The 72,089-nt window shown below is 39.6% G+C and overlaps 2 protein-coding genes and 1 long non-coding RNA gene across 7 annotated transcripts; 1 reads left to right on the top strand and 2 right to left on the bottom strand.

Moving 5' to 3' along the window:
- Positions 1–24,250: 24,250 nt before the first annotated feature.
- On the bottom strand, positions 24,251–27,452 carry pou4f1 (POU class 4 homeobox 1). The gene is made up of 2 exons (XM_067586021.1): positions 26,906–27,452; positions 24,251–26,473 (listed from the first exon to the last, which is right to left on the bottom strand). The coding sequence occupies exons 1-2, from the start codon at positions 27,026–27,028 to the stop codon at positions 25,487–25,489; spliced, it is 1,110 nt and encodes a 369-aa protein (XP_067442122.1). The 5' UTR covers positions 27,029–27,452; the 3' UTR covers positions 24,251–25,486.
- Positions 27,453–29,191: 1,739 nt separating this feature from the next.
- On the bottom strand, positions 29,192–34,535 carry obi1 (ORC ubiquitin ligase 1). The gene is made up of 6 exons (XM_067586020.1): positions 34,417–34,535; positions 34,039–34,174; positions 32,815–32,906; positions 32,120–32,341; positions 31,899–31,987; positions 29,192–31,011 (listed from the first exon to the last, which is right to left on the bottom strand). The coding sequence occupies exons 1-6, from the start codon at positions 34,486–34,488 to the stop codon at positions 29,637–29,639; spliced, it is 1,986 nt and encodes a 661-aa protein (XP_067442121.1). The 5' UTR covers positions 34,489–34,535; the 3' UTR covers positions 29,192–29,636.
- Positions 34,536–34,620: 85 nt separating this feature from the next.
- On the top strand, positions 34,621–64,055 carry LOC137180699 (uncharacterized). 5 transcript variants are annotated; one of them, XR_010928051.1, is made up of 8 exons: positions 34,621–35,012; positions 40,251–40,417; positions 40,977–41,280; positions 53,895–53,976; positions 54,399–54,429; positions 56,576–56,664; positions 58,377–58,491; positions 61,859–64,055. It is a non-coding gene; the product is annotated as an uncharacterized lncRNA (long non-coding RNA). The 5 variants fall into 5 exon arrangements; XR_010928050.1 differs by having other exon boundaries at positions 40,960–41,280; positions 58,423–58,491; XR_010928049.1 differs by having other exon boundaries at positions 40,960–41,280.
- Positions 64,056–72,089: the final 8,034 nt, after the last annotated feature.

Genomic DNA, 72,089 nt, shown 5'->3' with positions numbered 1-72,089 from the left:
TATTTTATCAATGATTTTCACTGCCTTCCTCTAATATAAAAGTCTTATTTACATAGTTTTAGCTATTGTTTGTATCGGTTAGAATGTTCAATTTTAACAACATACTCACCAAATTGATTATCAGATGATCACTCATCATCTTTTGTCGGAAAAAAACAAGGATTTAGTCTGATTATTAAACCACTTTATTAGGAGAAAACCAAACCAAAATGTCAGTTACAATCCTTCATTGTGCCGGAAAACTTTGTGCACATACGGTAAGTCAAAGTTGAATCAGGAAGTCTGAAGTTTGGGTAATAATTTTACCTTTTGTTTTGTAAGTTTTATAACCTGGGTGGGAATTTCCTTAAAAACTTGTATGACTGCTTGTGTTTCTTGCTTTTTTTTTATTCCCAGATCTCAGCCATTACTTTAGTGAGCGCAATGTTCACATCATAACTGAGAGGAATGATGACAAAAACTACGATAATAAGACCCAATAGACCAGAATTCCTCTTTAGCCAGCCCTCAATAAGCAGTAATCCTGAGTACGGCCAATGCCAAGACGCTTTCCTTTCAGTTTGTAAACTGCACTCCACCTGCCTCCCTATGGTTTCTTCCTGATTCCCCCTGCTGCTCCTTCCCCTCTCGCTCTAGCTCCCTCCCTGTCTGTCTCTCTCGCAAACACACAGACGCACACACCCCTCTACCCTATACCCCCTCCTACCCCGCCCCCAGGCCTTGCCCCAGAGCACATTGATTCTGCTGTATACCTAATTACTGCTCATAATCTATTCATTTCACCACCGCCAAAGAGGGCAGCAGCTGTCACACAACACACCACCAGGGGACTGGAGGAGGGACACTGGGGCTGGAAACTGGGATGAGGGTAAGGATTAAAACTTGGAGGGAAGACTGACGGCTTGAAGGCAGCAGTGACAACAATCGCTCCTCAGAAGGCTTCACGCTGAACATGTTTTGCTCAAATTTCTTAGAAAATAGTCCGATTTGATGTGTGATGGAGATGTTTTTTTGCACTCCAAGTCTCAAGCTGCCACTGTGTAGAATTACACTGGTAAAGGTAAAGTCTGTTGTTTTGGCAGTTAGAGGCAAAAGGGCAAACACACTCTGGGTCTGGCCCTGCGCAGGAGTTTCAGTCATATGCATAGTTTTTGGCTTTGTGCATGTACTATAGTGAACACTGAGTGAATTTATTCTATTTATTTCTGCAACATTTAATTTAGAAGCATTCTGTATTAGTGGGTCCCTTTAATCTTACAGTTTGTTTGCTGTTAACATTACAGGAAACCAATAATGTGAAAACATAACAAAAATGTACCAAAGTTTCTTGTTTTACAAAAGTATATGTAACAGGAAAAGTTCTAACATTACATTAAATCTGGTATGTAAATTATTAACGGTACATACAGGTAGAAATGTATCTTAGCAGCATTAGAGATCATTTCCTCGCCATCTGTGCTCCTGCTCTTATGTAACAAGTTCACAACCCTTATCTGGGGGTTGACAAGAGACATTCTGGGAGACATATGAAATCATTAGTAAAATATGGAGGGCAAAAGCTGCAACACTTTTCATGACAAAATAAGCCCCGGAATGCATTGATGTCAATGATTTAGGGTGTGTGACGCTATAAGGTTGGATTTTCGTGGAGCTATAGTAGGTGTTTAGGATCCCATCTCTACTCACAGCTGGTGCAGTAAAATACGGAATGACTGATTATATTTGCAGATCAAAAAAAGTCTGTGAAGTCTGTGTTAGTAGATTGATAAAGATTTGGATGTTTTGCATTCCTTGCTGCTGGTATCTGTTCAGCAGAGGAACTGCTGTGTGTTAGTTTGCTGTCCAATAATGCTCAGTTAATAGGAGAGCATAGATAACTGCACCACTACTGCATTCAAAATGCCCCCCACACCATCACACACACACTTGTTATATTTCTGTCTCTCCTTTGCATTGCATATCAAATATTTATATGTAAAAATGCTCCTATGTCCATGTTTATATCTCCTCACAGGAGGAATCTGAGTGAATTCTTTGTATGAATTTTAGCTGCTTGCAGTTGTGAACATGAGTCACTTTCTTTTCTTTTTCTGACTATGAGTCTGGCATAACCTCGACAGGTTTCGACAGGTGTGCAGTACCTGACAGTTCAACCAGTATGTTTGCATCTGAACCTATTCCCCGTACTTAAAAACTGCTGGTGTATTATAGGCTACATGTCACATGATAAGACCTGTAATACTGAGCGTGGCACTGCAGGAGTCACATGGCAACATGGCGAACATACCCGCAGAAACACACCTCTCTGCCCGCCCAGGGGTAATCAGCATCTGTTTGTTTAATCTGCTTAATCTGCTGGTGAGCTCCACTGGGCGTGCCTAATTAGTAAAATTAATTTGTTAAGACATTAGCGTCGTTAGAGATGGCCAAATGAAGCTGCACTGTTTTATGCAAATGAGGCTGTGGATTTGGCTGGCCGTGTTACCTCAATTAGGCCCTTCTTTGATATCTGCCTCTTTTTCTCTCATTCTGTGTCCCTTCTCTTTCCTCCCCTTTCATCTTTCCATTCTCCTCATTATCACTGTCAGATTTCGCTAATCATGAAATACCGCTATTGTATGACAGCAAAGATGGGGCATGGAGAGGGGAGGGGAGATAACAAGGCTCTGAAACTGCTAATCATGACAAAAAAAAAACAGGGATCTGGGTTTTCAATTAGGGCGTACACTCTGCAGCACTATCACTGTTATCATCACCACTACCGGCACTGTGTGTGTGTGTGTGTGTGTGTGTGTGTGTGTGTGTGTGTGTGTTTGTGTGTTGCAGCAGGAGCATTTCTTCCAGTAGTGTTGGTGGAGTAATTAGTCTCCCGTACGTCGCACCCCTCGCAAGCCTGTTTAAGGGTTAATGAGGCCCCAGCAGCTTCTCAGCATGGGTTGGGGGGTTATGTATGTGGGTCGGGGTTGGTACAGGCCTAGCTTCAATAAGAAACCACCCATAGGACTTCCCTTTGAAGTGTCAGAGGGTCCCCCCTTGTTCCGGGTGGCTCCTGTTTCATTTGTCTGAGTGGCAGCATAAAATATAGATGAGCTGCCAGACAACACAATCTATGCAACCCTCCACCCAAAAACCCCTCCCTCACACATCACTCCACCCCCCCACCCCTGACATTATTCACAGATTAACCAAGGCCTCCCTGTCACCCGATAATGACCTCTCTCTCTCTCTCCTAATCTAGCTTTAGAGGGTGACAGTAAAATTAGACACACTAAGCTTTATTTGTGATTTCTAAGCCTCACAGCAGCAATAAATGAGCCTAATACCACCAGAGGATGAGCTAATTCAAACTATTACATAAAATAATCCATAGCCATGGACAAAGTTTACAATGTGCATTAGCTAGTTTTGCCCTAAGGTGGGGTTTCGTAATGAGTGGTAATGCAATAGAAGGTGTGAGTGATACTGCAGCCTTGGGGATTTGTAGTTGTGGACTCTATTGTGGTCCCACTGTATTTCATCTTTCCTGGTCCCAGTGGGATGTCCAGCGGTCCATTTGAGCACCATCTCTGGTGAGGAGTCAGCCTCAGTCAGCTGCGCCCACGCACGTTAAAGGCCATATCACTCTGTGGTGAATTATATCTGCGACAACTGACAGAATAAATGTTAAATCTACCAACAATCATGTCATTAATATTGTCTGGATTCTTTTGGTATGAGCAGGATAACTCACCCAAAGCTAGAATCTGTAAGTTTATTGTTTATTTGGATCCCCATTAGTTGTTACCTTGACAACAACTACTCTTCCTGCATATCAAAATAATGTTTACACTTACACTACATACAATAAAACAGTTACAATATCATCATTACACCTGATAAAATAAACCATATGAAATACAAACAATTAGAAAAATTCACAAGAAAATATTCATTTTGATGCAAAAAAAGCTAAAGAATGCTGATTTTTTTTATTTATTTTTGTAGGCTTGTATTCAAAAATAACCTCTTTAGTTGTTTTATAAAGCCTTTTTTTCTAGATTCTTGAAATATGAAATAAAGAAGAATATACAATTCAGATCTGGCTCTGTACATGACAGTTTTTCCATTGTAAGTCTTAATTCTCATAATCTCTTCCACATTATTGGACAGCAGTAACATCGAGAATCTGTCTTTAATCTTTAGAATATGACTCTCTGACAACCTGATGACAAGTGAAAAACACATATCCTCTGGTTATTGCTGTCAAAAAATGTAGTCAACAAGTTATTGTTAATTCAAGTTCAAAAGAATACAAATAATATATGTTGCCAAGTCCATTTTAGTTGTTCACCATCTAATAAGAAAACATCAAGCGCGTGTATAAATCTTACGAATTTCATTTTAGCTGTTCATATATTTCATCTCTTAAAAATCTTAAACTGAATTGTACAGCCTATCCAGCCAGAGTCCCTTGATGTTAATGTTTATGCTTGTCTTTATTTCCAAAGCACACATCAATCAAGAGAAAGTTAGAGAAGAGCATTAATATGTCCTCATGATGACAAAATGCATTACAGTCGGGAGGCACCACATTTCATTACAGGCTACAGGGACCTCTAATTTCATTCCAGTCCACTTTGTGGAAACGACAAAATGTTATTACGTTCAGCGGGTGTATCAAACATTACATAGCCAATATTTATTTTCACTTTATTTGCTTAAGTAACACAGGGGCATCTGCAGGTAATTGTTTTAAGCTTGAGAGAGTCTCTGTACATAATAAATCATCTTTTTCTCCTCTGATCTCCTGGGAACCTTGACACTGGCCAACTTTAAATGGTTTCCTTGGAACAACTCCACTTTTTCTCCAGTCACTTTGTAAAACTTTCTCATCCTAATTATTTTTTTTTTGTTGGAGCAGGCTATTAGAGAAGCGGCGAGATTGCTTTGACCTCTGTACTTACTTTACATGTTTGCTTCAAAAGTGGAAATAGATAACTGAATGGCCTGCCTGTCGACAGGGTCTGTTCTAATTACTGGATGCATTCTTCATTTGAAACAGGAAAATGGCGCTATGCAAGATTAAAGACAGCATATCGATATTATAAATTTAAATAGTCGTCCTCGGGGAAACAGTGTTTGTCTTTGTTCTATATAATTTATGACAGAGTTTTAAAGGCATCAGGTAAATTTTATGTGGCGTTGGTATAAAAGAATGTGATAGGTGGGGTGAAATTGAACAAGAACAATTGGAAAATTCGGTCTTTTGAGTTGTGTCTTTTCAGCGGAATACAGAATAGAAATTAGTCTTGATAAGGCTGGGTTATCTCCCTTTGACAAATGCTCAGGAAATGGAGATAGACTGTGGCTGCACAGAAGCCAATTGAGCAGCAATTACAAACAAGATAACAATTTTGCTTCCATGCTTGAACTTTGAGGAAGGTGTAAGAGCTGACAGGAGGACTGGGGATGAGAATGATATTGAGGAGGAGGAGGAGGAGGAGGGGGCATTTTTAATCTCGAAATTATTATATCTGGACTACTGACTCTTCAAGGTTTATCAGATTGCTTTTCCTAATCATTGCACCCTGCGTATGTTTGATCTCCATGATGAACAGATGATTAGTTTTTCATGAAACCATTCAAGCAAAACGCTCCAACATGAGCTGTGGCGAGACGCTGTTGATTTAGCTGTTTGAGAGGCAGCAGGCCCTCCGTCTACCGCACGCCAGCCTGGGCAGGAGCTCTCATGGGAGTAGGGAGGGGTCAGGGAGGGTCAAGTCTATGGGTAATGATATATCACCTGCCATATATTTAAGGTTTTGCTAATTCTCCTCTCAATTATGACCATTCCTTTGCCCCGTTGGCCTTGGAAGCAATGAGGCGACACAATCAATTTGAGCTGGGGTATACATTTTTTGGCAGGGAAATGACACCGTCCGGATGCTGCAAATCAGAGGCAGGCAGCCCAGATGATCCCCCTTCGTGTCAACTTACATACATGATCGTATCATTGTCAGTCAGGGGGATGGACGTGGTATGAAAACTCACAAAAAGTAACAAAAATTTAGGAAGGAAAAAGTATATTATTTTAGTTTATTTAAATCCTGGAAGAAATATAAATCTCTTTTTGACTGATCCAAAATGACACCATAAGCAGAAAAACAGAAAAACCTTTAATCCAGTACAACAGCCCTGCGATAGATAATGGCTTACTTAAAATGTTAAGTATTTTTTGGGGCTACTTCTTTCATTTAATGTGTGTCCATAAACAGAAAATTAATCATCACTATGTTGATGATCAATTTGCTTTGTTTCTGTTTGATTGAGTTGTGTAAGTCATTTTTCAAACAAAACAAAAAAAGATTCTTAATACAAGTATTGGCTGTCTTTGTATTATGTGATTGTAAATTGATCGCTTTGGGGGTTTTGAGTGTCAGACAAAAAAAAAACAATTTAATAATTAGCAGATTAATGGATAATGGAGCCCTAGTATTGAGTCTGTTTTATGGTATATTTTGAGGCTGCAGTTTATTATATCCAGAGGAGTTTCAGTATGTAACCCAATACAACAGCATCACAAACTTCCACCTCAAAAACACTCCATCCACAGAGTTTACACAGGGTCAGTAATAATTCAAAGTCCCCCTCCACTCAAAAAATGTGTTTGTTTGTTTGTTTCTTTTCTTTACGTCAGTTGGATGTTAGAGCTTCACTGTGAAGAATGAACTATGTGCAGAGTTTGACACACTGGAGGCTGTTTTCACATCCGTCTTCGGAGAAAGTGGAAAGTTTCTCTGTGAGTTGGGGGGGGGGGGGGGGGGGGGGGGGGGTGATCTATGAATTCAGCCATGGCCCAGTATGCAATTTACTGTACATATACTGAGAATGGACTTCACAGTGAAATAGGAGACATCATGTGTCCAGCAGTTAAAGTTTTGAAACAAACAATATTTACATATTCATAGATTCTGGATTTTTCACTGAGGGAGAAGGAGGAGATGTAATTTTGAGGATTTTAATGAGGTAATTGGACCTTTCTTTGTGGAAAAACAGACATATCAGACACATATTATTATTCCAAGAAGAGTATTTTTATATATCAATCATTATCAATCAATTTTATTTAAAGTGCAGAAACACCATGCAGCATGGTCCCAATACACTTTACAATTAAAGAAAATACATATGACAAAACATACAACGAGCAAATAAAAGTGAGTGCTAGGAGGTTTTCAGTCTTGATTTAAAGATTTAAGCTGAACATGCTTCTTTAACAGATAATGGAAGGCCATGCAAGGCTTTATAAGTTAAAAGAAGAACGTTAAAAACAGCTCTAGCTTACACTGGTAACCAGTGATGAGAGGCCAGAATGATTGTTATATGGTCAAGTGTTCCAGTTTTCATCAAGATTCTAGCTGCAGCATTTTGAACAAGCAAGGCTTCTAGTAGCACAACTCAAGCACTCAAGTCTGGAGGATACAAATGCATAGATTAAGGTTTCAGCATCACACAATGATAGAATAGGTTGGATTCTGGCAATATTACCAAGATGAAAAAAATGCTGTCTTGGTAATAGCCTTCATGTGAGACTGGAATGTTAGACGAGAATCAACGTTTTTGATGGTTTTTGTGGCACTCAAATTCTCATACAAATGCCCATATTTGACCCATCCATTTTTTTCTTTCTTATGGACGTGCCTCTAAATTTAGTTGGGAAGGGTCATTTGGCTTTTCAAGTACATATATGTGTATCGTCAGCGTAGCAATGAAAATTAATACCATATTTGCAAATGATGTCACCATATATCTTACAACATATCTGGAGAGGATCTAACTAAGGTAGCATTTACAGTGTTTTTTCTTTTCCTGGTCACGTTGTGTATGACTTTGGGGAACAAAACACAGTTGATAACTTGGCATTGAATTGGCAATATTATTATGTATGATGATAGTGAATTGGCATAACAGTATATTATTGCATATTCAATCATTCTTATTGCAAAGAAGAAGAACATTAAAGATTTCCTAGCGTATTGGAAAATTTCCTTTAAATCTGTTGTGCAATACTTTAACAACATAAAGCACAACAACACTCCTCAGATAAACCACTGTAATCTCTATGCATGAAGCTCCGGCGTTCAACATCTCAGTATATTAGGATGACAGCTCATGTGAGCAGAGCGAGGGGGGATGAAAAGAAGGTGAAATGGCTTTTTAACCAACAGAGAGCAAGAACCTGCGGGGGGGTTCAGTTCTCCATCAGCAACTTTGTTCTGCTTGGATAAAGTAAAGAGGAAGACAGGAAGTCTTGTGCTCCCCCCTTTAGCTCCAAACAGAGCAGTGTGGTATAGGGCACACAGCAGGCAGGCTACATATGAAGGCTGTGCATCTCCTTTGGTTTTCGCAATGATTAAGCTCTTAGACACACAAACCGCTGATGCAGCATATCATTTACTCCTGATTTAATTCACTTTTTTGCTGAACGTCATGTAACAGCGTCATACCATGCTTCAGGCCTTGATAAGTGTTATTTTGTTCAGCTTTGTACTTTTTGTTTTTTATCATCATCATATGAGACGTTTCATTTCTAAACACAATTTTAAATACTTACATAAATATTTACCGGACACTCACTGATCAATACTGGTATTTCACAGACAAAGGGTCCCTCATCCATCCTTAACGACTGGAATATTTTCTTAGCAAAGGTCTTGAAATGACCGAGCAAATACTAGAAGCTTTGCTTTTATGGCAGCCAACTTACTGGCAGAAGAGATTTCTGAAAGTCTTTATTTGAACCCACTGAACTATCGTCTGCATCTGTTAACAGACGCTGTCGTCAATCAATTCCATGATGTCAGCAGTGCAGAGTGAAGTGTATTGTTTATTCCGAGACATAGATTCACTGTTTTTCTTCCCTCCATGGACATCATATTACAGTTCTAGAAATGGGAACAAATGTAAACTTGTATTTTTGATCTATATGAGTTCTCAATAAAACACCCTTTTGTAGCCAGAAACTCCCACATATTTAGATGGGTTTTTTTCTATATGAATGTGTTGGCTTCTGTGGAAGTGAACGACAATGAGATAACATGGAAACAATTCACCACTGGTGTTTGCTTTAGGTGCCTATTTCACATCTGTTGTATATTTTGGCTCTATTGTTTTCTCACTGTTAGAGTTCAAGTCAAGTCAAGTCAATTTTATTTACATAGCGTCAAATCACAACAGAAGTTATCTCAGGGCACTTATCACATAGAGCAGCTTGAGACTGTACTCTTTAATTTATAGACACCCGACATTCTCCCATGAGCAAGCACTTGGCGACAGCAGCAAGGAAAAACTTCCCTTTAACGGGAAGAAACCTCAAGTAGAACCGGGCTCTAGGTGGGCGGACATCTGCTCTGACCGGTTGGGTTGAGGGAGACAGAAGGAGGAAGAGGGACAGACAACGTATGATTTTGTAGTCTAAGTTCTGTTTGTAGGACTAATTTTATCATTATTTTAGTATTATACATTACTGTATAGATCTGTCTTGGCTGTTGACTAAGAATCATGTGATCGGTCAAATAAATACAGCTTAATATTTAACAACAAAGCTACAGGTATTCTAGAGGTATTCTGAAGGATATTCACCAAAAAGTAAAATATATATTTCTGTAAAGGTGAGCACCTGCCAGTGATTGCAACATTGCAAAGACTCCTCAGAAAATCCATTTGTCAAACAGGTAGTTTTCTTTTAATGACTATTAGTCACTGCTAGTTTATAATCTGGGTCTTTATGCACCTTCCTTCTGTGTGTTGTTGCCACTGTGTCGCTATTCGTTTATCCAGGTGCAAATTGTTTCATTGCATTAGAGACGTGTGTTTGCTGGCTTTTATTTGTTGTCATACATTGTTTAGAGTCTTTTTCTTTTCAAACAGCAGTTACAGCTAACATAAAATACATGCTGTGTTGTTTCTGCTGTTTTTTGTAGGGATGCTGGCCTTATATTCAACTGCTTTTCTGAATATCTATAGTCTTTACTTGTGATATTCCATCTTTCTGTGAGTCTAGGGGCTCTCCAGCTCGTTGTTTTCATAGCAGCTCTAGTACCAGGATGAGAAAAAAACTAACAAGCGCTTGTCAGTTCTCAGCCATCACTCTCCTGACAAGCTACTCTTGTGGACTTCTCCTCTTATCTTCCCTCTCTCTCACCTTGCAGTCATCTGAGAGAGCACATTTCACTGCATTAGTATGTGTGAATGTGTGTGTGTGTGCGTGTGTGTGTGTGTGTGTGTACATGCTTGCCTGCATGCATGTGCCTGTGTGTATACGTGTGTGCTTACATGTGTCAAAAACTCAACATGATCTTGTCTCCGGTGAAGGCCTTGGATCACCCGGCCCTGCTCACTCCAGACCTGACAGTGCAGCTGAACTAATCAATATCTCTCTGCAGTCAAAGGTGGGTTCTGCCATGAGGCCGCGGGGGTGCACTAATTGATGGAAACTCACCGCCGGCTAGCTCCATGCCCTGCGGCGTTGGAAGACGGCAAGCTAGGGCCTTCCTCTGGAATGGAAGGGGAAATAGAGGACAGAAAAGGCCGAGATCATAATCAGGAGGGAGAAAGCTGTTTGGTTTTTGTCATTTTTGTCTGTTTACATGTATGGCACAGTGTGATTTTACATACTTTGGACACGCTGCTTGTTGGGTGACATATTCTGCACTTTGGCAGTTTTTGGCTTACTTTTTGGTCTTCTTTTGAATCACATTAATGTTCAGCATAACAATGGTGTTTTGGTGCACAGGTACAAAACCTGTAGTGGATTTTTTTCTCCATTTATTTATTTTGGCTTATTTTACTTTCATTGAACCAGCTGAGGTATGTCATCCTGTCTCAATGCCTGCTAACACATCAAAATAATTACAAGCCAATTACATCCATACCATCTGTTTCAAAGGAATTAAAGTCTGGAGTAAAAAAAAGCTATACTGTAGTGTATATATGTTTGTGAAACACAAATAGTGTTTGATTTTACTTTTGACTTACTAGAGAATAACAGTTGTACGGGATGATAACTTCATGCTGAACTATTTAATGCTATATAAACTAACATGGAAGTTGATTTTTTAATATTCATAATCAAAACCAGTTGGTTAGCATAGCTTTCTACGAGCAAGGTTTTGAAAACTACCTCAAGAACATATAACATAACATATACCAGTTATGAATCTTCTGTTCTCTTGTTATAAAAGTGTTGTGGTACTTTTCTCTCACTTGTTGAAGTGACTTTGTAGTCACATAAATTATCACAAGTAGACAAATCACCGCTATCAGAGTTTTCAGTCAGGAGGAAAAAACCAAGAGCGTCCCAGAAGAAATGAAAGATAATTTGAGAGAATGCCCACTGACTTGCCTCTTGTTAAGAATATATTGTTATGGTGCAGACTAAGCACGCCATGATAATTACCATCAATAATTGAGTAAGGGGAAATGGTAGAAAGAGCTGCATTCAATGCTTGCTAAATGAGCCTGGGAGATGCTGAGATGGACAGTCTGGCTAGCTAGCTAATTTGGCTCCTTTTTATGTGGCACTGAAGATTATCTTTATGTTTCCACCCGCTTAGCTTTGGCTCTTATGAAACCTGGGAAGCGAACACATAGTATTTCCTGCCATTGCCATTTATCAATTGTTTGGTGGTACATATTGATCCCAAAGAGCATCAAAACAACATAAAGTGAAATGCTTGGAATGTGTGTCTCATCCTGCAGGGCACAGTAGACTCTTTCATGAATAAGAGCCTTTGACTTGCTCATATAAAGGACACACATACAGAGCTATAACTATATCCAAAATGATATCAGATCATAAAGGATTTGTAGTTTTAAATGAATGAAAGTCAAGTTGTAAACAAGCATTATCTCCTGCTGTGATGTGAACATTGTAAATCATATCATATCATCACAATTATTAAATGAATATATTCAATTGAAGATACATATTTTCATGATTTTTAATTCTTAAAAAAACACATACCTTTGCACATCTGGAGTAGGTCATGTCTCTGGAAGCAAATATTGTAGGATCAAGCGAAAGTTACTCCTTTTTACCTCTGTGTTGTGCTGCCTATATTATGCTGACGATTACCCTTCTAGAAATCTTGATACTGAGATAACCTTAACGCAGAGCTTGCTGGAGGGCAGTTGTTGGCAAGAGCTGTTGCTTGAGTCTTTCGAAGAGGGAGCTTGCCTCTGAAATATGCCACAGATCTGTTGCAGTCCAATCATACCCATGAATAATGTGATCAGCAAAAAAGAACGTAGTCAGCCTACTGAGGAGAATAAAACCTTGAAGCTTACTACGTTATCGGACTGAAGCAACCTGACAAACATGTTGTGCTGCAATATGTAGAAACCTTTGGAACAACCAGGATGTAATAATTCAATTGGAAGACCCTGACTACATTCATATATTTCTTATTTCTTTAAATAAAGCATCACCAACCATGCACTTTATATAACATATTTGTATTTATGGATTTGGACATGGATTTTCAGCAAGAAGCGGCTATAAAAAAAAAAAAGAAAAACATGTTAAGCAGTCATAATGCAGCTTATGTGAAAAGGACTGGTGAGTCTTCCACAACAAAGAAAGTTCAGAGTCAGTATTGACTGAAAACGATAGGCAACCCCCCGGGAATAAGGTGCACTTTCCAAAATGTAAATCAGGCCTTCCCTGAGACACACGGGCCTCTCCCTCCCCTGCTGCTCAGAGAGCTTTGCCATTCACCTTTAAACAGCAGAACAATAATCAATGGAGCATTATTAATGTTGAAATCATTCATGTGCATTCCTGTGGTTCCCTGCTGAGTGTAAAGCCACTGAAGTCATGTAGCCCATACAGTGGATTGTATTACATGCACTACATATTAGAAAACTGCATATACTGACCTGAGTTCTATTGTCTTCCTATTATCATAGCAGGAATTGTGTTACCATTAAAACAAGAAGAAATTACAATTCTCTTCTTTTTTGATATCACCCAGAGACCTCATTGTTAGCACTGATCATGAACTATTAACACAGATCAGAGGCCCCTGAGGCCTTTGATACCTTCTACTCCCCTTCTGTATCTTCTTCCTCTACATTTCGCTTAATCCCCAAGGTTTTTTGGCACCGGTATCAAGAATTTCAGTCTTGAGACAGAAAAGAATCATGTATGTATGCTTCAATCTTTAATAAGCCGTGTTTCCTCGCCGTGTTACACACAAGCCCCTGCTCCATCCCTCAAAGATCCTGGTGTGAATTTTTCATAAACCATGTCTCTGTTTCTTGTTCATGAGCTGTCTCAATACACAGAGGCCTATTCCTTTCCACGGAGTACAGCCCTGCGTATTTATTGGACATTAGAAGAGGGTGAGCGGAGCAGCAGTGCTCGGCAAAAAAAGGAAGAGGAAGGAGTGAACGCTCTCCTTCATTACAGGGGGCCAGATATAAATCAAACTAATTATGGAGCCACTACTATATCGAACCCATGGAGAGGAAATGAAATGATCAGAGGCAGGTCGCGGCTCAACACAGAGCGAGTTAATGAAAATATTAATTACCTGATGATATACTGGGAATCTGGAGCTCCCCTCCCTCCCCAACCCCCTACCGCAGAGAGCATTTGTTTTAATTGAGTAATAATAAGACTGTTACATTTGGCTGAGTCACTTGATTTGAGTGGGTAATTGACCAATAAAGGCCCATGATAGCCAATTATAAATCTAATGTGGCGCTAATTACTTAGCAACTCTTAAAGTGTTTGACTAACACCAAGAACATTAAACTTCTGCGCAGAGGGTTATTTTAAAAGTCATAAAATAAAAGCCAAGTGAGTTCATGGAGTGAGTTTGATCCACATGACAGATGCTAAATTAGTCCTAGTTGCCTCAGTAACTCTGTCTTTCCCTCCGTCTCACACATTCGCCACCTCCCACCTAACATTACAGTGTAATTTGCTGTTAATATCAGATTTTGGCCTCATGATCGATTTCCTCTGTGTTTTCGTTGTGAATTATTCAGTGGTACACTTTATCTCCTCACCTTCCCCTCTCCTCGGATTTGCAGTCCCTCTCCCCAACCCCTCCCACCCCTCTTCCATACCATTTGTCACATTGGTCAATAAGTGGGTGATATTTGGATCCTGACTGTGTGGGACAGGGTGACTTGTAGGGTGTAGATGCGAGGGTGGGGGGGACCCAGACAGATAATATTGCACAACAGTCAATCATGGTAATTAGAGGAGGTATCAACAGTAGTCTGGTCTACTGAGGTTTGAGGTAAAGGATGTGTTGAAGTTCACGCTATTCTTGTGGATGTGTTCATTTATTCCCTTGAATGATTGAATGAATGAGCCTTTCTGACTTGTATTGAGGATTTTTTTTAACATGTTCATTAATTTATGTCTAATTTAAATTGCCAAAAAAAGCTTTGAAAAGGTTAATTCAATATGAAGACCCATGTGTAATGACAGGCCTTTTATTGATGTTCAGTTTGTCATTTCTTCTGCTTTTACTGACTTTTTAATCATGTATTAGGATGTCTGCCTTAGATGAGCGCTACATACTTTCCAGTACATTCCAGTAGCTTTTCAAATTTGTAAAGTGTTGCGTATATATGTTTGAATAGACAGAAAGAGTGGTTTAAGGTGAAGGTTTCCATACTTTCTTGGCTTTTTTGTCTCTCACTTAAACAAAACTATGTCTACTTGCAACCCCTTGTCATAGTTGATGTGTCTACAAGTTACGACCAGTAAAATATTATGTGATACTTCCTTCTCAGATTGTTTTATTTGAATCATTTTCAGAGGCTTTGAAGAAGTAAAATTATATAATGAAAGAAAAGCAAAATTTTGAGTAATTCAGAAAAAATTTAAAGTAAGAATTATGTTATAGTCTTCTTGCTGAGCTTGTTAATAATTTTATGACCCCTTAAATGTATCTCACATTCCCATGGGGATTCCTCAGGTTAGAAGCTACAGTTTAAATGTACAAAAAGAGCCCATGTACATGTTTACATGTAAATGACCCCAAAAAAAACATGATGTTGCTTTATTTGTTTATTTGTCCAGGGCAAGGCTCCTTGATCAACTATACATCCATTTTTCATTTGCTGCTAGATGTTAAAAAGGCACTAATACATGTGATGACATTACATTTTACTTTAAAATACGTCAGTGTGGGTCAACAAATGGACCTTGCACTGTCTCAATATTTGTATTTTACTTGCATGTAAGCAAAAGACAAGTTCAGACATTATACTCTACAACAGACGGAAAACAGTGCCAAAAGATCTACTTATAGAAGTCAGTTTGTTTCACTTACCAAGGTGGACGTTTGGAGGACAAACTGATAATTTATTGTTAATTTACTAGATAATTAAATCCTATGAATAAATAAACTACACCAAAACTATTTTCTGAAACACTTGCACAGATGCGAGCGTTGCTTAGCACTCAAGCACAATTAGTGATCTTAATTTATCTATCCTGACGACATGACTCACTCAGTCCGCCACCTATCTGGCTCACGGGGATTCCATGAATTAATTTTACATAGTTTGTGGCTTCCCTCCATTCAGAGTGACAGGCTAATCAGTACTTTGTCAAAGTCAACTCCAGCTCCACCTGTCAAAGCTGTCAGTCTTCTGAGGAGCCCGTGAAGTCCCCTAAGTAATAAACTGGAGAGCTGATTTTACACCGTGTGACCTGCGAGGTGTGAAGTCAGGACGCTGAGGACATAACAATCAATGTCAGAACATGTGGTATTGATGAAAGGTGTCACAAATGGCTGGAACTTACACGGGATCCTGCAGGCACTCGGTGGGCGTCTCTTGGGTGTGATTATGATTAATACAGAATGTATTGTGTGGTATAACAGTGATGTAATGCAGCAGTAGCAAAGGTCTTTTGGCTGGAGTAGAGACTGTCCTGATAACGGTGTCAGAGGATCTTGGTGAAGTGCTTTTGAGGAGAACATCAAACTTTTACCTGCTTGCTTTTATTCTGTTAAACTCTGCTAAAGATCATCTCACTCCATACTACCTCACTGCTTCAGCAGGGCTTTTCATTTCTTGTCATCTTTATTGTGTGTATTGGCTGGTGGATTGGTGACAGGTTGAGGTGCTGATCTAGCAGCTGTGTCATGAGTCGGATATTCCAGTAAGAGGATCCAGAGGATGATATTCCAGTCTGAGTAACAAGAGGCTAATAAGATCACAGAGAGACGATCAATGGCGAGTAAGCTGAGCTCTCTCTTTGTCTCTTTCTCTCGGAGACACTTGTTTCCTTTTTCCTCTTTAATGCTGTCTGCTTTTTGTAAGGTTCTCAAACATCTGCACAGTTCACTGAACATGTCGTAGATGTCTTAGGAGGATGTGACACACTGCAGATGCTTCAAGTTCATTTTTAAATTCTGGTGAAATTCATGCAATGAAAAGAACTGATGTTAAGAATTAGATCTTAAGAAAGTTATCAGAGTGATGTATCAGGGCTATGGTAACATGGGTGTTGGACTTAGTATTAATTTGACCATCAAAATTTAAGAAAAAGGGTGACAGTTGTGGTCCATTTTAAAAAGTTGGCATTACATTATGATAAGATTTGAACACAACTTCAGTGCTGTGCAGCCACTGTGAAAAATTATGTCAGTATTAGTTTAATGAAAGAGCAGCAGTTAGAGCTTCATTTGAAAGCTAAGTAAAGATTTCCACCCAAGCTGCAACACAAAGTTGCAATAACAAAGTGTGTTTGTGCATGCAAAAGCAGGAGGGAGAAAGACGATATTTTTTCTCCCCTTGTCATGGGAGCAAAAAATCAAATTGCCATCAATCATCCAATTAGACGTCTGTTGTCTTGCTAAATGAGCCATGGGGCTTTGAAGTGGCATAGCCTAGTTGAATATGTATCTTGATAGGGGGGGTGGAGAAAGATGGAGAGATGAGAGACTGAACTGAAAAATGACAAATACATGATACTACTACTAGTGTGCTATTTGTATTGTCGCTGACATTCAAGGGGATGACTACTGTATTCAGCCAATAAGGTGTGTGTGTGTGTGTGTGTGTGTGTGTGTGTGTGTGTGTGTGTGTGTAGGACTGCATCAACATTTGTTTCTCTGCATGCTTCTCAGCCCGAGTTCAGCAAATGAGTTGAACCAACCTTCCTGGGCAGTCTTTCCTCTCTACTCCAACAACTCATGAAATATTTAATGTGCCTCACAGTAACCTCTCTCTCTCTCTCTCTCTCTCTCTCTCTCTCTCTCTCTCTCTCTCTCTCTCTCTCTCTCTCTCTCTCGCACACACACACACACACACACACACACACACACCGTCCTCACTCTTTCACAGTTTTCTTTCCGTCATTCCGGCTGATGGTCATGGGAGGGAAACGTCAATGTCCGCTTAGGTCCACGAGGTTTTAAGTGCAAGTGATACCTCACCCCCCAGAAAACCTACAAACACGCACACACACACACACACACACACACACACACACACACACACACACACACACACACACACTGGTTGAACTTCACATCGCTATATTATTTCGTGGATGATTTCAGTCCCATTTGATTGTATTGAGACTGGGTGTGTACAGAGGTGGCTGGATACAAATTTGACACCCGGCCGATCGGCAGCTGCCGGCTGTTTAATCAACAGTGATGAATATTTGATGGCGTGGCGGCGGGCAAACGGTGGCCGACACTCTCCTCATTATCGAAGTCCATGTGTACAGAGGAAGATATTCAATATCTACCGATGGGGAACTGGCCTCCCCCAGCCATATGAAATCCCTGCACAGACCCTGAACAAAAAATAAACTAGATGTTATATATGTAGGCTACAGCCAGATTTATTTATGTTTTCTTTTTTTATGGGAAAAATCATAAGCAAAAATGAAGTTTAATATATTGCAATTTATAAAAACTAGACAATTGGTTTAGTATTATGAATTTAATTTTAGTCAAAACATAGTAGTTGGTAACGGTTTGAACATTTAACTTGATCAATGAGGTGGTGAAACAACAACCTCTGACATGATGTGAACATTTATAATATTGAAGCTATGGCGCAGTTTAAATGGGGCACTGAGGTTTAAGAAGTTAATCATCAAAAGTACTCAGGATGGCGCCTTTCTGGCTCTTAATTACTGATTATTTCAATTATAAAATTCATCTGAAGTACTTGTGTAATTCCTCAAACTGTGAAGTAGTGTGTAAATGTTCAATTTGCACCACCAACCCGCTGCACAACTATTTTTGATGCTGTGTAAAGAATCTTTAGAAAGTTTTTAATGGATCTCAGTGTGAAGCAAAAATCCCCTGAAATAGTTAACAAGAAGCTAATTAAGACGTTTAGGGTTGAGTGAGTCAGTAGACCTTTAAATAGCTACTCAGAGTTCATCTGTGAAGAATGCTGTTTTCTCTGTGGATAAATGAAGATTCACCTCATATTTTTTCCATATGAAAACTTTAATTTCAAACTTTAGAGAAAGCTCAGGAGAGGAATAACTTTCAGGGTTGCAACAGAAAGAACTTAGCAATGAATTGTTGCAGTTTCTCGTTCAGCACCAAGGTCAGCGACATGAAAACAGCGGTACACCAGTGTATTCTGGACATAGTCTAGATCTTGTATTTCATGTAGGCTATTATTGCTTTTTTTTCTGCAGAATTTGCTAAATATGTTCAGTTAAATGTACGATACAATACGAGTGTTACTGAAACATTTTTGCACGGCCAATTGACTTCAGTCTCACAAGTTGTACACAATTTATGAATGTTGTTGCATATTTGTAACATCAAAAGCACGTAGCGACAGATAAAATAACGTCAGTTGGAGTCAGGCTGTGTGTCTCATTGGTTGTCCAGTGTTTATCATGAATAAACAACATATTTCTGTGAGGGAAACAGCTGTGGGAATAGTCTGTATGCTACATGCTAATGCTTACAATGTTGGGTTCTCTAGTTTGTATCTAATTGGCTTAAAGCAATTAGGCTCTAATGTTTGGCATTTGTTTTTCTTTCTTTAATGAATATGACACTAAAAGTAAATAAAGTGATTAAAAAGTACATTAAAAGTAGATTAGAATACATTAAAATGCAGAAATATTTTATGTTGCTGACGGACCACAGTAAAGGTTGACCCAAAACTTGAATATTACTTTCGTTTACTTGAATTTGCACTGGCGTTGATGGGAAATGTCCTTATATGGTGCCTGCCTTTCCTCTTGTTTCCGGTCGCGTGCCTCCTCTCTTCACTGAGCGCCTTCTGTCTGCAGCACGTGCGGGTATAATGACGACAGGGGAATGGGTTCAATACAAGGGTTCAAAGAGCACTCCGCCCGGGGCCACGACGGCTCATAAGAGGCAGGAATTGGGAAATAAATGACATTTAGGTAGTGAAGCAGGTTTAGCATAAAGTGACATTTAGGTGGCAATACGTGGTTTTTTTTGAATGAGCTGAAGCATCCCGCAGCTTACCAGTTCAGACATAGACGAGTGTTTTGATGTTTTAGTGCTGCGTTTTATCAGTGTGGATGTCAAGCTGAAGGGCTACGCAACAAAGGGGTTAAATATAGGCCCTAGATTTCCGTCTATGGTTTCCACACCTGTTTCAAGGACACATTAAGAACAAAATAAGAAGTCCTTTGATGATTGAGGAATTTAAAAAGCTTAAATATAGGCTTTGTCTCATATTCGTACACATTGTTTTCTAATTTTGTTGCAAATTCAATACCAAAAAGTTGAGAAATGTATCATACAGCTGGCTCTGCAGTCATCTTTAGAGTCATGTGTGCAGGTTTTTGCTGCCAGCCAAACTCAGCAGCAGGTCATTTCACTGGTTAGTGCTTCTCACTGGTTGAAGTTGTGCTAATCAGTGAAATCGACCATTAGAATGAAAATGGCTGCTTACCTGCAGTGTTTGGGTGACACATGTGTGGTGACTGATGTCCAATAAAGATGAGCTAGTGAGGGAAATTAAGTGTTTGAGTCATCTACGGTGATCACAGTAACGCTGTAGAGTGGCAGGGTGATGAGTCTTAAAACCTCAGATATGTGTTCATGAAGTTTCACTGCAAGTTAGAGCAGTTGATTCAACAGCTGGATTATCTGGGAAATGTGGAGCAGTAAAGATTGCAGGGACGAGGCAGTACGCTTCTAATGTTTGGTGCCGCGTTGCACACAAAAAAAACAATACAGACATCTGAAAACTGCAGCAGATGTTGAACTTGGTTTTGGATGATGTTGGACAATGAGCTGCTTTATGGGGGGTTTTGATTGACTGTGCAGGGATGGACTATTTAATGAAATCCTATAAAGTACTGAAAATGTCAATTTGGCACCCAAAAGGCTTCAGCTGTTCCTTCAATTTGGATGACACTATACTCTCTAATTAAAACTGTTATCAGTGCCTCGTTTTATTTGTCTCCAAATTCAAAACTATGTGACACTGTCCAAGCCGCTTTGGAAACAGATTATCACATCTTTCATCCTGTGTGTTTGTAACAGTTAGCTGGAGTTAGATCCAGCCCATAAAAGAAAATGCACCTGGTGAAATCACTACAAAGAAATGCAGTGGGACAGCTAAATTAAACTGTTCTGAGTATTATAATTTAAAACTGCAGCGAATTAAAGTGAACGTGTGTAAAAACGCCTGGCTATCATTATCTCTTAAGAATTATGGTGTTTATAAACACATTTTAATGTTTCAGTGCCCATTTATCTGATTTGTGTCATATTTAGTTTCACCTCTCTTGGTGAAAACTTTTGGGTGCCGTCCAGCTCGAGTTTTTATAAATGCCACAATCAAAAAAAAAGTGTGCTGGCAGACTTTGATCTGTTTATGTGTGTGTGCTCCATACAAATATACATCTAAATTGTGATTTTTCTTATGCAGACAACCTGCATATCCTTGAAGCATGCATACCCGTTTTCTATCAGTAGCTACATGACAAGAGGTCAGCCCCTCAAGATCAAATATTTTTTCTTACTAAATGACGGATTTATTAGACAAATAAGTTGTTCGTCTGACTCTGAACCCTCTGTGATTGAAATATACCCCTGTGTCAACAGCATCGCCTCTCAAACCGGGTCCCGGGCGATGGAGGGCTGCCACAGCGGATTACTGAGCAAATATAATGGGAAATGAGTGCAGATCTGAGGGATCTACCCCTCCACATCCCAGGTTTGACATTTCCGTCCAAAAGGCCAACCTTCCTGCGCATTGTTAGATCAACGGAGCCCTCGATGGGAGCTCTTTTTTCTTTTCTTTTTTTTTTAAAGATAGAGCAGAAGTTGAGCAATGTCAAAAACAAGGACGCCAATTGAAAGAAACCGAACCAATGCAGTATGCGCGCTCTCCGTTTCTTTTCTACTTTGGCTTGTAATGTTGTAATTATAATGATCCAATCCATCTTAACCTGGGCGCCTAACAGCTGCGATTATAGGGTAGGCCCACTCCCTTCCGCTCAGAGCCAGTAAAAAAATCGTGCGCTCGTAAATCTAAGCGACTGCGTTACCATAACGTGTGGTGAAATCATTATTTGGCGACATGGTGTCACAGACTCTCTCATCTCGTCTGTCAGGAATCCAATTTCCTTTTATTTACATCCACGGTATAGATTAATTACTCCCCCGACTAGTAGCCTGGAGGAATTAAGTTATGAGATCCTTTGGTAGACTCCATGATTAATCCATCGCGGCCTGTGTGAGGAAACGAAGGAGGAGAGGAGACGATTAATGTAGCCTGGAAACACTGAGATACGATCTTTAACACTGTTACATAATAATAATAATAATAATAATAATAATAATAATAATAATAATAATAATATGCTAATTCACGTTCAAACTATATTTTTATGTAACTAATCTAAAAAATTAAGGTCGTTTTTTATTGTTTTGTTGTATAATAATCCTCAAGTTTATTGCATGCTCAGGTGGCAGACTCAAAGCATCATGGGATGGGACGACTGGAGGTAGGGGAGGGTGTGAGGGGGGGGGGGTCCACTTAAAGGATCTAGATATGAATACAGAGGGAAAGGCCCTTTCAGGCCCAATAATGATACCTTACGATCAGGGCGATGCTGCGGCCCACTATTGATAGAGCTTTAAGGGTTATGATATCGGTGAAGTTACTGATGAAATATCCCCCCTGATTAATAGAGGACTCTGTCGTAACGGGCTGACATATGGTAGGCGAGGCAGCTGGGGACGGTACCTCAGGCATCCCCTACGGCCATTAACATATTAGAGGCTATTGTGCAGGCAGACAGTCCGACTTCATCCAGAGCCCCTGTGCAGAGAGACAGCACCCCAGAGCTGTTTGATATAGGCTTTCAATAATGCATTACTCTTCAATCCGCCAACGGAGCTGTTCGTGGTGCTGAAATTATTGCCATGTGGCGCGTGTGGTGCCGCGCGTGGAGTGTTGCTCTCCGTAGGTTGTGTTAGAAGGGGAAACTTTGAACACATAAGATTAAGAAAAAGGATAGATAGACAGATAGATAGATAGATAGATAGATAGATAGATAGATAGATAGATAGATAGATAGATAGATAGATAGATAGATAGATAGATAGATAGATTTTTTTCTCGAAGCATTTCCTCCAGATAAGAAAGTGAAAAGGAAAAAAAAAACAGTGGGAAATATTGTGGGTTTTCAGGTATTACTGGAGCTGAATTCATAAACTGTCTTCTAATAATTACAATTATACATTTTTCTTTCTGAGTGACATGCAGGAGTTCTTGCTAACTCGTATTATGAAAGAATAAGGCGGAAAAAAAATAGTGTGGCGTAAAAAAAAATCACCAAAACTATTACAACGTGATCTACAACTAACTAAAAACTAACATTGTGTTTTTTTAAAAAGCTATAAAAAGCTTAGATAAGTATATGTTGTTTACGTGAATCTATGCTAAACATTTTTTTAAAAAATGACGTTATCCATGACTAACAAGCTGACTAAAATAATCAGACTGAAAATATTTTACTCACGTTAAGGAAAAGCTCTCGTCTGTCCATGTAGCCAAAAGCTAAAGAAAAAGCAATAAGGAGCAGCTTTCTGTGCTGTTAAACAGCAGCTTCCCTCATCCGGCTGCTCCCCTGAAACCCCGTAGCTGTCTGAAAATATTGCATTTTATAGCAGCGAATCGCGATTAATATTGCATTACCTGCATTTAAAAATTCGGGTTGTTTTTTTTTTTTTCTTTTTCTTTTTCTTTTTTTGTATACATGCAGGGGGGGAAGAAACCCACCCACAAAAGATATCTGGCAGAGTGAAGAGACATATTTTGGAGGAGGGTTAGGGGTTATACAGTGGTGATTTTGAATTAAAGAAAAAACTTTTTATCTTCTTTTATAAAAAAAAATTCTTCTCTCTCTCTCTCTCTCTCTCTCTCTCTCTCTCTCTCTGTCTCTCTCTCTCTCCGCTTTAATGTTGCTCTTGAGTTATTCTGACTCTGCTGTGAAACTTCATTAAATGTTGATTGTTTGGTCTGCTTCAACACTGCAAAAGGCGGTAACTTCCAGACATACAAATCAATGTTTAATTTATGAATACTCTGCTATAATGAAGTCTATTGTGACTGTTCAAGCATTTAACTATATGGGCAGCTGAAACACAACAAGCCTGTTACCTTTCTATCACAATATAGTTACCTATAATAATTAGATCAATTAACTTATGTTGTGCCATTTAAAAATGTAAAATATACATGTATTATTATTATTATTATTATTATTATTATTATTATTATTATTATTATTATTATTATTTATACACCAAGAAAAAAATTCACTTTAGTTTACATTGTTTAAAATTGGCACAAATATGTCGATTTAAAAAAAAGAAAAGAAAAGAAAAAAGCAGGTAAAATAGTTATCTTCAGTTTTAAAACTTGACAAAGGCCTGCGATATTTTTCTACTAACAGTCCTTGACTTTGATTTGGTTTACATGTCGTTTAAATGCTGCTAAATTTGGCTAATTTATTCAACCATAAACTGTAGACAGACACTTATTATTTCGATAGTATAAATGCCAGAGTAAACGACAAAATTTGGGTCATTTTAAACCACACCAAACGAGCATCTCAGATTAAAATAACACCTCAGTTTGTATCGAGTTGTAGCCTTGATGATATGTGTCAGTAAAACACCAAAAAATGACATTTAAAACCTGAACAACCGTGGTCATTGTAGGGCCCAATCACAACCAGAAAAAAGCGTCGTTTTTTCTTTCTTCAATTTATTAGAAGATTGCTGGAACACACCTCCCCGTTGAATTTGGCTTACAGGATGAACAGTACCAATGAAAGTAAGAGGACAACAGAGGAGAGTGGAGGAGCTGTGAGAGGAGGGAAGGAGACAGTGGGACATTTCCATGATGCACATGTCGCCGCAGGTTTTTGTAAACATACTTGTGCACAAAAGTAAAAGATTACTTACACAACGTTTCCGTATAACAATTAACACGACAAACAACGTGGTGATCTCAATGTGAAAACAGGCATTTAAACAGTGACTTACACCATCCACAAAATAAGGTCTATCAGCAGACAGCTCTACTGTGCGCAGTGATTCTTCTTCCAATGCATAGAGTGTTTGCACTGCAAACTGAAAACACATGAAATATTACTCTTTTTTTTCATTGTAACCTCTCCTCGATGAAGCAGACAAGGCTTCTCGTGCTCTCTGTATCGGTTTGAAACTTCAATTGTGATGCCAATGGTATCGATAGACCCTATAATTTATTTCCCAAAACACAGGAGCTCACCTCTTATAGGCCTAAGTGATAAAGTGATGTTTGTATATACAAAACCATTTCGACATAACCGATCTATAAACCTAAAGGGTCCTTTGTGCAAATTCAAAATAAATATATCTATAGATGTGACAGCCTGTAGAGGCTAAATTCCTGCCCGTCAATTAGGATTTCATGCAGGCCTAAACATTTTTTTTTCGTCGAAGAGTTTGCAACTAAATTTGAGTTCATAGCAGCCTCCAAATAAGAATAAATGAACAGATGAATAAATGAACAGTTTCATGGATTATTCTATACCAACAACGACAAAAATCAAACCAAAAGCACAGTTCAACAATCAATGAGGTAATTCGTAAATGGCTATACTTCAAATAATAGGCCTATCAGGAGAAAATAACTCGCTATTGAACCAAGCAAATTACCTCTGTCCACATGTTGTAAAAGGCAATGTCGACGTCGCTAAACTTTTTTCCCTCGTAACAACTGAGCGAAATTTGTGTAATCTGTTATTTGCATACTTCACATTCACCGATAACGTGAAAATAAACAAGATATATGAAGCCTCATAAAATGGGTAGCCTATCTAAAGCCCATTGTGCACCAACGTGTAAAATCGCTGGAGACAAAAGACTGAAAATGGTGTCTTAGTGTCCCTTGGTCCCCAAATTCAGTCACTCAACTTTTTTTCCCCCTCCCTTTTCTTTGCCCATCAGTGAGCAGCGGAAAATTTCAACCTCTTCTGCTTCTGTCTTTGGTTGCAAAACCACACTCGCACCACATTTTTTTTCAGGTCCAACTTTTCAGCTATAGCTGCTATTTTCTCGGACGACGGCCGAGGCTGTACGGCGAAGTAAGCCTCCAAAGACCTCTTTTCGGGGGCCGCTATCGAGGTCCTCTTGCGTTTCTTTTCACCCCCGTTGAAAATGTCAGGTTTGCTCATTTTCTCCCTCTGGGCCCCCTCGGCCTCCTCCAGCCAGGCCTGGAGGATGGGTTTGAGCGCAATCATGTTGTTGTGGGAAAGAGTTAACGACTCGAATCGACAAATTGTACTTTGGCTCAGTGACCCCACGCCGGGGATTTTGAGATTAGCCAGAGCGCCGCCCACGTCCGCCTGGGTCACCCCCAGCTTGATCCTCCGCTGCTTGAAGCGCTCCGCGAAAGCCTCCAGCTCCCTTGGGTCTGTGTCCGAGTCATTGATGGAGGGCAGTCCGGTGTTAGTGAGCCCAGGGCCTCCTTGACTCCCCCCGTGATGGCCCGGTAAGAGCCCGTGGTGGGTGAGAGGCGAGTTCATGCTCATAGCCTGGTGGGAGAGGTGACTCAAGCCGTGCATGTGAGAGTGCGGGTGGGCAGAGGAGGTGGAGATGAGCCCTCCGCCGCCACCTCCGCCGCCTCCACCACCTCCTCCGCCGGTCCCGTCGTGCGCACTGGACATCAGGGACAGGGACGGCGAGCCGATGTGGTCCATGATGTCCGGGGGCTCCAGGTTCTGGTGGTGGTGGTGGTGATGGTGATGATGATGGTGGGCCAGCGGCACGGTGGATGTCGACGAGCATGGCACCGTGCTCATCGTGTGGTAAGTGGCGTCGGGCTTGAACGGGTGCGTCTTGCCCTGGGACACAGCGATATCCACGGCCGCCAAAGCCTCAGCCCGGGCCAACAGAGTCTCATCCAAGCTTGCAAATATGTTACTCTGCAGCTGCAGGGGTGAAAATTAAAAGGGTGAGAAGAGGGAGAGTGAAGGGGTGCGAAATGGGTTAGAAAAAGGAAAAGACACGGAGAAGAAAGTGAGACGGCAGGGGAAAAAAGGAAAAAAAAACATAAATAAATGTATCTGTCAGTCGGGACTTTTGGCGACACATTACACAGCCGAAGTATTCCTTCAGAAGCGGCAAGTCATAAAAATTAATACAAAAACAGTAAAGCCAGGCTTTGCGTGAGCATGCTTTCAAAAAGATCACAGACTATCCGAGTGATTGCCGTGGAATACATGAAAAAAACATTAAGTTCTCGTCTTGGCTGAATGTGCCTCGGAGCACCCCTTGTTATTACGCACAGACAGCGTTCAGCGCTACATGCAGCCTAGGCAAGAAAAAGGAAAAAGTCGAAGTTTTTGGGGGGGATCATTTACCTGTGGAGTTTGCAGACAGGCTCTCCTTATAGCTTCCGAGCTGGAATGCAGGGTGGTGTACTTGTGCTCGGGTATAGAGGGATGCATGGCGAAGTGCGGCTGTTTGCTGTTCATGGACATCATCTTGGCGAGCTTCTCCAATTAAAGTGCACGGGAAGAAGGGGGGGAATCGGCTACAAAAGCTGGAAAATAGTCATAGATACACAGTGATCCTTTGCCTATCCAGTAATGATGCGGCTGTGTAGTGCGCCGAGTGCAGCCTTGAGCCCGGAGATCACAGAGATGCCTGCAGTCTCTCAGACGCACTCATCTGTCTACTGTTTCCCCACTGCTGGGGATGAGAGAGGCTCTTACACCTGAGCGCCTCAGATCTCGTCAAGCCCGTGCTCGGCTGCTCTCGCGAGACATAAACTGCCAGAACAGTGAGCAGGCTGACAGATAAAAAAAAAAAAAAAAAAACTGCTCACAGGGCAGGCAGAAACATCTGGAGACTAGACGCCTGCGTTTTTTAAGGGCTCACTCCAATCCATGCAGCCACGGAACTGCACCGGTCCCATTTGCCTTTAGGCCTTATTTTTTTTTACTGTAAAGGCCGTAAACCATTGACTTAAGGCTGTTTATTTTAGTAGCCATCCATGTTAGACTGCTCTTTATCCATCTGCTTTCAGGAATGTTTTTTTCTAAAGTAATTATGAGTGAAATGTGTCCAAAAAAAATCTGTCACGTGTTTACTAAATGCCAAAATTAAAAGTTTGAACAAATGTATAGCAGGGACACAGGAGAGCAACATTATATGGACGTATGAGTATGAAAATATGACATTTAGGGGACACATTTTATTGACTTCATCAGTTGTTTAAAAGCCACACTGTTTACCAATCCCACTGGTAAACTGGTCTTGTCCCATTGTCTCTCATCTTAACCCCTGGAAGTAATGAGACCTCCGCCTCATCATCAAAGCCCATCATCTCCAGATGAGCACTAAACAAATTGATTTAATACACCAGCGTAACCTTGTACACAGTCTTTAACTAAATTAATTAATCCCAATGAATTAACACTTCATTTGTTCAAACCACAACGGTTGCCCAATTAAAATTTCATGCAGCGATTAGAGGTGTGTGAAATATACATGATATCGTTAAATTTGCATAATAAATAAGGCGCTTTCTGCTACAACAGAATTACTGTGCGTGTGAGGTTAATGTGTGTCGTTATAGGCTACAACATGCTTTTATCGGCAAGAATGGGCCACGCTTTTTGACTTTTAATGGCAGCAAATTAATAATTGTTACCGTCTAATGTAATACAAAGCATCGGGAAAGTAGCACAAAAGAGCGGAATATGATAATGTGAACAACTATTAGCTGAGAAATATTTAGGGATGTTTGTCCACTAAAATATTAACAGTATTATTCCCTAAGTGAAAATATTCTTAAAACAAAGCATTTTAATTTTACCACGAAATTCTAGGCCCATCCAGCCTAAAGCAGCGCAGCGTAAAGCCAATCATATGATAATGAAACAGTCAAATAATGAAAAATATTACAGCAACACAACACAAAAGAAAATAAAGTTTCATACATTGTTTCTCATTGCAGTACTATTTTATTTCCTAACACACAACATTGCAATATTTCATTCCAAACATTGTTTTTCATGATGGTCATCAGTCTTCAGTATGGCATGTCATCTTAAAAAAAGGTTAACCATGAGGATCATGTTTACTTAACAGCTTGAAATGACAAACACATGCAAACAGACTGAATGTTTGATCAATGTCTCAGCACAAAGAGATGCACTACAGTGTTTGTTCTAGGATACAACACAGACAGATTTTCAGATGGTAAAGTTTTGTTTTGTGCAAAGCTTTAAAATCTACACAAAATACCATCTGACAAAACTATCATATTTTGTCTGTATACACAATAACAACAGACCAAATACCAACAGCAGACAATAAGTTACAACTTAAGCATCACATTTCATTAATTTATTCCGAAGCAACATATTAAGTTAAAGGATTTGGCTGACGATTTTCTACATTTTTCTTATTGTCAACAAATCTCATGTGCAGAGCCAAACCAACAATGAACTCATCCTACTTATAAGTATTGTGTTTGAATCCAAAGCCCGATATATTATACTCCTCTGTGCCATAGACCTCCGTTGTTGTCCAAGAACTTTTAAAAACTCGTCAGTAAGCCACACCATTGCTCTGGGTGACATGTTCCTTCACCACAAAGAATATGGTGATGTTTTTTTAAGAAATGGCTCCAAAACACGTTTTCAATGTCCAGAGTATGGTTCTGTGTAAGGTCGACTTTCAGACAGAGTTCTGTCTACAGAGCTCCACTAGCTTGTTGTGCTATATATCACAAGCACTTGACTTTATACTGAAATAAGTACATTTCTAAACAAACTACAGTGACTATAATCTTCATAAAGAAGGAACAGGTCACCCAGTGCAACGCTGTGGCTAACTGATGTGTTTTTAATGGTTTTTGGACAATGGAGGTCTATGGCACAGAGGTATATTAGGCTTTGGATGCACACAATTACTTGTAAGTTGGATCAATTCATTGTCGGCTCTGTACATGAAATTTGTTGACTATAAGAAAAATATAGAAAATTGTCAGCCATATCCTTTAATGTCTTCAGCCTTGTGTGGATGTGGAACCTGACCTGCAGTACACAGAGAGAGAAAACACAGGTACTGTTTTTAAAACCTTCACATGAGCTTGGAAAGTTTTGTGGGACTGCTTGTATTAAAGGGACTGTGTGACTTTCTCTTTATTGGCTGGCCAATGTTCAGTGTGTGTCTGTCTCTTGTGTTCACAGGTTTACCAGTGCCGCTGGAGGAAGAAGAAGAAGAGGAGGAGGAGGAGGGGTTTACATTATCATGGTGTTGGCTGGCTGGAATGAGAGAGCCAGAGGGACCGGCCTTATTCTCTTCCAGTGGATCAAACAGCAAATCAAAAGACAGTTCTTCAGTCTGAGAAGCCTCTCCATGCTCTGCACAGCCAGGGACGCCGCTCTCCCCACCGGACACCAGTGGAGAAAAACTTTCTTCTTCATGGCCTTTCGGAGCCTCTTTATTATTCACGGTGCCATCCATGAGGTCACTTGATGGGTTGTCACATTCCGTCACAGGTTTGCCGCCGCAACTCGTCGAGACACCGGCGCAGGTTTGTGGTTCTGGGACGAGAGTGTTGTCCAAGTCTGCGGGAGGGGAGGAAGCTAAGGAGAGATGAGACCCCCGGCTACTGGAACTCTCTCCGTCCAGCATCATGGAGTCCAACTCTGAGATTTTGTCAAGGTAAGCTGCATCCATGGAGGCCTCACTGGAAATCTGGAAACTATCAGGCTCATCAGCTACAAGATTGGTGGATGTGGATCCTTTCACTAAGCTTTCTTTACTTGCACCTGGACAGGGTTGGTCATTTGATTTCGATCTCGGCCAAGCACCCCAAAAAACAGACTTTGAGGGCTCCACGTCAGTATTTGAAGACAAGCCTTTGGGGAACTTGTGAAGGCTGCTGAATTGGTTCTCCATGGTGCTGCTACTCTTGCCAGGACTAGGAAGTTCTTCAAAATCAAGTCTCCTAAGATAAGACGCAGGTTTAAATGCAACTTTCTTCTCACGGATGCCAGGGCTTTTCAGTGTCAGAGACCGGAAGGCAGAGGATGGAGTGGAGGGCGAAAAGTCAGAGGAGGTGCTATACAAGTCCTCGCCTTTCTGGTTTCCAGTCAGATTCTTATTCAACTCCTTGTGGTCCGCAGACGGCATGAACATCAAACTGTGATTTCTGGAAAATGTTCGACATTCTTCCTCTGGGTTGCTGCAGATCGACCCCCTCTCGTTGTCGCTCAAGCTCCTCATCATCATGTTGACTTTCTGTTGCTGTGTGAGAGTTTCGGACCTGGCCTTGCTATTCCCACATACTTCCTGCATCTCAAGATATTTCTTTTCAGACGTTTTGGCCCGAGATTCAAGGTCTTCGATGTACTGGTCACTTCGCTCCAGAGCCCTCTTCAAGTGGTCCACATCACGCTCGTACTGCTGAATTTTTGCTTCCAGTGCTGCTACTGTGTAACGACCAAACCTGGGGAAAGTTCATTTTGTCTTTAAATGTTTGTAAAACACATTTAGGGAAAAACAATGTAATCTTTTTCTTGAATACATTCACAGTTCATCATATATATTTGTATGACATAAAACATAAACATTTTTTTATTTGTCCAACAAAATGTAACTCATGCTGACTGTTAAAATAAAGTAAAACCGAGGTATAAATAAAACAATTAACCTTGTTTTTTGAAATATCAATTTAGATTGTGCTCTGTAAATATTGTTGAGTAGGCAAGAAACAGATTATCAACTCATAGAAGTATTACTAACTTTTGCAGTAAGTCACTACCTCCAACTTCAACAGGCATCTTTAGGAGGAGTAAATTTTATTGTAAGAAAACATGGTAAAAAACACTGAAAACGAAAGTGAATGCCACAATCTCTAACTGTTCATTTTGTCTGGGGGGGGGGGGGATTTGGAGGCAAATGCCAAATACTTTCACAAACTGTTTTGTCTCATACTGACTGGGTGTGCAGGTGAATAAAAATAAATGTCGCAGACAGCCTTCACGTCTGTTTCGTGTGATCTTTCCTTACAGGCATCTAAATGTGGGAGACTGACAAACTAAAAACATGTTTACTCTTTTCAAAATCATTATTCAGATAATTGATGACATTCAATTCCACATGCTAGTAACCTAAGAGCACGGCTGGAACTCACAAAGCTGCTCATCCCTCTTCGGATAAACCAGTTTCTGACGGTATTTCGGACAGCAGGAGCAGAATGTAAATTTGTGTGTTAAATGAAACCATGAATACTGACACATGTAAGTAAGCAGCCATTAAAATCAGGTAAAGAAAATCATTCTTCTATCAAAGTCTTAAGCATTTAAGGGTCATGAACACATGAAAGATACTTACTTTTGAGGTGATCTGCTCGCCACCTCTGCTTTCAGTCTCATATTTTCTTGTACAAGGTCGACATTTTGAGACCGCAGTGCCTTATTTGCCTGAGGATGGGACAGTAACACATTTGTGACATGATTGATTAAATTTCAATGAAAATCTGTCAGACATAGTTTCTATGCTATACAGAGGCATCAAGTAAGCTTATCAGTGTATCTATTGAGAGATGTTAATACCTCCTTAAGCTTGTCCATGTCTTGCTTTACTTTGTCGCAAACATCTGTGGCAGCTCGCAGCTTGTTTGTCCATTCTTCCACGATGTAAGGGTCAACTCTTTTGTCATCCGTTTGCACTGAATCAATACTGCAAGGATCCAAAGCAGTCTTCAGTTGTGACTCCAGAGTTTGATTTTTTGTTTTAAGCTCCTCATTTTCTCTGATGAGCCCTTCAATTTCTTCCTGTTAAAAGAGAAATTACATAGGTGGAAAAGGAAAAACGGATTAAACAATAACTCAATTTCTGTGTCATCATAGCTCTTGGGTCTTCCTTGTGCTGGGGAAAGGTATGAAATACAGGTTTTCTCTTTTTGTTACCTGAAATCTAGATGCTAGGATGTAATCTGAAATAATTGTTAGTTTCTTTCACACAATCTTCCAAATTTTGCTGAGGCATAAGTCAATTAGCAACTTACGGTATGTCTTTCTGCTGCAAGTCGATAGCTGTTGTAATGCCAAGTGCTAAGATGAACAACTGACTGTTCTATTAAACACCAAAGCTACTTCAACTGTTAAGTCTGTTAAACTCTGTTGATACAGCCTATGCTAACATTTTGTGCTTAGTCCTATAAAGAGTCTGTTCAAGAGCATCGCTTGTTTTCGCTGTGAAAAAATATCCTTGAATTTACTGCAACAATGGCATGATGGATCCATACCTCATACTCCCGTAAAAGAAGTTCTCCTCTGGTTTTTCTGAGACATTTCCTCATGGAAGGGCTATCATTGTGATCACTCTCATTTGTGCCTCCTGTAACAGAAGACAAGACACCAAACATGTAAAGTAATGTAGTGATTTATAACAATATGAAACAGGATTTTACAATTCTGGGAAGTTATCACTTTTTCATCTGTCTTCTAGATTGATCACCAGGTGAACATTAGAATTACCATTCACATAAAAAGTGCAATTATTGGTCTAAACACAACCTTAAATTACTATGCAGCTGCTACCCAACAACATGTACAATAAGAGAATTACTATGAGAAGTGAGGATGTTGCCTACTTGCAGATAACTGTTGGATTTTACAGTGAAAACAAAGTCTTTAAGTCTTTTAAAACTTGTAGACTTCCCTTTAAAGTAAAAGTTTGGATAATACTGTTGACATATCACCAATAGCTGGATGAGAAGATTGAGAGGATTCTTTTCAGCACAAAAATTAGTCCAAGGAACATACAGCATAGGCTGAGTTAGCTAGGAACTTACATCTTGCATCACTATAGGGAGATATCCCTCAATACATCATAGACTCACCTGGAATTTACTCAATTAGGAGAGTGTGCAGAGGACAAGACTTCTGAGGTGTTGTGTGCAGCAACTGTACGAATTTAAGTCACTAACATTTTGATAATATCTTATACTGTAAGTGTTTTGTTAAATTATTTTTATCAGGCAAAGTGATGCATTACAGCAAGTTCAAGTTCAGGTTACACAGAAGAATGAACTGCAGTAATTAAAGTTCTGATAGCATCTTTGTTTGTAATATCGTATCGCACGACTCCAGGTCATATCTAGGTCTGAATCCTATTAGTCAGGACTGAGTTTCATGTTTGCATGTCAGTGTGGAATGTTTTTGGGCAGTTTGCAAAGACATCAAATGTGATCGGCCCAACTAAAAAGAAAATCACCATCATCATAAAACACTGCATGGAGGAACAAAAACTCCAGAGATATTGAAGTTACCCTGGAAACAAACATGGTACTTGTCTGACTCAACATGGCTTATCTGAATATCAAATTTGAGTTTTCACAACTACTTTAACATGAGTAAGTTACAGGATGACTTATTTAGCGTGTCCTGATGACTCAACTGTGAGAAGCTGTAGGTAGATGAAGCCCCACATTACCTCTTGTTTTGTGTGTCTGTATGGAGTTACTCACCGATGATTTCTCTGCAGGGGCTCTCTGCCGTTATGGGGACTCTGCAGGTGGGACACTGGCTAGCTTTCTTTAACCACATTTCCATGCAGGATGAACAGAACACGTGGTGGTTGCCACAAATGACCGGCTGCCTGACCTGAGGTACACAGACAAAATTGTGCAAATTATTAGTTAACTTTGGTTATAAGGTACACTAAGGTTAAGAAAACATCATTTGACGGTAGCTAACGTAAGCTGCACGAACTTGTTGTTACGTTCAATATGTACGTTGATGTTAACGTTACTAGGCAGCAGTTTATCTCGTGTGAGTACGTCATCTTTGTTTAACGTTAACGGTTGACGGACGATAAACAAGTTTAAAAACAGAGCGGCAGTTACCTTTCCGAGACATATCTGGCAAGATATCGGCAAAGTCAGTGAAAGCGTTGAAGTCTGAAAGTTGAGAGCCATGTTTCAAAGAAATATACAGAATACACACACACAACACACACACACACTTCCCCAGAGGAGTTACAAATTTCCCACCGAACCCGCAGCGCGCCGAGTTCAGAACTACGGAAAGCCAAAAGGCCCAAAAAGTCAAAGCTGGACGAACGCAAAAATACTACAGTAACTTTAAACGTGACGTCCAATCCGGGCAATTAAGACTTTTAGTGAGCGTTACACCTGTTTGTGAAAAGTCAAACTGTTCCCATGAAAAATGTTTGTTTAGTAAGCACGTTTAAAGAGACTCAAAAGATGTGAAACCCATTTTAGAGGCATTTTCTATGGCATACAAGAAGATACGTCCATTTTTGGGGAGCATAACAACTCCAAAATAAGCTGAAAGACACATTTCCTGCCACATTACTACCTCATCAAGTTGTAATGGTGACGCAGTTATCAAACAATTGCTTGTTTACACTTATTTTACACAGACATGGAGCAACATAGGATTCGTTTGGGGCTCTAACCAACCACCTGGTTAAGCTAATGTAAGTCGAATATTTAACTTACTCTATTAGTTTTGTAATGGTCTCCACCAACAATATCTGCCATTTGCTTGCTAGATATTTGACTGCATTCACCGGCTAAAGCATAGTCAACAGCAACCTGTCACTGCTGGAAAGAGCAGTAACCTACTGTAAAGTTGTGTGCTGTCTTAAACCAAAACAATCAGCTAAAAGAGACTCCAAAGCTCTGTAGAGCTGCAGAACTGTACCGTAACTCTCTGTGGGTTCATCACTATGCTAGTGATCCCATGACATTACAATTAGTCTATTATTTCATTGTTAAAAAATATTGATACTAGGGCTGCAATTACAAAATGTGAATTTGTTTGGTCTGAGAATAAATAACAAAACTATCAAGACTAATTATTAACAAATGTAAGAAGTGTAATTTACATACACCTCTTAAAACTTTAACTCTCTAGTTAGCCTATGAAATCAGCTTGAATCCTTCCAGAGCTCTACATCTATAAGTCTGAAATGAGAACTTGGGGGGTTTGACATACCGTAAGCTTACTTCAATTTGTTTGCAAAAATAAACAGGATTAGAATACATTATAAATGCGGAATCATTAAGATTCAACACAAAGGTATAGCTACTCTATGACACTTGCAAAAAGACATAAAAAATGTGTCACTTTATCTTTAAATCTGAAAAATAAACAGGCTTAAAATAGCCTACATTGTAAGGATTCAGCATTGATAATGTATTTTAAGACACATTGACACAATCAATACTAACTGTTGGTCAAGTTCAGAATTGATATTTGAAATTTTCCCTTTCAAAGCCTTATTTTCCTAACCAGCATCTCTGGATTGTCAGTATCTTGAAGAACATAGAAATCTGACATAAATTTACCTCTCTAAGTTATTTAATTTTCATGTTCCAACACTTTCACATACTACTACCAGTGAGTAATCTGTCTTATGGGCCACATTCAGCACATATGAAGTTGGGACACTTGAGATTACCTCTATTAACACTAAACATATCAAAGAAGCACAATTGAACTTTTACCCCCCGGACAGATTTTATGCTATACTTAACATGAAAGGTGAGCACTGAAAGTTGTACATCACACTGTATCATATGCATTTCCCAGTTTACACATGGGGGATGCTTAAAATGGGGTGTGATTTGCATAAGAATAATACACTGGAAAATAAGTGTTCAAACTGAAACTGGAATAGCTAGTCCTAAAAAGAGTTTTCAAAGGTTTAATATTCAACTTGCAGATAAGGCAGCGTACACATACTTCCTATTTGGGTTAAAATTAGCATGTAAACAAATATTCTTCGAGTAAACTTCTATGTATTATTTACACAATAACAGTTGTGGCAAAACTTAGAAACAGAAATAGGTTTCTATAGGTTAATGTGCTCCCAATAACAACTAACAATGTAATGTCCTAACACAATGAGGTCTTGTTTGTCATATTTATTGTTTTCATTGTTTTGTCATAATGCTACATATATAAAATTCATCATAAAATTAATATTTTATTGAAATATCAAAAAGAAAAACCTCTGCATCAAAACATGACACTTTCTTACTTTTTCTAAATTTATTTAATACCAAGATGGCAATGTCTAATATTTTGCAAACCTTTGTCTCAGGCAAATTTATAAATAATGATACAGAGTGATAATATTAGCATAATTTCCACTACAAATGACATCTCCAGCACAGTTTATCCCTCCAGTGCCATTACTCAAACCAACATGTCCTGCGCTTCATCGTATCTCAAACCAGGACATCTTCTCAGAATCTAATATGATTAGAATTGACTGACTGCAAAATAAGCTTGTACTCTGATCCCAGTTTGAAAAAAATAATAGTTGTTGGCTGTTCACCGCAATATTAAATAGATCACAGGCCACCGTGTGTTGTCACTCATTTGTCATTGCACCATTTGCTTATGGGAACGTCTGCAGTAATCATTAATATGTTTGATTAAGACAAAGTAAGATACATGTAATATCAATTGACATTATTCTGATATTACCTTTTAATATCACTGAATAAGAATTTATTAAAATGCACACTGAGTGTGAAACAACATATAGACATGTTTAAACAAGGAAATATCCAGACATACAAATATTTTTAGTAACTGATGATCTGATTGGACAAGAAAAAACCTGTGGATGTGTTCACCATCTTACAAGCTTTTATTTAAGCCCATATTTGTCTCAATCTCATAAATGACTTCAGAGAGCACCTGACACACATGATGCTGCCAGAGACACTTTCCGCTATGCCACAAAATACCTTCAAATTGTAACTGAAGTGGTTCATGAATTTGTTACTTGGAAACTCACTCTAGAATAACCAATAACAAACTGAAATGAAAGAAATACCCATTTTCAATAGGTCCCATTGTCCCTCTGAGATTGCATTGCTTTGCAACAGGCTAGTCATTAATTGGTGACAGTCAATTAATCACAGCTGGTAACAGACGGCTGCATCTATTGATCTTGTCCGAGCACTTATTTTTCATCCCTAAATGACACCGATTGCCAGATTTGACCAGCATGTGTAATGGACAGTGAAGAACCAATGACCCGAGTGTCAGTCTTACCACTGGTTGGGATCTGGATCCCCTCCCCCCCATCTCTCTGCAAATAGCATCTTTACCATTTAGCTTGGAAAGGTTTAGACTGCCCTAAGAGCACAGCAGCGAAACAGTGCGCTCTGGTGCTCAGATGACCTTTTCTGTTTAAGGCTTAATCTCTGACAAATGCTTGCTTTAATTAGCCTGATACCCCCTGCTTAGACTGCTACCCCACCCAGCTCCTCTCTCGCTCTCTCTTACTCTACTTTTCTCTCTCTTCTCAAGACTCCCTTACGGGAATTCTCAAACACACATCAATGTCATAAAGATAGGAATGATTTAACAGCCAGGTAGCCAAAGGTGGGAAAAAATGTGGGAAATCTGCTTTTAAGGGAATGCTTTTAAGTCAAGTATGATGTTCAAAACACACAATATATGTAAATATAAAAGAGGAAAATGTAACAAGTTCCTACATTATTGGGATTAAACATTATTACTCAAAAAGGAAACACCAGCCTAGTTTTGAGAAGGTAATGTTTGAAACAGACAGTATACGATATTACATCCATTGTTCAGTGATGATGCTACAGACGATGAATATCCATCAGTGTATTTTAAAGTGTGACAAAAAAAAGAGAAAAACACAGAGAAAGAGGTAATGATGAGGACATCATGGTATAAAGAGTATAAAGATTAGCCAGTTCACATTAGGAGGTTTAAGATAACATGCAACGGCAACCTGCATGCCTCATCTATTGATTAGCCACTATCAGAGACTAGAGTATAGCAATGTGTGTGTGTGTGTGTGTGTGAATGTGTATGAATTCAAGAGAATAAGAGAATGTAAATACTTAAAACACTATTCAAAAGTGTCAATAAGTAATTTTCATTTTAATGTAACATGCTATCCTTTACTCTGAGTATCAACTTAAATGGAGAATTTATGTAATATTTGAAAATAAATAATTAACTGTAAATTGTAAGATGTCGTTAAGCAAAAAGCTGTTTCCTCCGAAGTTCTGAGCATTAAAATGAAATTGGGCAAATGTTGCAGATCACTTTCCCAACACCAATTAAATTAAAACCTCGTCAAGCCTCAGCTTCACCAGGAGACTGCAGCAGATCATGCATCCCTCCCACTGCAGTAGCACACACAAGTAAAATAGATGCATGGCTACAAATCCCTGTTTTATTGGAAAGGGGCCTAATTATTAGGATGTAAGTCAGGCTGTGACTGGAGGGCCGTCTCCTTGATGCGGGCCTGGTTTATATTTATCCCCTCCTCTGCAGCTGCAGCAGCAGTGCCACCATCACTACCAGTAGTGTGTGGCGCTTTTATTACATCGCCCACAGGCAGGTTCAGCCCTTTCACAGTCACACACACACACACACACACACACACACACACACACTCTCTCTCTCTCTCTCTCACACATCCACACAGCCTGCAGGACTCGCAGCCAGTTGAGTCCCCTCCACAGCAGAGTTACCCCACATCCCCATGCAGCCCCACATGGGCCCTTGGGACAGTGGAGGGAGGGAGCGGGTATTATGGTAATACTATACCCTGCTGCTCCCTTCCCCTCTCCTGCAGCACAGCTGGGAAGGACCATCATTACAAGTATTGTAGCAATCTGTTTAAGAGGGACACATTGGAGAGGTTGGGTGACAGAGAGAGGATGAGTGCTGCATACATAGATCACATAAAATATGATTAAAATGTGTGTGAGGGGACCAGGAATAAAATGCAAAACTTGTTATGAACACCTTATATCAAGTCTACTGTCAAAATGGCCAGCTGTAAATCTCTATTTTCCCCTCTTTACTTTTTTATTTTATTAAAGGTTTCTTATGTTGAGCTGGTCATATCTCAAGACAGGGGCCTGTGGCACATAAGGAATAAATAGGACATAAAGTACTTGAATCTCTAATGCCTCATATACCTTTACCTATCCATATTGTAGTGTGTCATGAGCTGGAAATCCATTAGAAAGTGACAGAAATCAAATAGCCTTGCAATAGTGCAACCGTGCTGCTCTTATCGTCAAATTACTCTGATTTCACCAAAAAATTCTCCAGACAATTATTTTTAGACACAAATGAAATTCAGGAGATATATCACTTGAGTGTTAATGGTAATTGATAAAAAAAAAAAAAAGCTATGATGCTCACATGAACACATATCTCAATGCTCTTTTAAACACCTGTTTTGCAATAGATTAATGATTATGGATCAACAAAGTCTGATTCTGGTAGCAGATTAGAGCTTTGACAGGTCGGTCAATCACTCACTGTCGGATCAGACTGCTCAAAGCCATCCGTCTACATGTCTTGTTTTGGAGCAAAAGAGAAGGCCGTGATTCATCCTCAGACTCGATCATCCTCGCAGTATTTTTAGGAAACAGAGATATCCATTACATCCTTTTTTTTTTCTCTCGCTGTGCCCTCCTTCTCTTTCTATTTTCAGAACTGTTTTGAACAGAAAGTTCGATTGATAAAGCACAGAATCTATAACCGTATGCACAGAGGTGAAGGGTTATTGAATAGTCCAAAGATGAACTATTAAAAATGCATATTATCTCATTATTCCTGCTGCCAAATAACTGGAAACTATATATGCCACAAGACAGAGAATGATTCTCTTCTTTTTCTTTTCTTGGCCTGACAGAGGGCATGTGAAGAAGAGAGGAGGGAGGGAGGTAGGGAGGGAGGAGAGAGGTCTTTTCAGAGGTCTGCTCTAGTGCACTAATGTCCCTGAAACCTGAACCCTTATTGGATCTGAAGGGCATTATAAGACAGGCATCGTCCACCCCTGTTTAAAGGTGAGGATTAAAGGTGAGTGTATTACTAACCATCCTAACAGCATCAGTGTGTATGACATTATGTTGGTGAAAACACAGTGATGTTTAATAGCTGTATGTTTTTTTAAACCTTTTTTTTTGTAAAAACAACTACTAAAAGTGAGCAGGTGAAATAATGTTCAACGGAGACGTTTGTCAGCACCCACCCCCCCAACTCCTCATCCTCACCACACACACACACACACACACTCACCAGGAGGCCTTATTAATTATTTGTAGCCACTTGACTTCATATTGTGCTGCCAGTGGCTTGGTCAAAGATTATAATTACCACTTCCCTGTTTGTATCATTTTCCATCTCCTGTGCTTTTAGTGCAGTATTACTTCGCTTGTCCCTCTCTCTCCCTCTCTTCCTCCCTCTCCCCCGTATACACAAGACCAAAAGTGCAGGCACATCATTTATTGATAAGACAAAAAGAATGTAATGAAATTATCAATGTTCTTGAATTAATTATGAACATGATTAAGAAAGCTAAAATCTCAGGAGCCGGTCTCTCATTACCCATTCACTCTTAGGGATTGCTTTCATTCAGGGAAGGAGAGGCGAAAAAGCCTTCCAGCAGAGCCCACTCCGGCTCAGCCCTTCTCCCTGTGTGCCTGTCCCCTTGTCTCCGCTGCCGGGGCTGATTGACCAACCCTCCGACAGACCGGCTGCCAGCACGCCCCGGACGGCTCTCTCGCACCCATGCTTGTTACTGAGATGTCGCCAAGCACAGCCAGCTGCCTCGTGGCCTCTGACGTTTGCGTGGAAAAGAGAGGATGTGCTCAACCTCCATGTTCTACATCTGCGTGCAAGCTCTGGGGTCTTGACCCTCCTAAAAAAAAGAAACGTTCAAGGTAAGTGAAACTTCTCAGACTTCTAATTAAGCTTAAACTGTCACTTGTCAGGTGCAATTGTCTTAGAAAATTTAATTTTTTTCATCTGTTAACTGCAAGAAAAAAATTAGCTCCACTTTTATTTCACTACATAAAAACATTATTTTGGTCAGTGAGTGAACTCTGTTTAACTAATTGCAAATAAAAGTAATAATGATATTCTCTTTAGGATGTAGTATCACCAGAAGGATGTAAACTATTGTTTGATGAGAAAAAACTGAATCAGTGGTCACCCAGAGTGATCAAAGCATTCTATACAATACTCTGGTCAGAATAAAATAGTATCTTTTTCTGATATAATCCTTTTGTTGGATTGCTTTCACTGTTATTTTTCCACTTGCAATGATAAACTCTACTTCAGTCATTTATAAACTAGCTGTTTCTAATGTGGATTTCATTTAAGTGGATTTATCCCACCTGTGTCAAGGCATCTTCTTTTGGATTACTTTGAATTATTATTGAGTGATGGGAAAATTGCTCAATCACTGCGTTATGTCAGCCCCTCGGCCAAAATGTACCTATGTAATTCAGATTTGACGTTTAAAATACAAAATTTTAAACAATATAAAAATAACATGCAGCTACTTTCATCCATGTTTATGTGATGTCTTCAGATGTCTGTGATTTTGTTTGACGAATCTCTGCTGAAAATGTTACTTCTGAAAAATACGTGTAACGCCCATTTTGTAGCATGCAACGTCATTTTTAATATGAGAGTAGCACTGCACGTTAAACTAATTTCAGTGACTATCCATTTATATTCAGTGAGACGAATAGAAATGCTCTGCAGAGCAACATATCATTGGTTCAGTCTATCTTTCTTCTGCTCAGTCACATGGGACAATATATGGGGCAAATACTCCCCAAAGTATTGGGAGTTTCAAACAAAGTCTCAAACCCACTGTCTCTCTCCTATTCACACCATCTCTCTTTATAACCACCTTTCTAGCTTTCTCTACACATACACACACTCAGACACAAGCTTGCATACGCACATACACATGCTTAATCATAACAGAGATACAGAAATACCAACCTGTGCATTGCTTTACCTCCCAATACAAACAGAGCATACACACACCTGCACATGTGCTTACTGTAGTACTGTATATTCACACTACACAATGTTTCCACCACAGCAAGCTTCAAGTTATTATTGTAAAGACACTCTGAGATGAATGTTTGAATGATTAACTATTTACGACGAGATACAACACAACACAAATTCTGACCTGATCACCTTTATTGAAAATGGTATTTGGTAGTTTTGTGTGAAATTCAAAGCAGTGTGATATATATGCTCTGCTCTCCTGCCACTATAGAGGGATAACTGATAGCTTTTTTTTTCCCGTCTTGAAAATGACTTCATGATTTCTGCTGCAGTATCAAACAAAAGAAAAAAGATTCACTGGGAGACCCACAAAAACAAGAGAGAAAGGCAGAGAGATCTCAGGGGTTAATGGCAATCCTCCTGTCCTAGGGATTGATCCAAGTATTGGATCGCACATAAAGCTGCAGTTACTGGATATTACCCTGCCGCTATCAGCCTGCAGTGATGGCCTGGATAAGAAGTGCTTACCAAAGAGGATGCTCCTCCAGGGCAGATACGGTTTCCCAGCCCTCTGGGAACAACAACCACATGCCTGCTGCTTGCTCAGGAACTTTCTACCTCATCGAGTAAATCCAGGGGCCTTATCAAGTTACTGGCCTACTGAACTGCTCGAAAAAATGTTTAAACCTCCTCAGATTTTGAGCTTGCGTAGGGGCAGGGCAGCAATTAAATGGCACCTGTTTTTCAAAGATAAGAATGTTGATTATTTGTTTGGCTTGTGAATTATGTTGGATGGAGTGGGGTTATCGCAGATTCAGAGCTAAGTAATGGCCAGAATGTAATTTCATAGATTTTTGCAGGCTTAGATTTCAGAGTTGCTGAGTTTTTCTTAAAAGAATCATAAAGTTTACTCTTTGCTTCATGCAGATTTCTTCGCTGAACTTGGCTTTACTAACCACTGTAATTGCTTAAAACCCTTTAAATAGGCATGCTTCAAGAAACTGTCCTCAAACCAGCCCTGCCTGTATTCCCTTTTGTGGTTTTGCTTCATTTGTATAGGGGTTAGCTGATTCCAGATCTGCGCCAAGGTGGGCAGCTCTACCCCATGAGCATCTGCTGTATGCCTCTCTGTGGTATTACCCATGAAGCACCTGGCTCATGCCACACGCCAGCAACTAGAGCCCAGATGGCAGCTAAGCAGGCTAATTATTTCAACACAAAACTCTGATGTCCCACACCAGCACTGTGGGGCCACTTTGGCACTCTGCATTTCTTCTCTCTGGTTACGCCAAAGAGGATGTCTGCCATGGAGCTATAAAGATGTCAAGTGGGTAATCATGGTCATAGACAGGCCCCGGTGCAGTACTTGGCGTCCAGATGTAAAGAAACAGAGAAACAGAAGCATTTGGCGCTGGTAGGATGGTGCATTGTCTTTGCCCACAGTGCTCATTGATGCAGATGCAGGCTCGTTATATTCCAGATTGGACAATAACATACGTTTTTGTGAGCATTGCTTTTGATTCAGACATGAATATAAGCACCACAAAAATGCTTATTCAGAGTATAGACAAGATGTCATAGCTGTGTAAGCAATTGTAACTTTTTCCTACTACATGTGAACAAAATATGAAAAGTAGTACAAGTGGCATTTTGATGAACAGGCAGACATTACTCCACATGTGATTTTAGACTCTGACTGACTTGGTGTAAGATGCATTCGAGTGCTTTTGTAGGATGGGACTCAATCAATATCGCCTCATTCTTTCATTCATTCATGGTTAGCTTGTCTGTCCCCTGGTGGCTGTACAGAGGTATTGTGATGTCTCCAGATGACACACTGAACCAGGATCATTGACTTGTCTCCTCTAAAACACCGCTGCAGGAATCTTCTCATCCTCTAGGATACAGTGTGGATGCCCCTGTTTGAATTATAGCAGCACCCTAAACTCAAATAGTACATCCTCTCTATCTCTTCTCTACATCTTCCTCTCTCAGGCTGTCCAGCTGCCTCACCACTGTTGATTCACTCTCCAAGAATGTCAGCTGACAGTTACAAGCTCTAAAGTACTACAACAGCGGTGCACTGCAGCCTTTAACCAAATTATGCCTGGTGGTCCAGTAACAGAACAATATCTTTATCTGGCATCAGAGCTTGCTGTTTCTCTCTACATCTTCTCTGAGGTTGATGAAGTGTTGCCATTAGGGCCCATCTCTTGCATCCACAGCCGCATCAGAGGCAGAATTGGCTGCGCTTGATAAAGCTGGCACTTAGAGCAAGGTGCAGGCCCCCACAGCGATAACCTACTGACTCCAGCATTAAAGACTCCCCCAACGGGAGGACGGCCTACATCATTGCTGGCACTAGTCTGTGTATTTTGTAATTCTGTAGCCCTGTGTGCAGGCATTACAAATATACTTAGATAAATGTGGAAAATGACTTGAAAATTATGAAGGAGTTTAAAAAGCTAAGGACCTTGTGACCTCCAAAGGGTCATAAATGATATGATATGATATGATTAAATTAATTGAAAAATGGATATTTTTCTAAAAAACAAACAAACTTGAAAGCAATATTTTCTATTATTTTACACTTTTTAGAAGCTCTGAAACTCTCAAACTAAATTTTATAGTAAAATGTATATCTATTATAATAACTAATAAGATTCAGAGCAGTATGTGAAAACTAAGCATTCATGTTTAGAGATATTCAGCCATTATTTACAGTTTTACACGTGCCGGAAACTAGAACCTATTGTTGCATGTTTGGCGACTCCAACTCAGAGACAAATTAGCTGAAATAAAGCAATAAAGACTCTAATTTGTCCCAGTACGATTCTACTTCATCCTTTCACCCTCCTCCTCCTCTTTCCCTCTCCTGCTCCTCTCCCTAAAGTGTATCCCATCTGCTTTGGGGACCTCTCGCCGGCATGCAGGAGCAGGATAAGCACACCATTTCCCTGTCAATACTTTGCTATTAGCCTCTGCAGATCCATATATCACTGGGCTGTAGGCTATGAGCTGGTGTAGGGTGTTCTTCTTATCTGAATGGCTGAGTCTGAGGTTCTCCTCTCTGCCCTCCGCTTTGATTTATCCAACTGGTAGGTTAATGAGAGATGGAGCCTGCCCCTTTATGTTTGCCCTGGGGTGGTAAGAACATGTGCATGTGAAGGGTTGGGGTGAAGTGTGAGGGGGCTAAAGGATGTATCCTAAAGTGCTACAAAAATGAATCCAGTCTTTTAAAGTGTATCAGCAGTAAATGTAGATGAAGAAACAAATGGGAAATAACTATCAATTGAGGAACTGTAAAAGAGTAATGCTGCAAATGCTTAAAAGCTTGTTTGAGTCTTTGCTGAATGAAACCGGTGAAATTATTATTTAGAGGAATATTTGACATTTTGGGAAATAGGCTACAAAAATCAAAGAGTAACAAACACAAGTTTGCCAGTATTCTTTGTCCAGTAGCGGTGCAAAGCTAAGCTAACTGTCTCCTGGTTGAAGCTTCATATTTCACAAGCAGATGTGAGAGTAGTTTTGATCTCCTCATCGTAACAAATAAGCATATTTCCCAAAATGGCTAACTATTCCTTTAACACGGAATTGTTACGTTTAGCTTTAGCTAAAAGTGTAACAAGTAAAGTAGAAAATGAGGGAGACCAAGGTTCAATTTTTCACCTTTATTTTTTAAATTTTTGTCCAGTTACACAAACACAATTGACAATTGTTTTGATGGTGGGAAGCCAGTGAGGGATCACATCCTTGCAGCTGCATTAATGAGTCCTTCGGGTTGGTTTGGCACCTGCATGGAAGGGTTGGGATCTAGAGAAAAAGCAAAACCTCCTGGTAAAGTAGAAAATGATAATAATAATAATAATAATAATAATAATAATAATAATAATAACAATAATAATAATTAAATAAAAAAATAAGCAGGAAACCAAACATTTAATTTTCAGGGCTATAATGTACAGTGTAATGACAGGCCTGCTGTGGTGGGATAAAGGCTGTTTATGTGATGGCAGCTGTGACAGCTGTATGTTGTATCTCTTCATATTAATGGACAAAAGGTGACATGAATATATACTATATGAAAATAAAAGGCCATCTTAAAAAGAGATGTGTAGCTTTTGAACACTTCCCTAGATCAGTGAGTTACATTGCCTGTTACATCAGTGTGTTTATGACCTGCAGATATTTGGCCTCAATCCAAGAAGAAACTGTCTAATGAGCAAGCTGTGTCAGTGTCTCTAGCAGCTCCCTCTCAGCAGTCTGCCTGTACAGTTTGCAATGTGTGTGTGTGTGTGTGTGTGTGTGTGTGTGTGTGTGTGTGTGTGTGTGTGTGTGTGTGTGTGTGTGTGTGTGTTTGAATGCAACAGAAACTCTTTATATTGAAGGCATTTAGCTTTGGGATAGAGAGGGAGCACAGGAACCCACACACAAGCACAACAGGGGAAGACAAACCACTGCCAGATAAATGTCCTACTTAGCTATTACTGTACACTGTAGTACATTTCAACAAGGAGACAGACCCCTCCCCCTGCTTGCTTTTTACACACACACACACCTTCCATGAAAATATCTAGCATATGGTTGTATGCTTCTAGCTCGTATCCCAAGGCCAGTTTCCCAGCTGGTTCCCTAAGAGGACAGAGTGAAGGGGGAGAGAAACGAAAGAACGAACAAAACACAAGAAAGAACAAGAGATAGACATAGAGGGGAAAAAGAGAAAGAGGAGAGGAAGGAGGTGGTAACATGCCTCCTATCCCTCCTCGGCCAATGGCAGATGTATCGTAGGTTCGGGCTGTTAAGTACCTGATAATTAGTTTGCCTGTGAGGCATCAGTCATTATGTATCTGTAGTGACTAACAAGGCGCTATCGGGGACGGCAGCTTTTCTCTGTGATTTAACACAGGGTCTTACAGTGAGGCTGCTACACCCTTCCTTCCAGATTTTAAAAAAATAGCAGAACATGCTGCAAAATAAGAACACACTAAGAGCCACTGGCAGCTCTGTTTCCTAAAAGAAGATCATGCAAATTTCCTAGCACAAGAGCCACTTATTTGTGGCCAACATCTTGTGGCCCAAGAGATGTGGATGAAACCTCTGGGAGATTTCCTATTAGTGGACCTTGAGCTAAGAACATTTTTGTCAAATTCGACCATATGAGTTTTAAAGATCTGGATGTATTGTATGATTTTCAGCTTGGCACTACTGGTATTGTTTTTGTTTCAACAGGTCATATGAATATACTCTCCCAGTCTTTGTATTGATCCTGGATGTTATCTCTCTTGCAAGGACAGTGTAGTCACAGTTTGTACAGACACTGTTAGTACTGACCTTGAGTCTTGTCTATTGAGTGACACATAGGAGAGGTTGCATTTAAAGCCCACCCAATAATGATGTCATCATCATACGCATAAAAGTAGAATAATACAGATGGAGGACATTTTCATACTCATCAAACCATTCAGTGACCCTTTGTGCTGCATATGGAAGCATATGCATTCATTATGGTTCTCTACTCATTTATTCTCAGTCTCTGTATGGGAGTAGTGTCACACACACGTTTCATTCTTATGAAGATGCATGAAATGCACAATGCATGAAACCGTTTACTCCTGAAAGATAATTACTGTACATAATCATTATACATTTCATTTCAAAGATATGCCCTTCAATTAGTTTTTCTTTTTTTGAGGTGACTGTAATATTCTGGCATGTTGTGTTTTTTTTTTTGCGTGCATGAATGATATAATTTAATTTTTAAATCACTGTATACCCATCTGAATTGTTATCTTATCTGCAGCAGGGTATTTTTTTTAAAAATTAAATGGGCCTAACATCAAAGACGTGAGACATCTGAAGGAGAGAATTGCATTATAGCAAGATAAAACATATTTGTCTTTAGATCCTGTAAACATAAATTACAAACCCTCCTCTCACCGCTGCCACTCTCATATATGTGTGTGATAACGTGTGTTTCGTTTGAATTCATGAAGGTTGGAATTGTAGAAGTAGTGTCAGAAAATTAATCACCACTAATCACCAAATTAATCATAATTTTAGGGATTTTTTTTTTTAAATTTCTCTGGTTCCACCTTCTTAAATATGAATATTTTCTGGTTTCTTCAGTCTTCAGTGTTGGTAAACTGCATATCTTTGGGTTGTGGACTGTTTGTCGGGACATTTTTCACCATTTTTTGACAAATGACTTAATTGATTAATCGAGAAAATAATCATTAGTCACAGCCCACAGAGTTTTTGTGCATTTTTGTGATTTGACAGCAGTTAGTGTTGTGAATAAGATTTAGGTGAAATGAAGTAGAATACTTGCTTACTTATATAGGTAAAGGAAGGAAAGATTATTATTAATCTAGATATTAAATTGATTTGGTTCTGCAAAGGACAAGGAATTACAAAGGTATGTATCAAATATCACTGTGGGACAAACAGCACACATACAAAATACCCAAAACAAGCATAATTACTTTCTTACAACTGCTGAGAATTAGATCCAATTCTAATTTGACACAGCTGGGAGCTGAAAGAAACCATTTTGCATACTGCTGCTAATAATCCGAGGGCCCTGCAGACATCCTGATTGTTGTGATTGCTGCTCTGCATTTACTTTTAACAGTCAATAACCTGCAAAGCAACATTGGATTCTGCCTTGAAAGGGTTAACATGACTCTCATGTACCACCACCTCAACATCCATCATGTTTCTCTGTAACCAGATCATAGCTTCAATCACAGGGAAGATTAGATAGTAGTCTATTAATCTCCCATATTAAGCAGATCCATTTGTGAAAGCAAACGGCCCAGAGAGGCCATCCTTTCACTTGTTGTCTCTAAATCTGATTAGCAAGCATAATGACATGTTGCTGAGGGTCACAGGAGATATAGATTGGTCCTGCCTGCATCTCCACTCTCACTGGCTGGGGTGTTGCAAGAATGAACAATTTTATGTTCAAGGACTCCTGGGGATTTCTGTTGTAGTCACCTAGTATATTGAACAAGCAAGATAATGAGAAGTGGGGTTCATTTAGAGTATTTTCATTTGCAAAACACTGCCGGTGTATTTTTGTTCCCTCTCATCATTTTACATATTCTGCAAATTTGGGGAAAACAAATAAATACATTGCATAAATCTAATGCAAATAGGGTTGGCATCTGCTCAGGTCTCAACACTCATAATTCTAAGAGCAGAGTAAGGACATGTTTCATTAATAAACAAACAGGACACATTTGCAGCATTATCTGGGCAGTCTGGCTTTCCAGATGGAGGTCTAAATAAAAGAGTAGAAGTCCAGTCTGTGAATCTGTGCTGTGATGATGAATACGTCTGTCCTTTCAAAAACACCTGCTACAGTGTGAGTGGTGGAGCGGCAGTAGAAGAAGTATTCAAATCCTTTACTTCAGAAAAAGTAGCAGCGGAATTTAAAAACACTCCATTACAAGTAAAAGTCCTGCATTCAGTCCTGCAAATTGACTTAAGTAAAAGTACAGAAGCATTATCAGCTAAATGTACTTAAAGTGTGAAAAGTAAAAGTACTCATTATACAGAATGGCCGCATTAGTCTTATATTATAATATCAATTATATCATTGGACTATACGGATGCTTTAACGTGTAAGTAGCATTTTAATGTTGTACCTGATTTGAACTACTGTATATATCACTGCATAGTTTAATCTATAACAATGCATCATGTTTAGATATGTTACTTGTTTTTAATATTCTGCAAAATTTTGGACAAAAGTGCAATACTATAATATAATAATAATAATATACACTCAGAGTACAAAGCAGCATAAAATGAAAATACTCAAGTAAACTACAAGTTCCTTAAATTGTACTTAAGAACAGTACTTAAGTAAATGTACTTCGGTGTGGTGAAAGCTTCTGTATATAGGTTTCAACTATATGTTACGAACAAAATATGACAAGAAAAATCTAATCAATCTACTTCATCTGGTTCAATAAGACTGCTTAGCAGCTGTTAGTGGCTGATCAATGATGAATAATATAGCAGCATTCTGTACTGTACATTTTGTTGATTTCTGTGTGCACCTTAAAGTAATAGTTTGACATTTTGGAGTATATTCACTTTTTTGCTGAAAGTTAGATGACAAGATTGAAACCACTCTACATATGTACAGTAGGAGCCAGCAGCCGGTTAGCTTAGCCTCGCATTAAGACCAGAAACAGTGGGGAAACAGCTAGCTTAGCTCTGTCCAAAGGTAACAAATCCACCTAACGTCCACTGAAAACATTATATCTTGTTTGCCAGGCAACCAGCGGACACTCCAGGAGGTCACTGGTCCCGGCCAATAGTCTATCATATGACCTCCTGTAAAGTGACAAATTGTAATTTTTACACAATGGTTTTTGTGCAGATTAAACCAATGAGATATAATGTGCTAAGTAGTGACATTTAGAGGTGCTGGTTGGTGGATTTTATTACCTAAGTTCTGACAGAAGTAGGCTAGCTGTGTCCCCCTGTTTCCAGTCTTTATGCTAAGCTAACCAGCTGCCGGATTAGCTTTGTATTCAACAGACAGACATAAGAGTGCTATCAATCCTCTTAAATAACTCTCAGCAAGAATGTGTCGAAAGTGTACTTCCCAAAAACTGTTGTTGAACTGTTCCTTTAACATAAGTTTAAGTACTAATTGCTCATCTGTGGGTTAAGAAAAGAAACTTCTGATGTTGTGAAAAGATTTTAAAATCTGAAAAATGAACAGTCATCAAGCTAAAAACAACTTCTTCATTCAAAAAAAGTTGACACATTAAGGATAAAAATGTGTTAATGGCTTTGTGTATAATTTTATACAGATTACATTATGTTTGACCCAGGAAGACAACATGTTTACCTCCCCTCTACAGTGACTCATTCAGAGGTCACGATGTCAGTGACGATGATGAAGATTATGCGAATGATGTCACTGGTCTTAATTTAGCCTTCTTACCTCAACACACACTGGAAGAGAGCTAGCAGTAATGTTCTGTCAGGTATCTGGTGTCCCTCTCTGACTTGGCAGGGACAAGGAGGAGAATCAGGAGGAGGAGGAGGAGGAAGAGGAGGAGGAATATCCGGTTACAGCAGGGAGCAGCGAGCGTAGGGACAGATCTGTTTACTTGGGGAAGTTAATTGATTGGGAGGAAAGGTGGTGAGGGGAGAAAGGAAGAAAAGTGGTGGAGGGGGCATAAGGAGAGGAGGGGAGGGGTCACTGTGTTCACCCACATCTCTTGGTATTGATCATGTGACTGCTCCTGCCATAACCTCCGATATTCTTCTGTGCCTTTATTGCACCGGAATGCCAAATAAGTGTTTCTTGTAAAAACAGCAGAGGAAAAACAAGCCGAGCTCAACGAGAGGGCCAGACAAGGCAATGAATCGTTAAGGTTTGGTCCACTCATTAAGATCAATTTTTACCTTTTTCATTACACTTTGGCCTCAAGAAAGGTTATGTCACAGAATATATTCCACTGTACTAAGTAGGCTTGTCAATAATATCTATATTTAAATGAATCAATACCTTTGATCCAAAAAATTGGTATTTATCTGAAACAAATATTTGGTATTACTAACTTGACAAAACCAGCAAAAATTCACATATTAGAAGTCAAATAAAAAGCTGACACAACAAAGAGGTGGCAGATTGTGATTTTTCTCACATTTAAAACTTTTTCTGTGTACATGTACTATAGTAGGCTGAGAGCTGCTACTACACACAAACAAAAACTGGCAAAGTCATGCGCACTTTTAACCATCGAGGGGAGATAGAGAATGAGATGGAGAGCAGTCGAGTGCAGTCGGCATGCCGTCCACTTTGTATTGGAAAGACCACATTAATTATTTAACGGCGAGGCTGCTAGCTATTATTACAGAAAAACAGTGGACTGCATCTGGACACTTTCCTCATGTTTGTATGTCAATATACACCTTGCCCTCATGGGCACACCAGACCACTGTGGAGCTTACATCTTAAAACAAGGGCACACTGAATAGGTCATATTCACAAGGCATGGTGCAAAACTCGCTCTCTGTGTTGAAACATCCAGTTAACAAGTTAATCAGATGAATACAATATGTCTGAATGAGAGGAAAAGAAATAAAAGTATTTTATGGACTGCAAGGTTTGTCCCACCATTATTAGAGTGTATAGTATATCGCTCCGTACCACTTATGTGTGTGTGTGTGTGTGTGTAGGAGAGAAAGAGAATGGCACACAGGTATAGAGCGGAGCTAGAAAGAACTGGAGGACTAGAGGTGAGGGGGAAGTGGTTGCTCACATTTGTTTGCAGTGTCATTTTTAGTTCTCCTCTTCTTCAGTGTTGGTCCGTCCTGCCTAGACGGACATTTCTCTGTTATTCACTCTGAGGTTATGGTTTTAGATTGAGGGCAAAGCCCGAAGCCTGCTGTTTGTTTTGAAGGAATCTATTGTCAATACAGAGCCGGCGGAGCTAGAATTGTTTGCAGAGTTAATAGTGGTTTGATGATGTCATTCTCAGTGACCTGAAGAGAAATTGACCCCTGTTGTGTGAGTATTTCTAAAATGCCACCTGCACAATTATGGCTGCAGAGTCCCTGGGCTGTTGTATGTAGGGTTTGTTTTATCTGAGACACACGGATGTGAACACACACTCACTCACACACACACACACACAGACACACAGAATGTGTACTACCACAGTTTAATTTGCTGACCCATACCTCCACATCTTCTGAAAACATGTTCGTTGAATGTCAGTAGAAATTAGGTTCCCCACAGTGATGATGAAATAATTTATTCATCACGAGTAACTTAGAGCATTTCACCGTGAACCTTTTACAGATACTGTATGTATCCATCCTTTTTGCCACAGCATATAGTAACAGTGCTAAAATAAGACATTTTCATGAGTTCAGTTCTTTAGATTATCATCATTATTATTATTATTATTATTATTTACCTGAGCTACAAAAAGGGGTTTTGCTTACAATTACAAATGCAAACACAGCAAGAAAGATAGATATTGTGGTTATAGGCAGAAAGGTATCCATGACAGTCTAAAAGTGCATTCATCAAACATTCACTGTTGTAACTCCTGCTCATGTGTCTTTGATGCACATCGTCTAAAACATTTCCTGTTAATGGATCAATTGTTTTGATGGCATCTCCATATTAAACTATAAAAAACTGTTTTTCTTGTATTAATTTAAATGAGACTTTGTTGTTGATTTTTCCAAAGTAGAAAAATAAGAGAAAAAAATTTTAAAAGGAGGGTTAGAAAAAGGGAGTGACAGAGAAAAGCAGAAAGAGCAAATCCTCTAGAGAGATGTATAATTCATGCCCAAGACACACTACCAGGCATTATGTGTGTGTGTGTGTGTGTGTGTGTGTGTGTCTGTGTGTGTGTGTGTGTGTGTGTGTGTGTGTGTGTGTGTGTGTGTGTATGTGTGTGTGAGTCCTACTGAATACTGTTTTATGCTGTAGGATGATCACTGTTTATATGCTGAATCCCTGTCTCCATGTCTTTAGGGTTCAGGTAGCCAACAGACTGGATTTAGCCCAACCAGGACCTGAGTCGGTCACTTGAGGCGCAACATTATTTATTTTACAGGTGAGCTGTGACTCAGTGTGTACGTATTGTGTTCATTGCAGTGGTCTCTGTTAGTACTGAATCTCAGAATCCACATATATTTTTCTTCAGTCTGTTTCTGTGTCTGAGACTATGAATAATAAAGGAACAAAAGGGAAACAAGTGAAAGGCCAAACTGAGGCCAGATTCCCAAAATTTCTAATATTTTTTTTCATTAGATTTTTATTTTTTCATTTGAGAATGATTTGCATTTATAAAAAAATTCTCTTTCTCAAAGGAAAAAAATCTAAACTCTACTTGAGTTGAATTGATAACATTTTTTATGAAATTAGCCAGTAACTGATTTATCTTGTCCCATGTCTCATTAAAAGCAGTTAGCAAACTTATCACTTACACCTCTGTAGTCAGGTACTTTCAAGTTAAAATAAAGTGCTGTTTTCTAGGTTGCTGCTTGGGAGCAAAAGAAAGAAACTGGTGAGTAATTGCACTTGGAGCATCCTTAATAACTTCCTAAAAAATATTCTTAGGAAACCTTTCACGGTTTGTCTTGAAACTACTTTGTGAAACTGGCGTCTGGTCCAGTGAGAACTGTAGACTGACCTATATGCTCAAAAATCATCTGAACTTGCCCAAACTCTAACTGAGTTTCATATTACCACTGTGATGTCCCTTTTCAGCAAGAAAATGTGCCACTGTTTGGGGAAAAAAAAGTTATAATGGGCTTTAAAGTCACCTTTTCAACTTTTCCAGTTAAAGCTCTATTTACACATACAGTATGATGTTACAGATACACAGATAAGACAAATTCTTCTGTCAACAGACTGAAGGAGACAAATGACCTCAGCCCTTTAAAACAGGTCATTTTGCTCATTTCTTCCCTCACATACACTTTGAAATCAGTAGAATTGACAAGTGCAACATTAATTTTTTCATGGCTATATGTTTACTAAGCTAAATGTTTTTTTTAAGTATGTATGTACCAGCTGTATGATGAGAGCAAAATACTGCATGGCTGCACTCGTCACTTTATCATGAATTATAAAGAGACAGAATTCCTGTGCGTGTGAAATGGCATTGTTCACAGTTTGTGTCACATCAGTGCATGTTTAACTAGGCAAAACAAAAGCTTTTCAATATTTTAGTGCACAGGGACTGAGTGAGTGAGGAGACATGGCTGTACTGCTGTTCTGCCTCCTCCTGTCTCGTCCTCTCCTATCTGGTGTCCTGTCCCCTTCCATCCTCTGAAGTGCTCTCCCTCTCCTCTTAGATTACACCACCCTGAAAAACACCGCCTCAAAAACCATTCTCCAACTCCGCACCCCCATGTCAGCCCAATTTTTACACAACAAAGCCTACAAGAACTGACTCCCAACTATCCTTCCTCCTCACTTATCACTTCTCCATCTGTCCTATACCACAGGCTACATTAGTTTCAGCGTACAACCCTTTTAAGCTCCACACTAGGTTTGAATAGTGTGCGCTAAAACGCGGTGTTAATCAAACTCTAAACAGGTACACTAGGGTTTGAGTCTCAGAGGTCCAGTAAAAAGGCAACACTGTAGAAATTATTAACATGGGGGCTATTGAACAGATGTGGGAACAGAGACACAAGAGGAACACAGAAATTCAGAGAGAGGAAATTGAAGAATAAGAAGAAGCCCTTCTTTCATATGTATTTATTTGTAGTTGAATGAGCTCACATGCCATTAGGCCTATCACCCATTTCCCATATTGTTCAGGGTTTTTGCACTTGGTTCTTTGACCGCAGCTTAGACTGGGGTCCCTCATCCGCTTGTATGTCTGTGTTCCTCTGCTGAGTCAACCACAGAGAACATCTTAACCGCTCCCTACAATCCACTTTGTGTCCTTGTACAGGGTCTTGTCTGATTAGGCGTTGGCTAATTAGGTCTGACTAGCCAGGCTTTTAAGTCACACGCCATCTTGCGTGAAGCCTGGTTAAAAGTTGATGGATGTACGAGACATTAACTGTTGAGCAGAAGAGTCACTACTGATGGGACTTTCACTTCCTGACATGTTGGAGTGGTCAACGTCCAGGTGGCAGTGGTTACACCTTATGGCTGCAATTTGAAGCAGCCACCACCACTCAAAAACATGTTTAGTTTATTCTTATTTCACTTATATGTTTTACCTTCACTATGTGGAATGATGTATGTGCACAGTTTGACACTAGACGACTGTTTTCACATTTATCTGCTGAAAGTTTCTCTGTGCTCTGTGCTTTAAACCTGAGTTTAAGGTGTGTATGCACAAGCATGATTTTGCGACATCACAACTAGTGTTGAAGCCAATCGTGGTCCAGGACTTACACGAGAGTGATGCGGAAACTTGAAACCTCTAGTGCACAAACACTGAGAATGTACTTTTCAGTGAGGTAGGAGGCATCTTGTGTCCAGCAGTTAAATTTTTAAAATGAACAATATTTGAATTTTCATTAAGTCTGGATTTTTAATGAGAAAATTAAGAATCTTTTGCTAGGTGATAAAAACATATCAGACACAAATTACTCAGAGCAGAGTATATTTATATGTCTCAAAACATGTCTGGTATTTTTTTTAATATTCTGGATGATGTTTTTGGACTGTTTCTGTCTTCTATCCAGTGTCTTTGAAGGTTGCTGCCCGTCTGACGTCACCTCTTCTGCAGCATCATGTTCAACGCTGGTCATCAAGCGCCATACCTAATGCAGAGGTAGGCTGGAGGTGATCTTTAACAACGGTTACCATACATTATACAGATAAAATATGAAGCTTTTGCTCTAGTATTAAGAAAACAAATTCATTAATCAACATGGAAAATGTTGAAATGAATATTTCACCTCTTTGATAAACCTAATTTTACAGAAACACCTTTGAATCTGGACAGAAACAGTAATCAAAAATTATGTATTGTGTAAATCACATTTTTCAAACAACCAGAGAGGGATCAGCTGAAACAGTAACAGTAGTTGGGTGGATGTAGCCGTCAGAAATCACAAGATGGATAAGGAGCAAAAGCAGAGACAAGTGACAAAAAAACAAGCAGAGTAGTCAGATATTAATCTAGACATTTTAACTTTGTCATGAGAACAGTTGCCAGCTGCAAGGCGCTCTGCTGATGTTTAGCCTGAGGGTGTGACAGACAGGAAGGGATGTTATGCTATCACAGCGTTTGATCACCGCTGTCACAGGAGCACAGGTATCAGAGAGAGGCTTGTATCTCTCACAGCTGTTCAGACTCGGCTGTGGAGCTTGTTTAGATACTGGTGTAAATGGGCTAAGCAACATTTAACTTTGAAGATGTAAGCCAAGCTCTTCTTCCTTTAAATCCTCTCTCAAAAGTCATGTACTCTACAGTCAAGTGCAGCTCTTTCAAACTAAACAGACAGACCAGGCAAATAAACACGCGTGAGTCAACAAAGCAAAACATTAGTCTCCGAAGCTGTGTTGTGTTAACTGTGTGTTAATAGGCATCACAGTACAATTACTTGGCCTGCACATAATGGAAGTTTAATCAATGTATGGATCCTGCCCCCTACTGTCAATAATGAAAATGACATCTATAATCAATTAGTGGGTCCTCAGTGTTGATTGGCTGCAGCCTGACAAACCATCAGCAAAATGATTCCTTTCATTTGAACATTTTTTGGGAGAAATTTGATGTTCAGACACCAAACAGCCAGCAATTACGATGCAGATATTACAATACATGGCACTGTTGCTGCATTTTACTATCAACATAGAACTGAATGTTTAAGCGTTGCTTTGTATATGCAAATACGCTTTTACATGTCAAGGACATATATGTGAATGTGGACTTTGTCTAGTTGTGATATGTTACATTTTAAGATTAAAAATAAGATTAAAGTGACGTAACGAAAAAAGTAATTTATTTTTAGGGCTGCAACTAGCAATTATTTTCATTGTCAAATTATCTGCCAATTATTTTTACTTGATTATTTGATTATCGTTGTGTTTATAAAATGTCAGAAAAAAGTGAATAATACACATCACATCATTCTAAAGCCAAAGGTTTCGTCTTAAATTTGCCAGTTTTGTTTGACCAACAGTCCAAAACCAAAAACATATTTAATTTACTGTAATATAAAGCAGAGGAAAGCAGCAAACCCTCTCATTTGAGATGTTGGATTTGGGAAATGGTTGGCGTTTTTGCTTGAAAAATGCCTTAAAAGATGAACTGAGAATCAAATAGTTTCTGTAGATAAACTAATACAGTACATCAACTGACTAACTGTTTCAACTCTATACTGTATTTCTTCTCACTCAATGTGAACTTGTCACACACTGAGGTGGATAAACAGTGTATTCCGTTTAAGGAGTATAATGAGTAAATACACTGTTTTCAATGGATCTTTAATGCTTTTTCATCCAGCTTTTCCTTGTCATTCTCTCTACATTTGACAGAAAGGCTTTGAGGTCTGTCTGACTATCCACCTTGTGTTGTATGCAGGGAACACAGCAACCTCTTCTGGACAAAAGTGAAAGTAGCAGAGTGTGTGATGAAACCTACATAACACAAGTGAGTAACACCTATGAGTCTGACAAAACTAGGTTTACAAAAATTATGACGACCCTTCAGGAAATTAAATTGCATTTTATTGTCATTACTGCATTGCTGCTAAACAGTTATATCCACTGAAATTGAGCCATGACGTCTCATAGGAAATGTTAAAATCCCAAATGTCTGGCATTGCATCTCAACAGATAACTAACTAGTAATTTGACTTGAGAAAAATCATATTATTGCCTGGGGAAGCGTTAAAAAGTATTCCCTGATCAATGTATCTGATTAGTTTGCTTTGACGGTACACTGGTGAGCTAATCAGGCCAAAGGGATCAATGGAGCGGTTGTCACGCTGCCTTGCATTCCTTCTATCTTCGGATAACTACAATGTAAATGACTGGGTACTAAAGGAAACCCTACTGGGACGCATACTAAACTCTGCCTGTGCTCCATTGTGCACATGGGAATCTCTACAGACACTTAGCCAGTTCTTAATCAGTAGTGTGCGAAAAATAGGTCCCTATTACACAGCCCTCTCTGAGTCTCTTATCATCATATTTGTCAGAGCTGCTTTATTCATTTCCAGATCAGTTTCCTCAGACTGTAAACTTTACAGCCCTTGTAGCAAATCCTTGTGGTACGATCCTTATTGTTGCTGATAGGCTCTGAACCTCTTTCTTCCCCCTTCTCTCTGTCTCTCTCTTTCCCTCTCTTTCTTTCTCAGGCAGTAAGAGCTACGAGGCCACCAGATGCTCTCCCGGCCTATTTGTCTTGTCCCTTTCACAGACAAACTAATTGCTAAACAAAAGGTGCTGGCGTGTCCTGTCGAGTACCCTTGTAAATGCTTTACAGCCTCTATCCCATTCTGCCGGCTAGTTAAGTGGCTAATTATAAAAGGATCACAAAAGAGTCTGATTAGGGATGAAGGAGAGGAGGAGGTTGTGTTCCTATAGCCTTTGACAAGGGGGGCGGCCAACACAATTACCTCAACACAAACGAAATGCCACTGATGAAACTGCCCAAAGACATGCAGACGGATTCTTTGTTGCAGCCGAAATAGAGTTATCGTCGAGGCTATAATGCTACTTCTTTATAACCTGTGAAGTGTGGTGCTTATATGAATTGTGTTTATACACTCGGATGTACTTAGATAACGCAGGAGGGTAGTCAACCCTCAATCTGCTGATATTTCGCCGGTTAACCAATTCATCATTTGGTCTATAAAATGTCTGAAAATAGTGAAAAACGGTGACGATATTTTTGAGGTGTGGGGAAAGTTTGGAATAAATAACAATACTTCTGTGCAATTTAATGCAATCCAATACAACGCCAACACAAACGATGGCCTCAGAGTTGAATCAATCCCTCTCTGACAGCCTTCACAAAAACAGAACACGATGAGCTTCACAAAGGTAGTTTTTGTTGCAGTTGCAGGGCTACTGGATTGGATTGCATTATATTGTACAGGTGTAGCTGTTGTTGTTGCTTTTTGGAAACGAGGAACAACAAAGGGCAGAAAAGAAGGCTGAGAATGTTTCTTTTGATGCGTGTCTGTGTGTGCAAGCTTTCATCTGCTTCTGCATCTGTGAAAATGTGTCCCATCACCTGATGATGTGTTCAAGTGTGTGTGTGTGTGTGTGTGTGTGTGTGAGAGAGAGAGAGAGAGATAGAGAGAGAGAGTGTGTGTGTACTTGTGTGCCTGTCTGTGTATGGCCGAGAAAACAGAGAGCCCCTGACTCCCTATCTTGACAAAGTTGGGTAATTAACGACAGAGCCTATTAAAGGGAGAATATTCAGCCAGTGATAAATGGCTTTAATAACAGGGCCGTGTTCTCTCTAACAGAGACAGATCCTCCTGCCACCGTCTCCCTGCCCACCAGATAAAACTACCCAGACTCCCATCTCACTACCCTCTTCATCTTGCCTTTTCCCATCGGCAGTCTCGCTCCTTCTCTATTTTCTCTGTCTTTGTGTTTCCTTTTTCCTCACTTTTTAAAAAATTTTGCTTTTCTCTTAAAGATTCCATCATTCTGTCAGTCGGTATGCTTTTTTCCCCAAATCACGTTTGTACTTTCAAGGTTTACTCACGTCAGACAAGATTTAAATTGTATTCATGTACACAAAAGCACACTGTACAGTATTCTCAAATACACATATACATATATGACATTTGCATGAGTTAGCGCCACCTTTTCATCTACCTGCATGCATGTTTGTTTTTATGGACATGTTCGTGCATGTGTGTCTTGTAATACATCGTTAGCCTCTTTGTGAAGGGGCCATGCAAATTGGACAGTTAAGAAGCGCCAGAACCGATTTATGTTCCCGTGCAGCCCTTTAACAGGGGCTGTGCTACTGCTTTATGTGTCCTGGTGGGTTTTGGGGCAAGGGCTGACCCACAGGGGTCACATTCATCACAGCCCCGTATTGTGAGATTGGTCCAGATATCTGTCCTCATTAGAACAGACTGCTCTGAAAGTGAAAACATTCAAATGAGTGAGAGTTAAACAGCCGTCTCACCCACGTACATAATCAAATTATGTTGCAGTGTTAGGTGTGTGAGCTGAAGATTTATGAGATTTATTAAAATAGCATCTTGACCCTAATGGTATCTAGCCATACAGGTAGTTTTATTTGTCCAGGTTTTGAGATTTGCATGTTAGAGGTTTTCTGTGTCCCCCCAACACAGTGGAAGTGAGGGGAATTTCATTTGTGGTGCTCAAAGCATTAAAAAATTACACAAAGTAACAACATCTCATTGCAGAAACAATGTCTCAATTAGTTTGGATGATCCATGGAGCTGTGTTTTTGAGTAAATGTGGTACTGATTCTGGACAAACAGGAAATAAGGGAGAGAGAGATGCAAGGTCTCAGGCCGGGATGTTGCGGTTCATGGTCAGCGTCTTAACCCCCAAGCTACGAAGTCACTCCAAATATTTTCAGCTATAACATTTTAACTCTATGGCAACAGAAATCTACGTTGGTCCTGAAAGCTCAACGAACCGCAAATTAAGAAAACACATGCAAGAAGATTTGACAATACATGCACAAGTTAAAGAGAATGCTGCAAAGTGAGAAAACAAACAAATACAGAACACGCTTTGTTTATTTGCTTGTGTTTTGTGTTTTTGCATGTCTCATTTCATAACTTGCCATGTGTTGAGCTTTCAGGGCCATCATAGAAATCTCAAAGGCGGATATCTCAAAACCTGGGCAAATAAAATCTAAACTATCTGCATGGTTGGATATCTCTATAATTCAGTGAGAAGTGTTGTTTTGTAATTTAGGTGAACTGACCCTTTAAATTTGCATTCATGGAAGGAAGAATGTGTAAAAGATGATAATGAAAAAGTAAAAAAGTATTACTTTGTGTACTTTGCAGACTCAAGAACGCCTGGAACCCCAAGATCGGACAAAGACAGAAAACCACCACACAAAATTGCACTGCTGCAGTTTGGCACACACACACATACATTATATACCAAGTTCGTCTCCAAAGTGACTCCCATGTGTGGAGGGACCTTCATATAGAGGTTGTAGCATCAGGCACTCTCTCACAGGACCAAAGGCAGCAAGTCCATTAAATACACATGAGAGTCTAATTAGGGCCCCCCTTGTGCAGCGGGCTAGGAGGTGGGAGTCATCGGGGAACGACACTGCCAGGACTCTGACACCCAGAGAACACACTCTGCAAATTAATAGAGAATGACCAAGAAGTGCCTCTGTGACTGACTGGGACCTCTGCTTCCTTGGAGGCAAAAATGTTAAGTGCTGATTGCTCTCATTAAATTTGTTATAGTGATATAATTACGAAAATATGTCTGGAAAATGGGATGACGCTTGGTGTGTGGTTAGTTTGCATACTATGGTAAATTTGATATGAATGTTTAATATTTATATGGTTCTTGTGACCTTTAAATTAGAGTAGGGAAATTGTATTGTTGAGTACGTGTTTTAGTTTGTGGCCTCATTTTACTCGATGTGTCTGTTAATTCAAAACCATTAAACGTCCGTGTTGTGGTCCTCAGATGAATGATAGTCAACTATTCTGAACGAGATTAACATAACTGATCATTTTGCTAATTTGTTCTGAATTCAAGCAGGAAAGGGGACTCGATATTTCCCATTATAATTAGGTTGATAATAACATTCGGTGAATTATTGCACTTTTGTTATTCAGGAGGAAAGTCTTTCCTCTGCTGCGTGTCAGATGAGATATTAGTGTGGACATAATTCTTATTCTGGCAGCAGCACGGTGACTGATATTATTTAAATTACACCTCCTTGGGCAAAGTATTCGGAAATACTTTGCAGATGGGAATTCATCACAAAATGGTATTGAGAAAATGAGGGACATCAGGGTTTGATTACACTGACAAAAATGTCTTTTTTTTTTCAGACGGAAATGAGTAACAACAGACGGAGGTGTGCAGTGCGCTGAAAACTAGTCACATCCTCCCATAACCTTCCAGTCTGATGTATTTCACCACATCTATTCATTTCATGTGATGGACAGATTGATTCTTTCATTCTTCTTTTCAAAACTGTCCACTGTTTCTCAAGTCCAGCCACAAATTCTTGATTGGATTGAGATCTGGACTCTGAGTCGGCCACTCTAGGACATCAACATTGTAGTTTTTAAGCCATGTCTGTGTACCTTTGACTTTATTTCTGGGCTTATTGTCTTGCTGCAAAACACTTCTTCTCTTACTTCACAGGTTTCTTGCAGATTGCATCAGGTTTTCCCCCAGGATTTCCCTGGGCCCGTCCTGGGCCTGCTGCTGCAGACAAGCATCACCACAACATGATGTTGCCACCATCATGCTTCTCAGTGGGGATGGTATGCTTACAGTGCTTATAAAAAATACTCAACCCCCCCATGATTGGATTGATTTGCAACATTGAATAAAAGTAGATTTAATGTGGCTTTTTTGATACTGATGAACAGAAAAAGACCCTTTAGTGTGAAAGTGAAAACAGATCACCATAAAATTATTTAAACTCATTACAAATATGATATAAAAAATACATGTTTGCATAAGTATTCATCCCCTTTAATAGAAGAAACCTAATTCATCACTGGTGGTTTGTTTAAGTCACATAATTAGTTAAATCACCTGTGTGAAGTCAGGAGATTTCAATTGATTGTAGGATTGTAGTACAGCCAAACATGCCCTTTAGTCTGACGGCCAAGAAGCACAATTATGGTCTCATCAGACCGCAAAACCTTCTTCAAGCAGATTTCAGTCTCCGATGTGCCTTCTGGTTGACTGCACTTGATGTCATGTGAGTTTTTTCTAAGAGTGCCACTCTCTCCAATTTCAGCCTCTGAAGCCTGGAACTCCTTCAGAGTTGTCTCTTGGTGGCCTCCCTCACCGGTCCTCTTGCATGCTCTAGGCAGATTTACAGCTGTGTCATGCTCTTTCCATTCCTTAATGATTGATTTAACTGTACTCCAAGGGATGTTCAGTGACATGGAAATGTTCTTGTATCCTTCCTCTGACTCGTGCTCTCCAGTCACCTTTTCACATAGCTGTTTGTTGTGTTTCTGTTTGTTTGGCTACTGACTCACCAAGAGTTGGACCTTGGTGCTGCACACAGGTGATCTCCATTTAACGTCTAAAACCAATCAGCTGCACCACCTGTCCTATTAAAGCAGTGAATATTTATGTATTTTACATTTGTAAATAATCTAGATCATTTTGTAGAGATCTGTTTTCATGTTGACAACTTTTTTTCTGTTGATTAGTGTCATAAAAGCCACATTAAACCTACTTAAATCTACAATAAAACATGAAAACTTCTGAGGAGGATGAATAGTTTTTATCGATCATATAGATAGATAAACAGAGAGAGGGAGACCCATGTCAGTGGAACAGTGGCTCACCTGTACCTTTGGTGTTGTGCTCTGTATCTGTGAACTCCAGCAGCATCTCTCTCCTCTCCTCTGCACTGACTCCGCTCCGCTTTCTGTTCTTTTCTGCTCTGACAGCTTTGGCCTTTAAGCTTGGCACTGTTATCACATGGGCTTCACATTTTAACAAGAGCGTCATTAATGTCACCTCGCTGAGCATTCTGTCGCAGTGACTGACAGCTGTTTTGACATTCTCTGCCTCATCGACTGCGCACACATATGTAAGGCTGACTTACAATAATGCAATACTAAAAATGTCAGAGGCTCCATTTAACTTTATTGGTTATAAAGCCAGTGGCTAAGGGATTTTTTATGGCCCACTTTCTTAAATATCTTACTGTGAGATAGTGCTGTCTAAATTGTATTATACATTATAAACTTGTACAAGTATATGGCAGCAGCCACACAGGAAATGTGAAGCACACGTATACTTTTTATGGCACACAATTCAGTGTAAATCCTTGTGCAGATAATATACTTGTCCTCATTTGTGGACCACTACTGTATTCTCACACAGATGGGCAACCACCATGTCAGCCAAATGGCCTTCTGTCTCATACACAACAGACCCTTTCTGTTTACCTTTAAAGTGACAATATATCTGGCTCATGCCTATTCTGAGCGGCTACTGGCCGAGTTGTGCTGCACATTAACTGAACTTTAACCCCACATCTTTGGCCAGTGAGCCATAATCCAAACCCATTCCACATCTTTTAGTTTCTCGTACTGTTCCCATACTGTTCCATTACTTTGTATTATTATACCATATCTGAAATTACAATGTAATGGGCTGCTGTTAGACTTTTAACATAAACCTGCCACTCTCAGAATATTACAGCCACTTGTGAGGGAGGTTTATGTGTCTAGGTAGTTCTACACTTTTGGTAATAACCGGCCTCAATCTTGTCTTTCCTTTATGTACTGTATGATTGTCTGTAAGTCTGTCCGACACTAGCTGTCAGTGTATTACCCGTCTGGCCACAGTACCTCATTACTCATGACTTTTACATGTACCCTGGAGATATCAGCATTGTAAAATTAATGGTAAAACAGGACTGTCATACATATTTCCCTTTAAAAAAAAATTGCAAGGTAAAAAAAAAAAGCCACAACACGGGCTTCATCACATTTCACCAACATATTACTATGAGGAGAAGAACTCAAATTCCCAAAGTACCCAAAATGAATTACATTGTGGATTATCGTGTAATTATGGATCTTTCCAAAGTCTGATAGAGCAGGAAAATTGAGTTCTGAATATTTCATAATGCATAGCACCATCTTTGTTGAGGAAATTATTTAGGGATAGCATGCTCATTTGCAGAATGGATAAAGGTTCATTGCGAGGCACCAGAGTGCAGTAATTGGAAATCTCCAGTGATTCAAAGGAGTCATTCAAAGATGAGCATGTCTATTCTCTAACTGTTCACTCGGTTCATCATTAATCCTCAAGTCCGACACCTAAAACGATCAACCGCCATCAAAACCTATCAAGCCGTCGCCTTAGAGGTTATTTGTGCTACACATAAATCACACTGATACGACAAATGTGCACTTTTTTTTTTTTTTTTTTCTGTAGATGAGCCATCCCCCCTGAGCCACCATTTTTGAACCACAAGAGCCAAGCAATGGTAACTCACACACAGTCTAACCTTTGATTTTGATTCAAAACACATAATTGTGTTCAGACAGGTACAACTATCAGTATCAGACAATGAGAATAATTTTAGCACATAGCATGAGATAATACCAACATTACAGAGGGAAAACAAAACAGCCAAACAACTAAAGGTTGGATAAATTACACACTTATACTGTGTGAACACTCTGCCTGGGATGTAAAAGAATAATTTTGTCGCCTCTAGAAAACATATGAAGAAATGCCAGTTTTGAAAAATGTCATCTTTAAAAGGCAAATCTAAATGTCAGAGAGACAGATACTTTACACATAGAGAGCGCTGCCTTCTGGGCGTAACACAAAAGGCGTGAGAATAATATTTTCTCCCAGCTGAAATGAACTGCAATTACCCAGCATCAAGCATACAAAGCAGTACACTTGCATTCGCACTCACATAGCCCGGAGAAGAGCGTGGTCACTGTTTGCAACATTACTCAGGAAATCAGAGAAAGAGAACACAACAGGGGCAGAAATGTGCTTATTTAATGTCACAGGGAGAAATTAGACTTTACTACATTGCAAACTGCAACATGTAACAAAGCTTATATGAAATATAATTAAATTAGTTTAAGAAATTATAACATTTTTATAGCCTAGTTAAAAAAATAAACATTTTTTTAAAGTATCATCTTAATGCAATAAACTTTGTGCAACTGTTGATTCTTATGGATTGATGGGGAAAAAAAATATATTGACCGAAACGCAACATCACTGCATCTAATTGATTCATTAGAACTCACTGTGCAGCTGTTTCACAACACAATAAGTTTCTGTTTTCGTGACTAAACTTGTTGTGCATGTATGCTTCTGCATGTGAGTGTGTGCCATTCATACAGTATGTGTGTATACTCCTCTGTTTGTTTGTGTGTGGGCGAGAGTTTGACTTAGCTATTGGCATGAGGTCACAACTCTTACCCAGAAGAGAGCAAAGATAAAAACAAGTGGAGCAGCAAGCCCTGTTTAGGTCTAAATTTTGCATGCCGGTGAATGTCAATCTCATGAATAAGAAAAGTAGGAATCAAGCCTTCTTTGTGCCCTCAGTTTGTTTTGAAGTTTGTCAGTATGGAGGGTGCCATTACTTTTTAAAGGGGGACTACAAGCAGAGGCCTGAGTGGGTGATTCAACCCCATTTCAATCATCAGTGGAGCTTCTGCAGTTAAGTAAGTGAATAAAAAGCAAAAAAAAAAAAAGAGGTCCAAGCAAAGAAGAAGACAGAAGAAGAGAAGAGGTGAAGGAGACAGCAGAGATGGAGTCAAGAAAAACCAACAAACAATCACCTGTCTGCTGTCCCTGGTCATGTGTTTCTCTATAAATGGTTGAGGTCATGTGTGAGGTCAGGGAGAGCTAATCTTAACTCTGTGGCTGGAGGGCACCTTCAACCCACAGGGCATTTAGGTATCTCTTCAACCCTAGCGGAGAACCACCGGTCTCTTCTCTTAGCATGCAAATGAGACAGGAACAAATGTCCCGTCACTTCTGGGGCTCCATGTCCCAAAGTGCTTAACACTCTTCCTGTCAACCCCCTCTGCTCCAGCTGCTTCAGCCCCCTTCCTGCACCTCCCTCAACTCTTTTTCCTCCCTCTTATGTTCTTTAAATGAGCTTTCCAACTCCACTTTCTCGCAATTCAATTTTACAAGGCCATTATCCCGTGTGTAATGTGGAGGTTAAATATATCGGGGCAGACGTTATGTGAAAATAATTAGTGCTAATGAATAATGCACTCATTCAGCTGATGAAGGATGGTTGTCAGGGTAATGGAGTGCAAGGGAGGGGCCCCTCTGACAAATGAAATTAAAATATTTAAACACTGTTTTACGATATTACCGGGCCCTCACACTCTTTCACCGTTACCTACTCACTACATGGAGCAGGCCGGCCTCTTTGTGACATGATAGTTGTGCCATTACTCATGCACATCTGTCTCACTAAAGACAGAACTCGGATACAAGGAGGAAATATCCCCGCAACACACTTTTGCAGTATCTTACACGACAGCTAATCATCCCATCCCCGGTAATCACTTTTAGGACATCAGAGACGTCAATCCTATCGACAGCCCTCTGTATGTCTGCCAGACTGTATTTCGTTCCCTTTATTTATTGTCACTGAACTCATTCGGCCTCTTACGATCTCATTCTGCACCCATCATGTGACAATGAAGGATGTAGGTTTTAAATCGTCCAGTTTACAGCGCCCTCCCAGCCAATTGGCCTTCTTGAATCGATAATGGTGGACCAGGAGCTCTGCGACTGATGAATAGTGAAGCATCAACACCATTTCATTTGACGTGATGGTTGTCAGAGAGTACAGGAAAGTGCCTTTGACAGGGGACAGAGATCTCATGAGTTAACTCATAAAACTCTATAAGGTTTGATGTCAGTTCACCCAAATTATAGAAATGTATATTTTTTTCACTGACTTATAGTAAGTAGTATCCCACAGTGATGAAATGCAAGTACATTTATTTACATAAGAACAGTTTTGAGGAACTTTGTGATTCTACTTTGCTACATTTCAGAAGGAAATACTGTATTTTTTACTCCACTATATTTATTTTACTATAAAGTTACATTTCAGATTAAGATTTTACATTCAAAAACATAGTTTTTCAGTGACATAATGTCATCTATATTATACAGTGATATACTTGTAGATGGCACTACCCAACAGTAGATAAAGTTGGTAAAATTATCTCCACCTTGCCAATATTAAAATGCTGTTTACACATTAATGCATCAGTAACAATCAAATAATATATATGTGATAAATACAACACTCTGAATGGGGCCATTCTGCATAATGAGAATTTTGACTTTTGATACTTTAAGTACATTTTGCTGGTTTTAAGCCATTCATATGGGTTTGATTTTATTTGCCCAGCGTTTTTAGGTACAATTGAGGTGAGTGTAGTTTTGTTTGTAGGTCTCATAGCATTGAAAAATACAACACCATTGTGTCTCTCCAGAGACGATGTTTGATTGACTCAAGATACCAGCAGAGTTTGTTGTTATCAGTTTACATTAAAGAAACAGTTCCTACAAAAACTGTTCACAGTGTTCTGTAGAGTATCCTGAGTAAACGGGATACTGTGTGTGTATGTGATAATGCGCAACCATTCACCTCTACTGTTTTGAGGTATAAAAAACCTGGGCAAATAAAACCAAAACTATCCGCATGAATAGATAACACCACAGATATGTGAGAAAATATTTTCTAATTGAGGTGAACTGATCCTATACAACACCATGACAGAAGGTGTGACAAAGAAGTCATTTTTTAATCAAATTCTGCAACACAATATCAAATCGGGCCTCAAAATGTCACAAGTCGTGCAAGTCTTTAAGTCAGGATTGTGTTCAGTTTTCATAGGACAATGTGTAGCCGTTATCAAAAGGCTGTAAGCACTAAAGTGTGCTGGCTCTTTCCCTTGGGCTTAGCAAAGATAGCCAACACACTACACCCTGCCACATCTGACAACTTTTTTTTATTAATCTCATATTTTTCAGAATGGCGCCATATACATTTGACTTGTAAAACAGACCTAATTATGGGGCCTGTAGTATGCAAGCCACACATCAAACAGTAAGTTACAGTAAAAGCCTATGATCTCAGTCGCTTTCTCCCTCTTTTTCTCCCCTCCCTTGCCTCCACACACCAGAAACACTGATTATAACAGGGACATTAAAAGGGAATTACAGCGAAACAATTTACACATAATGTAGCAGTCATATGAACAGGGAAGAAGGATGGACAAAGATATAGCAGTATTAATAATACATGCTTTAATTAAGCAGCTGGGAATGCATAGAGCAGGATCAAGGCACAGGGAGAGACAGACAATGAAAGAAGCGTGTTAAGAAAAAAAGAGAGAGGAGAGAAGCAGTGAGAGAAAGACAGCTGAAGGAAAAGGAGTGAGAACGAGAGACCAAATGACAGAGAAAGTATAAAACAGGGTAAAAAGTGGAGGAGGGAGGAGGAGCGGAATATGTTGCTGTGGGTTTTCTGCGCACCGTGATTCATGGGCAGTAAATATGCAAACGCCTGATGGCCATAAGGCAATCAGAGGAGCGCCACTCATCTACATGTTGCACAGTGGGCTATAATCCATCTGAGGGGCAAGGAATAATGATACCAGGAAGCAGGAATAAGAGCAGGGCCTGTTTATTACCTCAGACAGATCCATAATGCATACAGATGTGAGGGAGGAGCGCAGCAGCCTCTGGCCAGAGGACTCCATTCAAAAGTATAGACAGTAATATTGTTTTTAGTATAATGAAAGACAATCTGATTTAAGCACCTATTAAGGCATATAAGTCTTCTGTCGTATAAAGTTTTAAAACAAGTGCTAGAGCTATAATGATTACTGACAGATAGGAGAGAAACAGAGCTGGATATACAAGACAAGGAAAGTGAATCTGACAGCTCAAGGCAACAGTAAGGTCATCTATAAAAGATATGGATATTACAATATGGATGTATGCTCGTGTATAGTGAATTGTAAGGTTATAATTTGGTCCAAATATGCACATATGAGTCCATGGCCATCATTAAGATTAGAGCTCTAAAGACAAAACCTACCACTAGCAATAAAAATGTAATTTCACCTCCACCTCTCTGTGTTTACTTCCCTTAATTTGCAAAGAGACTCACATACACTCACATACACTCTCCAAGACAAAGACCCTCTTTTCCTGTCTCCTCACAGTGGACATTAACACCAGGATCTTACTGGTGCTGGTGTAAGTAATAAATTGTGTTGAACATTGATAAACTAATGCAATTACCTGCAGGGCAAGCAAGTCAGCTAATTTAAAGATACCAGGTTTGTTCATGGGGTGGGAGGCTCTGAATAGGCCCCAAGGGTGAAAGATGGCGTCTTTATTACATCTGAGAGGTCAGCTTGGTAGCACTGTATTAGGATTGATCTTTTGATCCCTGCCTGGAACCCCCACATACTGTACCAACCCCATCTGGCTGAGAAAAAAAGCTTATCTGGCACAAAGGGTTAACTCTGCCAACCAGGCAGCCTAATTGAGCACCACACGTCTAAGCTACACAGCAGAAACAGGAACCAAGAGGGTCGTAACAAGCCAGGCGTGACTTATTCACATAATAAACCAAGCAGATATCTAAATGAGCCATTGAGCTAGCCAGGGGGAGGGAGGCCATTAGGCCGTGTGGACCATGGTTACATATTTGTATATCTACAATTGCCCTATCATTTGCATATGCGGCTCGCTATAGAAATGTTAGCCAATGCCTGTACCCAGAGGCCTAATGACACAACACAACAACCTTGTCTTCATTCACAGAATCATAAACAAGTTAGAGCCACATTCATTTTATCAAAAAAAAAAGAACAAAATGATATACATGAAGAATCATTAAGGTTATTGAAAACAAAACGACTGGAGGTCTGCTAGACCCGGTGTTCAAAAATACCTAAACCCTTGTAACTCATTGAGAACACATAAATCTGTCATGAGTGTACTTTTTCTGAGCGAAGGCATGGTTCAAAGAGTCATTATTTATTATCCACCTAGCAAATACAGTATAATCACCCGACTCAATCTCAAAAAAAGGCTTCACCTGCCTATGTTCGCAGAAATCTGACACATCCTCAGCCCGTTTGTAGACAAGTTACTAAAAAGTTCACCTCAGAGATATGTTCATTTATCTACTAGGATGAAAATGTAAATCAAAAACCAAGATATTCTCCTAAACAAATGGATATTAGCTTAAAGCACAGTTCACAAATTTTCAAGCCCATTTCTAAAACAAGTCAGGTGCTCAAATGAACATTGACGCGTTTTTCTCACCGTAATCATTCTTCCTGTGCATAATTGGCATAAAGAGATCCCTTCATAACAAAGTCCAGCCCTACATCTATGCAAAAACTTATTCAAGGTTTACTTGGAGCTAATATGAGGCTTCATTTGTCCAAATTAGTCAAATCAAGTCAATATCTTTCAAATTTACTGTCTTTTAGCGCCAAATTCCCTCTTTTTGTTTCAATCCTT

This window comes from Thunnus thynnus, chromosome 1 (genome assembly GCF_963924715.1).
Source record: "Thunnus thynnus chromosome 1, fThuThy2.1, whole genome shotgun sequence".
In the NCBI taxonomy this organism is placed as follows: Eukaryota; Metazoa; Chordata; class Actinopteri; order Scombriformes; family Scombridae; genus Thunnus; species Thunnus thynnus.
Note: the sequence above shows the minus strand (reverse complement) of the source record. Positions and strands in the feature narration are given on the sequence as shown.

What these genes read in the sequence shown, in the direction of transcription:
- pou4f1 (XM_067586021.1), bottom strand. Translation starts at nt 27,028, where the DNA reads ATGATGTCCATGAACAGCAAACAGCCGCACTTCGCCATGCATCCCTCT. An exon ending in CCTGTCTGCAAACTCCACAG is followed by an intron (nt 26,474 to 26,905) that starts GTAAATGATCCC and finishes TCACCCCTGCAG; the next exon opens with CTGCAGAGTAACATATTTGC.
- obi1 (XM_067586020.1), bottom strand. Translation starts at nt 34,488, where the DNA reads ATGGCTCTCAACTTTCAGACTTCAACGCTTTCACTGACTTTGCCGATA. An exon ending in TTCTTTTACGGGAGTATGAG is followed by an intron (nt 32,342 to 32,814) that starts GTATGGATCCAT and finishes CTCTTTTAACAG; the next exon opens with GAAGAAATTGAAGGGCTCAT. An exon ending in ACATGGACAAGCTTAAGGAG is followed by an intron (nt 31,988 to 32,119) that starts GTATTAACATCT and finishes TCCCATCCTCAG; the next exon opens with GCAAATAAGGCACTGCGGTC.